Source organism: Prenolepis imparis, unplaced genomic scaffold, assembly GCF_030444845.1.
Source record: "Prenolepis imparis isolate NDT839.2.m4 unplaced genomic scaffold, iyPreImpa1.0 SCAF_126, whole genome shotgun sequence".
In the NCBI taxonomy this organism is placed as follows: Eukaryota; Metazoa; Arthropoda; class Insecta; order Hymenoptera; family Formicidae; genus Prenolepis; species Prenolepis imparis.
The window spans coordinates 38124-100000 of record NW_028141284.1 but is presented as its reverse complement, the minus strand read 5'-3'; the positions used below and the strand labels follow the sequence as shown (position 1 = coordinate 100000).

Genomic DNA, 61877 nt, shown 5'->3' with positions numbered 1-61877 from the left:
CAGTTTTCGATATAATAGAGTGATACGGGTGGTCTGAGACACCCTGTATATCAACGTTTCCTTTCAGAAGAAGAGAATAATTTTCACACAAATCTTGTTTCTCCATTAACAGCACTATACAATCGATCTATACGTACTTTTCTATCATGCTTGACGCGATACGTAATTGTCCGGAAGCGGAAAATTTTCCGTTGGTACATCCTGCACACGTAATGTAATACAATAGCACATTTTACGTTTGGTGTGGGAATATTAGACGCTCGTTTCTTTTCGCTTGTTACCTGGGCATTGTACCCACAACATATCGCTGGCATAAACGCTATGAAATAACGCGCTTATATTTAAAGGCAGATATAGAGCGAAAAGAACAAGAAAGTTCTTTAAAATTTTCTCTTTCGATTATCATGTAGTTGAATAACTATATAAATATTAAAATCCCCATATTTTTAATGTTAACAAACCTATACATATGTTCTCTCTCTCTCTCCCTCTCCCTCTCCCTCTCCCTCTCCCTCTCCCTCTCCCTCTCTCTCTCTCTCTCTCTCTCTCTCTCTCTCTCTCTCTCTCTCTCTCTCTCTTTTTCAGGATATGGCAATTTCAAAAAAATTAATATCTTGGAAATGGAATTATTTTTGCCAAAATAACGAAAATATTACATGTTGTTCTTCGTGTAAACAAGAATGCGCATTAATTAAAGATGCCACTCATTTAAAAAAGCATTTAAGAACAAAGCATACTAACGTGGATCTGAAAAATAAAAAGGATTAGGATAAAAATTTTATTGATAGTGACGAAAAAAATTTTTATGCAATGCACACTTTGTAAAAAAGAGATATCTATCTATTATAAAATATCTGATAGAATGGACAAGCATTTATCAGATGACCATGATTTAAATTTTAATAAGGAAGAAAACGACTATTTATTTATTAAAAACAAAATTTTTAAAAATGACAAATTTTGGCAATGTAGTAGTTGCCCTACAAAATTTGAAAACTATGATACCAAAAAAATGTTAGAACATTTAAAACATCATAATTTAATTATGAAAACAAATAAAATAGTAAGTATTAATATGTACATATATATATATATATATATATATTACCAGATACCACTCACTTAAAAGAGCATTTAAGAACAAGACATACTAACGTGCAATTGAGAAATAAAATAGATTGGGAAAAAAATTTTATTTATAGTGACAAAAAAATTGTATGCAATGCACACTTTGTGAAAAAAAGATATCTATCTATTATAAAATATCTGATAGAATGAACAAGCATTTAACAGATGACCATGATTTAAATTTTAATAAGGAAGAAAACGTATTACTATTGCCAAAAGAACGAAAATATTACATGTTCTTTGTATGAATGAGAATTTTCAATAATTAAAGATGACACTCATTTAAAGGAGCACTTGAGAACAAGACATACTATGGAATTGGGAAATAAATTAGATTGGGAAAAAAATTTTATTTATAGTGACCAAAAAAATTGTATGCAATGCACACTTTGTGAAAAAAAGATATCTATCTATTATAAAATATCTGATAGAATGAACAAGCATTTAACAGATGACCATGATTTAAATTTTAATAAGGAAGAAAATGACGTTATTAATGTTGTTACTTCTATAAAGATATACGAACAAAAGAAATTTGTTCTTTTTTACAGGAAAGTTCTCCACCAACAGCGAAATATAAAATAAAAGGGCTCATCATTAATAAGGCGTCAAATGACGGAACAAATGAAAGCAACTTATAAAAAACCAAATATCACAATATACGAGGATAAAAAAGAGAATGATTATTGTTCAAAATTATGGTCAAGGACAAAAAAAGCTTGATGTCTTCGAGATGGTATCTTTGCGCAGAGCACCACGTGTAATCGACTCTTTCTTTTTTTCACTTGAATTGTCTAGCTATATATATATATAATTACCTTCAATAAACTTAAAAATTAAATATATATATAACTTTTACATTTTCTCTACATGTGTGTAATAAATTTATTTTCTTTAAAAGTAATTTATGTTATCATTAATGACATTTTTCTTATAGAGTACACAACATAAAATCGAAAATGTCGAGAAGAAAGATACAAATTCATACTTCTCTATAAAGATTAATAGTAAAATTTTGCGTAAGTGATTGTACGTGTGTAGACTTGTAGACATGAATTAGTAATAAGTAGAGATATTCAAATAAAGAAGAGATAACTGTTTTTATAGGAACTTGTGCAGTATATTCAATAACACCGAAGATTATATATATATATATTAGAGTGGCGCTTATTTTGGATTTTATCGAATTCTTTCTCCCAGTTGTCTAATTCATCCCAAATGGCTAAAAAAAGATACCCATGAAACACGAGCTCTGTAGCTCAATATTAAAGGGTGCCACCGACCATCTATTTATTTATATTTAAATAACATGGGTTTTTGAGTAACTTTTAGCTGTGATTTTTTTGAGAGGTAAAAAAAAAATTGTAAAAATTTAAATCCTATGCGAATTGTTTAGATATTTGACATACTTTCAGCAAGAATTTTGTCAAAATTCCGATAACATATTAGACGCGACTAAAAATAAATAATACTGACCAAAAATTCTTTTATACATAAAGTTATCAGTTTTATTGTTTCAATTAAGATTTCACGTATTTTTATTGATATTTTCATTGATATTGTGTTAAAATGTAGTTGTAATTGACGAAGATCATACAAAACATATTTTCAAAAATGTTCAAAATAAACAATGGAGTGCTTTCAAAAAAGGGTCGCAAGAAGAATCACTTCTAACCTTACCAGTGAAAATACGCCAAAAAAAACACCCTTTAAAATGAAAAAAAATTAGCACATTAATTAAGATCTGCATTTAAACATATTTTTTGCAGAATAACAGTTAATAAACAGTAATCTATGCGGAAAAAGTATTAAATTATAATTGAATCCCTATTTTATGCAGGAATGGTTTGTGAGAGTTATAATTATAAAATAGGGATTTAATTACAATTTTTTAAATACTTTTTTTGCATAGATTACTGTTTATTAACTGTTATTCTGCAAAAAATATGTTTAAATGCAGATCTTAATTAATGTGCTAATTTTTTTTCATTTTAAAGGGTGTTTTTTGGCGTATTTTCACTGGTAAGGTTAGAAGTGATTCTTCTTGCGACCCTTTTTTGAAAGCACTCCATTGTTTATTTTGAACATTTTTGAAAATATATTTTGTATGATCTTCGTCAATTACAACTACATTTTAACACAATATCAATAAAAATATCAATAAAAATACGTGAAATCTTAATTGAAACAATAAAACTGATAACTTTATGTATAAAAGAATTTTTGGTCAGTATTATTTATTTTTAGTCGCGTCTAATATGTTATCGGAATTTTGACAAAATTCTTGCTGAAAGTATGTCAAATACCTAAACAATTCGCATAGGATTTAAATTTTTACAATTTTTTTTTACCTCAAAAAAATCACAGCTAAAAGTTACTCAAAAACCCATGTTATTTAAATATAAATAAATAGATGGTCGGTGGCACCCTTTAATATTGAGCTACAGAGCTCGTGTTTCATGGGTATCTTTTTTTAGCCATTTGGGATGAATTAGACAACTGGGAGCGAAAGAATTCGATAAAATCCAAAATAAGCGCCACTCTAATATATATATAATATATATATATATATATATATATATTTTTAAGTTTTTAAGTTTATTGAAGGTAATTCTTATTGAGAATGAGCAAAAACGTGTACTATATTCTCTTGCGAACAATAAAGACAGAAGGTGAAGAGGATAAGCGCCGTCGGAAAAAGACCAGAAACGGAAGTGAACTAAAACTGACATTTTATCGACCGACAAACATAAATTATATGGCGCGATAATTTGAGATCATAAACTCTAAGGGTACGAACACAAAGGAAGCAGATTTTCTGCTTTCCGAAATCAGCGCCGATCGGCGCGGGCTATCGGCGATTGAGAAGAACACAGTAGACGCGTGTTAAAGCAGAAAAATGCCTGCTAGTTTCTGAGTTGGTGTCGACAGTAAAAGATGTCTTCATCGGATGAAGATTTTTTTTTATTAGATAATATTATACCAAAAATAAAAAGAAAGAGATTTGGTATACATGAAATTAATAAAAATAGAAGAAATTATGGTGAATACCATACTTTGTTTAATGATATCAAGAGAGACGAACAAAAATTTTTTCAGTACACAAGGATGACTCTGAAAACTTTTGATTACATATTAGGAAAAGTCGAGCATCGTTTAATGAAAACGTAGTGTAACTGGCATAAGCAGCCTATCTTACCTGAAGAAATACTTGTCGTCACTTTAAAGTAAATGTGTAATATTAATCAAAATTTTACTTATATACACAACTTTTTATTTTATAATGTAAAAATGCTAAATAATTGCTGAAAATACAACATATCGTAATATATTAAACATTTTAAATACTCAAAGTATAATGCCTATTACATAATAACAAAATAATGTCTATCACATAAAGAAAATAATGTCTCACATAAACAAAATAATACAATAAACATAAAACAATTAACACAAAATAATTAAATATTAATAATAAAAAACTGTACAGAGCATTAAATCTAAAAATGTTTCATAGTACGAGAACATTACATCTAACTTAATATAAGATATGAACGATATATTACGAATGCGTATAAGCCTATAATTTTATATTGTCAAGATTTATATGAAAATAGAATATTTGCAAATATTTAGTATTATGTAGTAGAACAATTTTTGATATTTTTAAAACAAATTACAAATATGTGTAATTCAATACTGTTTCGTCTGTAGAGAAGGTAGTATAATTTGAATTTTCAATAGATAGAGGGAAACATGCATTAGAGTTGGAAAGAAAAGACTGGATAGTATTTTGTGATCTCGTAGAGAGAGGAGAGGAAGAAGGAAATGATTGAAAAGTATTTTCGGATATTGTAGAAGAAGAAGTATTGATTGTTGATTGTTGCAGAATGTAGATGATTGCTGTTGATATGCGAATTGTTCAACGAATTTTTGAATGCAATTACGAAAAGCTAATTTTTTTGAATTTGGTATTTTTCGAACATGTGGAAGCATGCTTTTGAAAAAAAAACAGATCTTCATCATCAATATCACGCTGTCGTGATGATTTTTCCTGCAGATATTGAACCTTCTGTCTTTCAAGATTTAATAAGGCATTATTAAAAGTTTTATTTGATCGTTTTCTTTTTCTTCCTTGAGTAGATTGTACTGTAGGTGACGATAAATGACGTACATAATTTGCAGTATCTTCTATTACAATTTTATTTTCTTCTTCCTGATAAGAAGTAGTATCAGTACATTCAGAAACTTGAGAAGAGTCTTCTACATCGTCTGCTGGAGCTTCTGCCTCTGCTGATGAAGTAGGAGGAATTTCAGATTCTGCAGTTGTGATCAAATTCCCAGTTGAAAATCTGGGTCTCACAATGTCTTTAAGAAATAATAATGATTGAAAATGTGGCCACTTTGATGTGGATGCAGAATCTCCAGCATCTCCTGAACGAGAAGGAGGAATTTTTCCAAGCTCAACTGCAAACTGATCTCTTAGATATTTCCATTTCTTTCTTAACATGTTTTCTGAAAAAAGTCACATATAAAATGATATAGTTAAAAACTAACTTTTACAAAATATTTTTATTAATAAAACATTTTCTATTAAATGATTATATATTTCAGATATCTAGCAACTGGTTGCTCATTCAAGACGTTATCATTTACTTTTCGGATGGGTGCATCTACAGTAGGAAAAATTATTTCCGAAACTGTTATTGTATTGTGGAATGAATTACAATCAGAGCACATGCCAGTACCGACAAGAGATAATTTTAAAAAAATAGCTGAAGATTTTTATAATATATGGAACTTCCCTAATTGCATTGGAGCTATTGATGGCAAACATATTCGTGTTCTACGTCCGAAAAATTCAGGATCTGTTTTTTAATTATAAAAAATATTTTTCTATTGTATTGCAAGGCGTTGCAGATGCATCTTATAAATTTATAACAATGTAGGGGGATATGGTAAACAAAGTGACGGTGGCACTTTTCAAGCCTCCAACTTATATAAATTATTAAACAACAAGCTTCTCGACATACCAGAACCTAGCAATCTTCCTCAAACAAATGTAAAAACACCGTTTGTGTTAATAGGAGATGAAGCATATCCGCTTCTCCCCTATCTTTTAAAGCCATTTAGTGGAAAGAATTTAAATATTGAACAGGAGTGTTTTAATAAACGTTTATCTAGAGCTAGGAAAACTATTGAATGCTCTTTTGGAATTTTATATTCTAAATGGCGCTTACTTTCAAAATGCATTGAAACCGACATTGATATGACAGATAATATTATAAAATGTATTTGTGTTTTACATAATACTATAATAGATAAAGAGGGATTTGAACGGAATCTGACAGATGTGTCTATAGAATTTCAAAGAAATTATCAAAGACAAGCAGGAGGGAGACCACCTAATAAAGCAAAACTCATTAGAGATATATTTACAACTTATTTTACAAGTAATCCTTTATCGTATAATAAAGAAGGAAATTAATTTCTGATTATTAAATCATCTTATTATTTATAATTTATATTATAGACTCAATTTTATAATTATTAACAATTTATAAACATAAATACAAAATAAAACTGTATATATCTTATAACTTATAAGAATATATATAATATTTCCTTACTTACCTTCCGCATTTACTTCTTTACTTATTTCTTTCCAACACTTCTCAATTACATTTCTATTGGAATGATTTTTATTTCTTTTATCTTAAATGGGAGATCTTACAAAAATGGCAGAAATTAAATTATCGATATCCATTTACAATGCGTTTTACGAGTCAACCGGCGCTTACAATCGGCGAGAAAAACTAAAAATTCGTTCCGATAAATCCGCTCGCGCCGATGACACGCGCAGACAAGTCCGAACCTGCTTTTGTTATGCGCGGTCTCATAATGATAACACGTGTATATTCTTAATGCCGATCGGCGCTGATCGGCGCTGGCTATCGGAAAGCAGAAAATCTGCTTTCTTTGTGTTCGTACCCTAACACCCCCAATTGATCTCCAATTATTATAACTCAAATAGACCCATGCCACGACGACACAATTCTTTTTTCTCATAAAAAACTGGCTTTGTTAAGGAATCTGCTGGAATATGCTATGTTGTTTGTGACATTTACAATTTGCACGAATTATTAGGTATGAAATCCTTTGAAAAAGATTCGTGTAATAAAAAATAAAAATGAAAGTAGTCAATCTATCAATGCTTCAAATGATGTTACTAATATAAATAACGAAAAAACATTTACAATTACATTAACGCACAAAGAATATCAAGATTTATTAATTACAAAAGTGTATGGTAGACGAGTCTGCATCCGATTTAAAAACAACGAATGGGGAGATATAATAGCTCAAAAACTTTACAATAAAACAGAAATTCAATGCGGAATTAAGAGCCATTATTTATCAAAAAATGTTGATTACGATAATATTTATGGTCAGCATATTATTATACAGAATGCTTGGTAATCAGGGTTGTAAACCGAATCAAACCGTTGAAGTGTGTACGCTCCGAAAGAACGGATCAAAATGTGAATTATAAAATCTCTCCGATCCGGAGCAAACTGTTTTTTATTATAATTTAAAATGCTCCGGTATCAAACTGGAGCATAAAAAAACCGGTTTTGGAGCGGTTTTCTTTATTTAAAAAGGAGTTTAAAAAGAGAAAAATATAATAAATTAATATATATTATTATTGATATGTACATATATATTGTGAAGTAACGTTTTTCAAGCGTCCGTCACAAGGGCCGAACGGCCCGACCGCGGATGATTTTCGGAGTCTCTGCTCTCCCGTCTTGCGGAGAGAGAGAGCGTGAGCAACACGAGCGCGAGATCGGACGCGATCTCGCTGCTTGCTAAGTCCCTTGCGCGTGGAATTTTGCGTAGCAACTATGAAGCGTTGTCATAGGAATTGTTTATACTAAAATAAAACACTATTACTTTGATCGTAATCCTTCGCTTTCCAATTTTCATTTAGCAATCGTTGCTAGCAATTGAGCTCCGTGCATTTTCTGAGTGTTATATAAGTTTATAATGTTTAATTCTAATTACGCAATTTTTTAGAAACAAAACACGTCCTTACTTTTGAAACAGTAATGTACGGGGAGGGGAGATAAATTAAAAATCTGACGAATGATTTTTAAAGTAGAGATTTCAAGCTTGACAGTAAAAAAAAAATTTTTCAAATACGATCATTTTTAGCGGAGTTAAGCTTATTTAAAATTATGCGAAATTTTAACTTAAAATACATATGCGTTAATTTTGTTGACGAGTTTATATATATATATATATATATATATATATATATAAAACATATATGTAATTTATTATATGTATATATATATTAATTAATTATTTTGTTCTATATATATTAATTAACTCCTTTTTAAATAAAGAAACTGCTCCAAAATCGGTTTTCACTCTGGTTCGATACCGGAGCGTTTTAAATTATAATTAAAAACGGTTTGCTCCGGGATTAGAACAATTTTAAAATTCAAAATTGCTCCGTTCTCTCGGAGCGTACAAATTTTAACGGTTTGATTCGGTTTACATCCCAGGTTCCAAATAATTTACTCCATAAATTTATACGGTTTATGAAGCGGTTTTTGAACCGGTTCAAAACCGTTCCAAAGAGCGTATTTTTGTTTCGGTTTACAAGCCTGTTGGTAATAATTATTTATATCGCCTTTCGTGTGCATTCCGAATATCAATTGATAATCAAGAAAACACATATGTACTTGCAACAGTAATCAATTATAAAGGACCACATTATCATTATATTAAAATATATCCTGTTATAATATATCACAAATCAGGATATTTCAGAATTGAAGAAAAACTTCGAATAAACAACCAAAAATGAAAAAAGCACAAAACTGATTTCGACGAATATATGAATTCATATAAATTTGAGAAAAAAATATCGATAAAAAACAAGTAAGACTTATAATTCTGGAATCGAAACAAAATGCAAACATACCAATCTTAAAAAATTACAATTATCTGCGAGAAATAAAATTGACAGACAAATCGGTAAGAGTGATTAATACGTGTGCATTTGACAGCTTATGTCAACCACTTTTTATTGCCTATTAAGACACAAAACACATTCGGACTTTTATGAAAGATAAATGGAAGAGAAAAATATTTTATGTTGAAAAAATCATCGACACAATTCCGAATATCAATTGATTATCAAGAAAACACATATGTACTTGCAACAGTAATCAATTATAATGGACCACATTATATTAAAATATATCCTATCACAAGTCAGGATATTTCAGAATTGAAGCAAAATTTCGAATATACAACCAAAAAAGAAAAAGACACACAACTAATTTCAACAATATAAATTTAAATAAGTATGAAAAAGAAAATACAAATGAAAAATAAAATTATAAAACCAAAACAAAAAGTACCCATCTTAAAAAATGGCAACCCTTAAAAAATAAAATTAGAAGACAAATCAGTAAAAGTAATTAGTACATCAGTATTACACACAGGTATTACCTTGTTAACATATAAAATGCGAGTTGAAATTTTATCCAATATATTTGCCTCAAATGTTCAAGGCAAAATAAATAAAATTATTTGTTATTATAGCGTTGGCTACATTACGAGTAAAACAATGATCGATTTGCATTGCCAAACGCAGTATAGTATATATATATATATATATATATATATATATATATATATATATATATATATATATAATGTGTTTGTCTGAAGATATTTTATAAAAATTAAATTTTAATATTAAATGAAAACACAATATTACATGTTTCGAGAATAATTTTCAACTTTGACGAGAATAGAAATTTTGAATCCAAGTGTATTGAAAATAAATGTGTATATATAACCAATATTCCTTAACAAAGATATTTTATAAAGATTAAATTTTAATATATATATATTAAATAAAAACACAATATTACAACATGTTTCGAGAATAATTTTCAACTTTGACGAGAATAGAAATTTTGAATCCAAGTGTATTGAAAATAAATGTGTAACCAATATTCCTTAACATGTTTAGAGTTTAGAGAATAACTTTTACTTCGACGAGAATAGAAATTTTGTATCGAAGTGTGTTGAAAATAAATGTGTAACCAATATTCCTTAACAAATGTTTAGAGAATAACTTTCACTTTGACGAGAATAGAAATTTTGTATCAAAGTGTGTTAAAAATAAATGTGTAACTAATATTCCTCTTAAAAATCCTTGAACATCAAGACATCAGATATGTAGTTTCATCGCCTTATATACTTTCTTTGACTGTTTTCTTCTACGGAAAGACTGTTCGCCGAGAAGCCACCTCGCGGTACAATGGCGGTACTAATTGTATCAACGTAAAGCACTCGCGAGAAACTCACTTTAAATACTTGACAATACTTTAAACTCGATTAATATTTTTGACAGTCATCAGCTGATTTCTGTCAAAAAATAATAATCAAGAATAAGATATTATAACATATTATTTACAATATATTACTATTTTAAATGTGATTTTTAAATCCGGCCAATAGAGCCACGCACGAAAATTAATTCTAATTTTCCAGAACTGTATCTCTTGGTTTGAGATTACTAAGTTCCATCAATTGACAATCCTCGAACTTACAACGTGAGAATAGGCGAGAAAAATATTGGTCCGAAAAGTCGCTGAAGCGGGAATTGAACCCGCGTCTTTCGCTTGCCGGGCGACTACTCTTACCACTAAGTTATTCAGACCCTTTCGATCCTATATTTTTCATTTGCCTTATAATGGATGTTAATAAATAGCGCCATGAAATAGGCCGAGACGCAAATATAAATTAAGAAATATTTTTTATCAGCTCTCCGTATATAATAAATGTGATTTTTAAATCCGGCCAATAGAGCCACGCACGAAAATTAATTCTAATTTTCCAGAACTGTATCTCTTGGTTTGAGATTACTAAGTTCCATCAATTGACAATCCTCGAACTTACAACGTGAGAATAGGCGAGAAAAATATTGGTCCGAAAAGTCGCTGAAGCGGGAATTGAACCCGCGTCTTTCGCTTGCCGGGCGACTGCTCTTACCACTAAGCTATTCAGACCCTTTCGATCCTATATTTTTCATTTGCCTTATAATGGATGTTAATAAATAGCGCCATGAAATAGGCCGAGACGCAAAATATTTGGGATAGTGGGGGAGATACGGATCGCGGGAAGTCATAGGATGGAGCTGACAAATACCGCTAGCTTTATTGTTGTCCCTGATCGCGAACATGCCGCTAAATTTTCCTCGTCTAACGCAATCAAAGAGGCTTTGTGCAGGATACTCAGGCCGTCAGACTGTGGATTGAAAGTGGAAAGGATTTCTTTTGTGCGTGATAATGGAGTGAGGGTGGAGGCCTTTTCTCCTGATATCGATAAGATAGAAGCCCATCCCGGCCTCGCGGACGCGGGACTAATTGTACAAAATAACCATAAGGTAAATCCTCGATTGATTGCGCATGGCATACCTGCGGACATGTCGGCGTATGAGGTCAGAGAAGAACTGATTGCACAAAATCTGAGTAAGGACCCTGGCAACGATTTCAAGGTCATCTACATATTTCCATCTAAAAATAATAAACGCTACACCAGCTGCGTTTTCGAGGTCTCGCCTTTCATTCGGAGGACCTTATTGAAGAATGGTAGAGTCTTTTTGGGATACTCTGCGTGTCCTATTATGAATTATATCAGAATACTGCAGTGTTACAGATGTCTCAAGTTCGGCCACATGGCTAGAAACTGCTCGTCGAAACCTTCGTGCGGTCACTGCGCGGGGGAACATGATATGAAAAATTGCGAATCTAAGATGCAACCACCAAGGTCTTTCAATTGTGGACAGCAGCGTGGACCTGGAGGTGACCTTTCCCACTCGGCTATGGACTCCAAGAGGTGTCTCATATTAGGTAGAAAAATCAAGGATAGGACAACTAACATCAATTATGGATAAGCTGATGACTTACGGTAATGGACTGAAGCTCTGTCATGTGAACTGCCAGTCACTCTTCGCACCTTGACGAGTTCAGGTTCTTCTTCACGAATTCTGATTACCATGTTATATGCTTGTCTGAGTCGTGGCTAAGGCCTGAAATTACCGATGATATGATCAGACTACCTGGCTACATCCTCTACAGGTGTGACAGACAGGGCAGAACCGGGGGTGGAGTGGCCTTCTATTTGTCAGATATGCTGCGCGCCAACGTTCTTGGAAGTTCTGCCGACTCTCCTATGTACAGACCGGAATTTATCATTGCTGAGATACTATCTAGGGATGCGGCTAGGGTACTGTTGGCGGTAGTCTATAGACCTCCCAACACAGGATATCTCAATGTATTTTTTGAAACATACTTGGAGATACAGGCTGGTTATAAACACTCTATTATCATGGGAGATTTCAATGCGGATATGTAACAGCACACATTCGACAGCCTACAACTCAGCACCTTCATTACTGCCTCCAACCTCTATCTTGTTCCATACGGCCCTACGCATCATCTCAGAGACTCTAGCACACTCTTGGACTTAGGGATCATCGATGACTCTGATAAGCTCACAGATTTTGAACAACAAGAGATCGCCTTTCTATCTACGCATGATCTCATCTACTTAATATATGATGTCAGAGTCGAGCGTCGACCGGCGAGATATGTAGTCTGCAAGGATTGGCAAAATTTCGATGAGGCCGCGTTCCTCACTGAAATCGAGGGTACGGATTGGACGAGCTTGCTGGTCTCTGACAGTCTGGATGAAAAGATTGAAATCCTAAATTCAAATCTATTGAATGTGCTCAATGCTCATGCGCCACTAAGGAAACGACATTTCAAGAACCTACCTGCCTTGTGGCTGACTGATGGTATCCGACTGGCGATGCGTCGGAGAAATATAGCCAGAAAAACATGGCGTAGAAAGAAAAATAGCCAAGACTATGACAGATTCAAGGCTCTACGCAACGAGACGCAGAGTCTAATACGCGCGGCCAAACGAGATTACTACATGCAACACTTCGTTAACATTAACAAGGCCAGTGAGGTATGGAACGGTCTGAGACATCTAGGGCTGATTAAAACACCTACTTGCGGAGTGCGTCTTTCAAACACAGTGGGAGAGTTGAGCGAGTTCTTCGCAGGCGGTGAAGCGGCATCGAATTTTGCGGACCAAGACTTCTCTCTTGGTGATCTAATCACTGGGACCTTCGAGGACACAAATTTTCACTGGAAATATGTGACGCCGCTCACTATTAGAAGGGCTATCTCTGGAACTACTTCAAATGCAGTTGGCTTAGATGGTATCTCGTTGAGGCTGGTTAAGATGGTACAGGACTTTGTTCTGCCCATATTGGAGCACCTGTTTCATTTCTCACTGACGAACGGAGTTGTCCCTACGGCATGGAAGTCGGCGCTCATCAGTCCGATTCCGAAAAATAAGAACCCTGCGATGGTGGAGCACTATCGGCCGATATCCATACTGCCCTTTCTGTCGAAGGCTTTGGAGCGTGTGGTCAGTGAGCAGATTCGCTGTTATCTTGAGGACTCCGGCCTCTTTGATCCCTGTCAGTTTGCTTACCGCTGTGGACACTCTACTCAGACTTGCCTAATTAGAGCACTCGATGACTTCAGGCATGCAGCGGATCGGAGAATGGTCACTGTGACGGTTCTTTTCGATTTCTCGAAGGCATTCGACAGAGTGGACCATCGAAGGCTCTTAGGGAAACTTAAATTATTGAACTTCTCGGACTCGGTAATGAAATGGATCCATTCCTACCTAACGGACCGGACTCAGGTGGTCAGGGATGCGTTTACAGGCGAGGAATCGCCTCCTTCCACTGTCAGGGCAGGAGTTCCTCAGGGCTCTGTCCTAGGACCTCTACTTTTTATCGTGTATATCGGACTTTTAACACGTCCTCAGATACTGTACATATAATTTTTACGCCGATGATCTGATGATCTATTACCACTGTGAGCCGAAGAGGTTGGCTGATGCTGTACGGACTGTTAACGAGGACATAGAAGCCATTATCAGATGGTCAACAATGAACAAACTTATCCTAAATCCTGGTAAAACTCAGGCAATAATCGCTGGCACCGCAAGATATATCAATACCATGGATATGGACTCTCTTCCCAGGATCAAGGTTGAAACTGCCTCTATACAGTACTTGGCGTCTGTTAAATACCTAGGCGTGACGATCACCAGTAATCTATCCTGGGAAAACCAGGTTACGAAAACAACGAAAAAGATTCGATCTGTACTGTATAGGCTTAAACTATACAAACATCTGCTTCCGGTCGAACTCAGATCTAGGCTTGTCTCTATCTTGTTTTTTCCGCATGTCGATTGCTGCTGCGCAGCCTTCACAGACGTGACATCGGAACAGAATTTAAAACTGTACAGGGCTACTAATGCATACATAAGATTTATTTTTAATGTTAGGGCCGACGCCCACATCACTCCATACTATGATCAACTTCGTATGCTCAAGATTGACGTGAGACGTATATTTTTTGTTGGATGTCAGCTCTATAATATACTGCAAACGAAACAGCCTGTTCTTCTCCATATTAATTTCAAATCACAGGGGCACTCTTCGGATCGAATCACAAGAATGTCTGAGGATGCTCTCATCCTGCCTGAATGCCGTACCGAACTATATAGACGTTCCTTTAGGCTTGCTTCGGTTAGACTCTGGAACGGTCTTTCCTCGACCATCAGAGAGGCTTGCACTATCACCGATTTCAAGCGAAAATTCTATAAGCATCTACTGGGCGGAGAGGCAGATGCGTAATATTCATATACGCACTCACGACTAACAGGACACATATAAATTACCATGTTAAAAAAAATCTGTTTTGTTTTTATTTTATCTTATCTTATTCTGTTTTATTTTTCTGTTAATATCTTTATTTTGCTTGTAATTATTTTTGTTTTTTAGAAACATTGTATTGATCTAATTATTGCGCTTGAGGGGACCCGGTCCCAGAGCGCACAATAAATAATGCTCTCTCTCTCTCTCTCTCTCTCTCTCTCTCTCTCTCTCTCTCTCTCTCTCTCTCTCTTCCTCTCTCTCTCTCTCTCTCTCTCTCTCTCTCTCTCTCTCTCCCTCTCCCTCTCCCTCCCCTCTCCCTCTCCCTCTCCCTCTCCCTCTCCCTCTCCCTCTCCCTCTCCCTCTCCCTCTCCCTCTCCCTCTCCCTCTCCCTCTCCCTCTCCCTCTCCTCTCCCTCTCCCTCTCCTCTCCCTCTCCCTCTCCCTCTCCCTCTCCCTCTCCCTCTCCCTCTCCCTCTCCCTCTCCCTCTCCCTCTCCCTCTCCCTCTCCCTCTCCCTCTCCCTCTCCCTCTCCCTCTCCCTCTCCCTCTCCCTCTCCCTCTCCCTCTCCCTCTCCCTCTCCCTCTCCCTCTCCCTCTCTCCCTCTCCCTCTCCCCCTCTCCCTCTCCCTCTCCCTCTCCCTCTCCCTCACCCTCTCTCTCTCTCTCTCTCTCTCCTCTCTCTCTCTCTCTCTCTCTCTCTCTCTCTCTCTCTGTGTGTGTGTGTGTGTGTCTGTGTGTGTGTGTGTGTTAGGTAATTATTTTATTATTTTTTATAATAATTATAAGATTTTATTCGCTTCCTTATTTTATATCGACAGTTATATACTTATGAAAGAAATAATAGTATCATAATAAGAAAGCATTGCATAATAAGAAAGTATTAGGAGTGAAAAGTGGCCCCGCATGCTCAGTATCTGGCTGGCATGCGAAAGGTCCCAGGTTCGAACCAACACACCCCATATGCCTGCTCGGGTACCAGTGGAAGAATGGAGACAAAGTTGATGAAAGAAGGGGGGAGAGCAGGATGAGTAAAAGAGATGGAAAAAGGAGGAAGGAGGAAAGAGAGGGGAGATAGAGAAAGGTGAAGAAGGAAGAAGAAGGAGAGAGTGGAAAGAAGGAGGGCAGTTCAAGAAAGCTGGAAGGGAGAATGGAGCCGGAGTGAGGAGGAGAGTAGGAAAAGGAGATGGAGGATTGCTCGGGGTTGTGGAGGAAAAGGGAGAGTGTTGGAAGACGGGCGGATGAATATAGTATATTGTATTATATTTATAAATTGTATTGTATATGGTAAAGAAGTGAGGGGGATTGTAAAGAGGTTTGAAAACGCTCGTCGTGAAAAGCGCCTTCAATCCCCAAGGGGACGAATAAAGAAATACATACATACATAAGAAAGTATTATTGTATTGCAAAATGTGTCTTGGTACTTCTTTTATAAGTATATATATTTATATAATAATATTTGTAACTATTACTTTCATATTATTTTACTTGTCATATTATTTTACTATTTCTTTTATAATAATGATATAATTATTTTCTTTCGTACGCAGCTGTCCTACTACTTTTTTTTATAAATTTACAATTGTTGATATAAATTAAGGAAGTCAATAAAAGCTAATAAATAAAGAGACAAATTATTAATATATATTTTTACAAAGAATATATATATATTTTTATATATTTATTATTTATATATATATGTTTTTTATATTAAAGAATTTATATATATCGCTCTCATAGCATTCATAGCATCATTATGAATGCTATTAGCTATCAAAAATGCACATCTTTGTTTTCTCTTTATATTATTTATTATTATTAGTTTATATTTGCCTTTTTATTTTATATCAATAATAATATTACGTACTTATAAAAGAAATAGTACGATGATAGCGTAGCAAGAAAGCAGTTATTATTAAGAAAGAAATAGTAAAATAGTAGCGTAACAGAAAATAATTACAAATATCATTATATAAATATGTATTTATGAAAGAAATAGAAGTATCTATATTTTGCAATGCTACACTACATACATGTGATATGCAATATTACATGTGATGTACTATATTTCTTTAATAATAACTACTTTTTTGTTATAGTATTATCTTATCTTCTTTTATAAATAAATAATTGTTGATATAAAATAACAAAAAATCAATAAAAGCTAATAATATTATAAATAACATAAAGAGAAAAGTCATAAAAATATGATACCACGTAGCACCATAACGAGTCATTTTTCTCTTTGTTATTAATTTTTGTATATTACTAGATATTATTTATTTTTTAATATAAAAATTTTATATCAACAATTAGATATTTATGAAAGAAATAGTTAGATGGTAGTGTGTAACAAGAAATTAGTTATTATTATAAAAGAAATATAGTCACATACATATGTGTAGTATTGAATATCACAAGTGCATATGTTATTGTTACGCTATCATTTTATTATTTTTCTTTGATAGTAATAACTACTTTCTTGTTACGCTACATACTACAATTTTTTCATAAATTTATAATTGTTAATATAAAATAAGGAAGTAAATAAAAACTATAATAAATAAAAACGTAATATCAATATGGTATGATTGGCTATGAGAACAATAGCGCGGTGTGTTAGGCGCGGTATATGTTTAAAAAAATTTTTTTTTAAAATTTTATTTAGATGTTTTGATACATATGAGACGTACGTTTCGGCTCTTTTTTTGAGCCTTCTTCAGCGCAACACAAAATTAACAGCGCATGAAATATCATTAAACAGTAATATATGGATTAAATTCGGTAAATTTAAGAGACCGCATGTTGGGGTGCAGTGAATGTCAAAGTGGTGTTCCGTTTCTTGACAAATAACCATAAATTATACTCTATGTGGCTGCATCTGAGGTTAAGGAATATTATTACCAATGGGTAATTTACAATAATTGGGGTACAATGTGCAAGTACTAAAGATAACTTACAAAATAAAAACTTGGTAGCCATATCAGCGAAGCACCATCAATATTCGAATTAGACATCGATTCGACCGCAACGCAAGGTGGTAATGTACTAATCGAACTTAACGATGCATACTTCCAAGTTCGTTTTGCACAAAAACAGATTTTGAAGATTTCTAAGAACCTGTATCGTCACGTTCCAAGTTATATTTGCAATTCTTTTTTCTCCAAACAGACGGGACTACTATTCACTTATCACAACAATCAGTTTTTAAGATTTGACAAAAAATTTAGATTTCTACTGACCAAGAAAACAATTATAAATAAAAACATCAAAACAATTCAATATTTTTGTTGGTTCAATAATAATAACAAAAACTTCGACTTTGGCTTTAAACCGTTGACTGCATCTACAAATAACGACTAATTAATAACATATATTAAGTTAGACCCTACTATGTTTAATAATGACAAACAATCCTTTACAGACATAAAAAATAAATGGTTCATCAACTTATCGTCTATCGCTATTCCAAAAAATATCCAAAGTATATTACAACTGGGAGAAAATTTTAATTTCCCAATTACAGATACCACTAAATTAACAACTGAATTTATTAAAAGTATAGAAAACAATCTTAGGAAAATCCCACACACAAATCGAACGGAAATAAGACACGAAACTACACGCATCATTAATGGCCTTCCATCATACAATTTTCCAAAAAACAAAATTAATAACTATCTCATGAATTCAGTTTCCTTCACAAAAAAATTTTTAAAAGAACATCGGAACTTAATTATAACACGCGCAGATAAAGGGAGCGTTACGGTAGCCCTCGATAAAGATAAATATCATGAAAAAATAAACACAATGCTTAATGATAAAGACACATGAGGTTTTTAAAAGAAGTCCGATTAGTAAGCTAACAAAAAACTTACGTGATATTTTGACAAGATGGAAGAAGGCGGATTACATTACCAGGGCTACATATGCGTATCTATATTGTAGTGATGGGATTTTACCTAGGGCTTATGGGCTCCCAAAAGTACACAAATAAAACTGCCCTTTTCGGATAATAGTATCATCTTTAGACAGTCCGTTATATAATTTAGCTTCATTCATTCAAAAAATCATGTACACTAATTTCCCGAAATCTAGTAGCCATATTTCTAACAGCTTGGAAGCAGTGAATAAATTATCCAATACATTTATCAACGACAACATGAAGTTAGTATCTCTAGACGTTATATCTCTTTTCACAAATATCCCCATAGATTTGGCAATGGACAGCATTTCAAATAGATGGCTTTTTATTGAGCATAAATGTTCTATCCCACAAAATGAATTTTTATTAGCAGTTAGATTTATATTGGACTCAACCTTTTTTGTATTTGACGAAGTGATTTATAAGCAAACGTTCGGAACACCGATGGGCTCTCCACTTTCTCCGATCATTGCGGATATTGTTCTGCAAGATCTGGAAAATAAGGCCTTGGAAACACTTAAATTCACACCGGGTTTCTTCCTTAGATATGACATCGTACTTACTTTACCCTCCTCTGAATATAATCACACTCTAAATACATTCAACTCCTTTCATCCGCGCCTCCAATTTACGATGGAAATAGAAGTGAAAGGCATTCTGAACCTTTTGGATTTGACGCTCATTTTAAATAATAACTATATTAATTTTGACTGGTTCCACAAAAGTACGTTCTCAGGGAGAATTTAAATTTTAATTCACAACACCCGACGTGCCAAAAACGGGGAACTATAATAGGTTTAGTGGATAGAGCAATCTCCTTGTCTCATCCACGTTATCATCAGAAAAACTTGGAATTATGCATCAAAGTTTTATTAATGAATGGCTATCCTCTTAACTTTGTTTTTGAAACGATAGATAATCGGCTACATACTATATTTAAGAAAAAATACGATAATAAAGATAACATCATTTGTAAGCAGAGCGAGGAACAAGAGTTATTTTTCGTCATACCGTATGTCCACTCTATTTCGGAAAAATTCAAAAATATCGCTGAAAAAATAAATCATAGAATTGCATACACTGGCCTTAATAAAATGAATAACATCATTAAGGTCCACAAAGACCCTCTCAAAAATAATAACAAATGTAACGTTATTTATAAAATAGACTGTAAAAATTGTGAAGCGTCTTATGTGGGCCAAACGAGTAGACAATTACAGACGAGAATTAAAGAACATCACAATCATATAAGGTGGAACTCTGGAAATCGCTCTGTCATTACCGAGCACAGACTAGAATTTGACCACGATTTTAAATGGGATGATGTGCAATTATTAGACAAGGAACCCATATTAGCAAAGCGATTAACTTCTGAAATGTTGTCCATCAAGAGACAAGAAAATAGCATAAATTTACAAACGGATACAGAACTTTTGCCAGATATTTATTTAACTTTAATTAATAAACTTTCTAAAATATAATAAAAACAATACACAGTGTCGACATAGTTGCATAATTATAAGTAACTATAATGCGATAATTGTGTTCATTTTGAAGCTATTCTCAGTGTTAAATCTTACTTCAGAAGAAATTTTATTTCAATTTACTTGTTAATTTTACAGTAGGATTATATGGCTTGCCATTTTATGTCAACACACGCTTTTTCATATTATTTTTATTACACTTTTAAAGTCTTTGTTGACCTTTTTAGATATTTATTATGTTTAGTGTACTGTTTGATACCGTTTGGGTTAACTCTGTATGGCCGAGATAATAGATTAGTACATTACCACCTTGCGTTGCGGTCGAATCGATGTCTAATTCGAATATTGATGGTGCTTCGCTGATATGGCTACCAAGTTTTTATTTTGTAAGTTATCTTTAGTACTTGCACATTGTACCCCAATTATTGTAAATTACCCATTGGTAATAATATGCCTTAACCTCAGATGCAACCACATAGAGTATAATTTATGGTTATTTGTCAAGAAACGGAACACCACTTTGACATTCACTGCACCCCAACATGCGGTCTTTTAAATTTACCGAATTTAGTCCATATATTACTGTTTAATAATATTTCATGCGCTGTTAATTTTGTATTGCGCTGAAGAAGGCTCAAAAAAAGAGCCGAAACGTACGTCTCATATGTATCGAAACATCTAAATAAAATTTAAAAAAAAATTTTTTTAAACATATACCGCGCCTAACACACCGCGCTATTGCTCTCATAGCCAATCATACCATATTGATATTACGTTTTTATTTAAGTAGAGCGTTTGAATGATAATTTTCTTTGTCATTTTATTTTCACATATAATAAATAACGTAGAGACAGTTATAAAAAATTTGCATTTTTATATATTTTGATAGCTCATATAGCGCTCATAGCACTATTATCAGTAAAAAATACATATTTTTTACGATCTTCTTTTTACATTATTTATTATTATTAGCTTTTATTAGCTATCAAAATTGCATATTCTTCTGAGATTGTTCTCTTTACGTTATTTACTTAATTACAAAAAAAGTGATATAATCCCAAACTTACCTTTTTAAAAAAAGGTAAAAAAAAGGTGCCAAGTACACGCACCAGTGAAAAACTGGAATATGTGCCAGTAAAAAATTAAAGTCGCAAATCTATATAGAATCTAGAGATATCCTATACAAAAATAATGTTATCAAAAAAAAATTGCGCCAAGTGAAAATAGAAACTTATACCAGTGTAAAATTAAAGTTGCAAACCTATATAGAATCATATTAATTATAGACCTCGTTTCCGATTACAAAGCTATGTAGAATCGTAATCTATAAAAATATTTTAATCAAAAAAGACTGTATAAATAAATATAAATATAAAATTTTATACAAAAATTAGGAATTAATACAAATAAAAAAATTAAAAAATTTTTATTTAAAAAACTTGGCGCTGCTAACCTAAATAATATACTAAAATTAATTTAAAACATGTATGCTTGAAATTTAGCAGCGTCAACTTTTTTAATAAAAATTTTTTTATTTTTTTATTTGTATTAATTCCTAATTTTTGTATAAAATTTTATATTTATATTTATTTATACAATCTTTTTTGATTAAAATATTTTTATAGATTACGATTCTACATAGCTTTGTAATCGGAAGCAAGGTCTATAATTCTATATAGGTTTGCAACTTTAATTTTACACTGGTATAAGTTTCTACTTTCACTTGGCGCAATTTTTTTTTATATCATTATTTTTGTATAGTTTATATACACGTATGCATACATAAATAATACATATACATATATAATACGTATTTTATTTGATACAGTGGATTATTGTAAAAATAAATTTTATTATAAAAATAATGAATAAAACATTTTCGGGAAAAATGTTTCATATCAAAGTTGTAAGGTGTCGAAGGAGGACGATATCGTGATTTAAAATTGTTCTTGATTGGCGTTTTTCTAAGATATTTAGAGGTCAACTTAGTTTTTTTAAATAAAGCTACTTTATTTTTATTATATTATTATATTTTATTATATTTTTATTATATATAAATCGAATCCTCACAATATTCAATATAAAAAGTTATAAAATGGTTGAAAAATGAAAACTTTACGAGATATTTTATAATTTTGATATAATTACATAAACTATGAAATATATCTCATATAATATTCATTTTTTTGATAATCTTACCTCTACTTATGCACAAAATAATGAGAAATAAATTGCTGTAAAAAAATACATATAGTTGTTTTCAAGAGAAAGTATGTAAATTGAAATTAGAAACTACATATTTTTTCCTTGAAAACAATTATGTTTTCTTTACACCAATTTTTTTCTTTATCTTGTGCATAAGTATTGAGGTAAAATTATTGAAAAATGAATATTTTATGAAATGTAGGGGGGTTAGAGGGGATCTTTGGAATTAAAAATCTCGAATTGAGATTGTTCCTTAATAAAGTCTTGGCGGTGTACCAAGCAAAATGTGTGCCCCGTGCACAATTAGTTAATTCCAACGAAAAATTAATTTTCGTTGGAATCGACGCACCGACATCCGCGTACGGCTCGAATAGCCAATCTATTCCCGATTTATATTTTATGAAATATTTCATAGTTTATATAAAATTATATCAATTATAAAATATCTTGTAAAGTTTTCATTTTTTAGCCATCCTATAACTTTTTATGTTGAATGTTGCAAGAATTCGATTTATAGGTATTGTTCGGAGACTTGCAGAAGGTTTCTGAGATGGAATATTTCCGACGGCGGCTAGTACAACCCTTTCAGAAGGCTCGGTCGTTAAGGTACAGAAGTAGTTAGTTAACAACTCAGACTTTTTATTTTAGTTTGAAAGTATACAGAAATTGGAATGTAATGTTTAAGTGAGTGAGTCAAGCTCGGCAGACTTTCGTCGATAAAGTGAATTTTCAGAGAATTCGGAGCGGTCTTATAATCAGTCGGGTTGACGAGCTAGAGCCTGAGATGCGATCGCGTCAAAGTGTGATTCGCCGAAATTAAGCACGTGACTCAATGTAGGCGGAACATCAACCTGTGCGGGTTACGCCGTATTGTTATCATCGGCGCAATTTCGGATGACAGAGAGAGAGAGGATCGCTCGCAAAGTTGACCTTTTCTCGGGGAAGCGAATTTATATCCGAGTGTCATAAACATTGTATCGTTCAATTTATTGGGTATAATTAAAGACGCGTTGTCTTGAACTATAGCGATTTTACAAAGAAAAGAAACAGGAACATAACAATTAATTATTTAAGAATAATAGAAATTAGATCGGGGACGCTTGATTGTACTTATTCGAAGTACAGTATCCAAACAGGTATTATACAAATAATATAGTTCAATTAAAAAAACTAGGTCTAAATATAATTAAAAAATGCCGCTCAAGAACATTATTCACGATATTGTCCCCCTTCGAAATCTTACAATTTTTATATGAAACATTTTTTCCGAAAATGTTTTATTTTTGTGATAATCTCTACTGTATCAAATAAAATACCTTGTATATATTATATATACATATATATGTATTATTTATGCATATATGTATGTGCATAATACATATATATAACTGGATATTATAATGTAACGTTCTAGTAAATTACAATCTAACAGTTCGTTTTTTTCTAATCGATATAATCGACGGTTATATACTATAACAATGTATTATTTAGATAAACATTATAGGTATATATATTTTTGATTGTATAAATAAATATTTATATATAATAGAAATTTATAAACGCAATATACGTTCACATATATGAATAATTGTGTTCAAACATGTATGTACACGCATCGGCAGGAATGGTGTCCGGCGTCTTACACGTATTCGCACACATCTAACGCCGGACACCATTCCTGCCGGTGCGTGTACATATAATAAAGGCAGACACACATATGATATACTGTTATCTATGCGCTTCGATATTTTTTGATATGCATACGAAGCGATAGTACAGTAGAAATAATATATGATGTCTTTTGAACATATTGAACACAATTTTTATTTGCTTTTTTATTGCTCTTTTAATATGTATAACGCTGTCGGTATGACAGAACTAAAATTATCAACAATTTTAGTTCCGCTCAGATGAGGGCGCAAACCCGTCGGAGTTCGGCCGTAGCTTTAGGATCCCCTTAATCGTTTATTTTTATCTTAAAGCGAAATTAATGTGTGAATATTGGTCTACATTGTATGCAAAAATACTAGAAGTTTTTGCTGTTGCCATCATTTTTTAACGTAAGAGATTATTAGTTTCTTTAATTGAGAAATGATTGGAATGCCGAATAATGCACAAATGTTGCGGTTCGATGATACAGGAGAAAGGATCGATAACAGAAGGGTGAAATGCTACGAAAAGCTCGCAGAGACGAAAGGGGATGTGTTTATTTCAGTCTCGCAATCGACAATTAATTACTATATATCTGTAATAGTTGAGACGCGCACAAATTTGGATATTTGGTTCTGAAAACCATTTATCAAAGCGCTTATATTTTATCATTGAACTTTTTTTTTTTTTTTAAGAGGAAGAGAGAAATATAATATTTATCAAAGAATCCTAGTCTCGTTAAAATTTGGCCGGGGAATTTTCGAATAATGGCTCTCTCTATGTGTGTACATTTTTTTCTATGCGGTTTCGTTGGCTTCGCGGGTTCACAAAGAATCCTTTTGTGATGCTCCGAGAGGGAGAGAGTTAATTACGTGTCTCTTACGCATAAACACACAAGCGACGTCAAGAGCGACGTTTTAACGGAAGACGAACGAGTTTTCCAAATTGAAACAGAACGTAAATTTTAAAGCGAGATTCCTCAAGGCTATTTATCAACGAAATTAAGAGATCGCTCTCCGGCTAAACATTTATTAAATTAAATTCAACGCAGACACAATTCGATCATCGGAAATGTATCTCGACAGGAAGTCTTCGAAGGACTTCACATTCTCAAAATATCTTCGCGCAACGTAATAACTAGTATACAATTGTGTGTTGCAACTGTTTACTTTCTGAGGAGTGCGATTCTTCTCCTAACAGGAAAAAAAGAATAATTCAATTTCCGCTCTTCTCTCGTGCAGCATGAAAGGGAAAAAAGTTTCGCCTTATGAAAACTGCGAACACTTCAGAACTACCAGAATTGTAGAGAAATCGATTTATATACGAGTTGATGAAAACGCCGAGATATTCTTTCATCTCGTGTTAATACTGTGCTATAGCAATAACAATCTTTAAATTGTTATCCGAATTCAATACTTGTCGAATTCAATATATCGAAAATTATTTATTTGATTATACGCGCATTTTATCAGCGCATATGCATATAAATTAGCATGTCGGAGTATCCTCCACGTGTATTAGCTGCAATCGCTATCAATCACGAGCCGATTGGAGCGAGACTCGAGCTTGTTGTATGCCCGGGCGTACGTAAATCGTCGGAAAATTACGGCTTGCCGTTTATAATTACGTTATTTGGTATTCGTATACGTCCGCATAACAATCATCCGAACAATGTGTGCATCCGAACAATAGTATCTAGGATCAGGAGGTCATCATGAAAATTGAATCTTGGATTCTATGAAGCTGTGTACTTTTCACAAGTGTCGGAGATTAACGAATTTATCAATTAATCGTATATTTTATAGGTAATTTATGTCGTAAAATTTATTATTATATTAGGAATTCTTCTACACGCGCTGAACATGCGATATATTATTAACCCTTCAATACATAATTTTTCACCCTTCCATCAATGTCTGGATATCAACTGCTTTCTTTTTATTTTTGACACATTGTACAGCGACAATTTCTTTATAACAGCTGCTGGATTTTTTATATTTAAGAGGTTTCCGAATACACATTTAATATTTAAAATTGTTTAGGGTATCCGTTCATTGACAGAAGGGTTAAACTTGGTTTGCAAATAATTTCTTAATTTTGATGAGACATTCAATAATCTTGCGACGTAAATTTTGTAGAAATATATATCGGTGACGTGAACGCGTTACACCATATCAACATTAGCCTTGCTCAAACTAAACTACTTGATCGATGTGCTTTACGCGGAGTACATTTGAAAGCACACTACATATAGATCAGGCATGAAAATTTAGTGAGCAAACGAATAAAACAATGGGTATCAACGAGGAGAAGTTATACGGGGGATGTTGAAAGAAAAGTATAGAGAAAGAGGAGAGGGAAGGATGGAAGGGGAAGTAAGAAATCTTGCGGACGCCTCTCATTCGCGTGCAATCGAATCACCAAGACGGTTTCTCGGCCAACCTTTTGTTCGAAAGCGTATAGCTTATCAGGGAATACTTTAAAAGGTTGGGTCAATCCTTTGCCATTTAAAAGAGAAACGAAGAGCCTGTTTTGTATCCGGAAAGCGGACTTATTCCACTCGTATTTATATAGGGTGTATTTCGGACATTTAGCAAGGCCGGCACGTATCCCCACTCTCTTTCTCTTTCTCCTTGGTAAGCACATCGAATTTACCGTCGAGATTATCGGGTACACGAAGCCCACTACGTGTAAGCCATTTTTTCCGAGGATCTGAAGGGAAAATGCCAAGTATCATCTCTGTTTTTCATTCTCGATTCCGCGTACGTTCCGCGAGAAAAAATCTAGGAAATGCGTGTTGCGAGAATTTTTTTGTTAAATTAATTTAACGCGCTTATACAAATATTATCCCCATACTGCTACTTGAAATTGGGCCACTGTTTCTTAATCTAAGGGAGTAACAACTTTGTCGATGAGACTACGTCAACTCGACTATACAAGAACTTCCCCTTTCTAAGCGCATTAATGTAGATTAGTTGGAAGATGCTGATATCCTTATAGCTATTTGAAAATCTGCGTCTACATCTGGATAATCTATTCATATGAAGAAGATAAATATTTATAAAATAATGTTCAAATATTTTAATATTTTTAAAATAATTTTGAATGATATATTTCATATGATAGTTCATTGTTTATACGAGATAAAAGAATGTATGTATGCATATGTGTGTGTCTGGACAACATTTGCATTTACTTATATTATTTTTTTGTCGTAATATAATTAAACTGGTCTTTAATGTACGAGAAGTTTTAATGTTGTCATATATTTTAAATATTATAATTGTCGTGAGCTTGTACAAATTTATTTTGAAGGTGTTCAATTTTGAGCAATTTATAAGTCGATGAATTTTAATTATGAAGTCGCTGTGTTGTTTTTTATCGTTGTCATATTTAAGGCGGATAGTAGTAGTATGTCAGCTATAGCGGGTCAAAACAAACCCCCACCACTCGACCACTGGCGCCGACCCCCCACCACTCGGTCACTGACGCCGGTTTTTAGTCGGATAAGTCAGGATTCCCCGCTGGTTTTCGATTAGATAAGACAGGGTCACACCTCATATCTGGTAGCGATATTATTATTAGTGATAATGAAGCACTTAAAAGTTAAACAATAGAAACAAAGGTCGGTGACGGCGTGATGAAAAAAATAACAAAATTATCGCACGGTTGAAGATTACAATAGAGCTTTACGAGAGTGTTTCGCTGTTAAAAGGAAAAAGGGAAAGAGTGGAAAGAAAATACTGGACAATTTAAATAAAAAAAAGACACATTTATTCATGGTGATTTTACAAAAGTCAATATAGTTATTATAAGTATATACATAAAGTTTAAAATGTGTTAAATATGTTTCTCGCGAAGAAAAATTTTACAAAATAAATGTGCGATTAATCGATCATTAACTTATTACACTTAAAATTGCGGGAGAAAGACGTTTCATAAATTTTCATTTTATTTTACAATTATTTTAAAGTTATTACTAATACTATATACAAATACTTAACTATTACAATATTTCCAATTGCTTAAACCTAATAAATGTAAAAAATATTTGTAATCTATTTGAAAAGAAAGACGGAAGACTGAAAAAATACGAGAGAAAAGAATATTATTCCGATGGTAAATAACCGTGTGGAACTGAATAACGGCTATTGATAAATCTACGTTTTACTAATACGCATATTTTCGTCGCGTCCCGCGTTACAATTTCATGAAACGCAGTGCGCCGAATGGCGCTAAAACGCAGATTTATCGATGTCTCATCTTCTTCTTCTTCTTCGTCATCTTCTTTTTCTCGTGTTTTTTCTCGCACTAATAACAATTTTTTAATACTATTAAAATTAACACGTCGCGAGTTCTCGTAATTCAGAGTTATACCTTTAACTTTGCAAGTTTCATGTATACGTCCGTCTGATGTTCGTACAATGTAGGCGTAAAATTTCGGACCGCCGGACACAAACTCCTCGATGTAGCTACCATGACGTAGCTTTCGAGTTCGTCGGTCATATCGCCTAGAAAATTGCCTGTACTCGGTTCGTACTCATTTGGATTTCCTGTGCTTACGCAAGAATCGGTATCGTAATATAATACACGACGATCTAAACGTTCCAAATATTCATACAATTTTAGTCGTGCCTGTGCAGTCGTGTATGCGGCTATCACGACGTTAGTTATCGGTGAGGGTACGACAGCCTCTCGTCGCTTTCGCCACGAAACATATATTACCTCGTCGTTTACAGGTAATATATCGGATATCTCGTGTTCGGGACTTGTTAATAATGTCATTAAATGCTGTTGGGTTTTAACGACTTCGGTATTTGGCAAATTGGAACGCTGGCCAAATTTTCCCCAAAATGAATTTAACCAAAACTTTGCGACCGAGCGTAAACCGGGATTCCGCGCGATGTTATGCTTATCGAGAACGATATCTTCGGTTTCCTCATACTCCCGTAGGTATCGCTCTTTCCCGTAGGTAACGTCGTCGTCATCCCCGCATTCGCTCGGCCACCCACTTACTTCCTGTTTAAGCTGCAAAAATGTGTTTATATATTTAGCGAACAATCCGCCCTGACGTGTTTCGCGATTGTATCGACTAATTTTATATTGTCAAATTTCATTTACTTTTGTCACGAGATAACCCTTTTCGACGGCCTTGCGTAATTTGCAGACACCCACGTACCCTCGAATTCGCGTTCGCTAGGACGCTTGTGCGTACAAGCCGTCTGTGATAATGTTTCGCAGCAACTGCGACATAAGGCGAATAACAATTTTCCGTGCGCTCGATACGGGAGTAGCGGGTGAAATAAATCGCGTAGTGGAAGTACCGTACAACGTACGAGGCCTTTGACCGAGTCAAAATTATAATTCGGAGCTGATCCGATTAAAGCGGAGCATTCATCGCCGACATAAATATCCGGATGGCCGATAGGAAAAGCTCCCATCTTCAATACATACGGGTACAAAGAACATACGTCCACGTAACGTATTTTCTCAGCACCCGTGACTTTGTAAAGGGTCGCAATATTTCCCGTACGTCCACCGAAAAATGCGTCACGAGGATCGAGCGGTGCTGTTTCCACCATCGGATGACTCTCGAGAAATTCACGCATTTCGCGATTATCCCTCATTTCTCGATCGAAGGCACACTCCCACTTTTCCGTCACTAAGTATCCCCGTTGTCGAAGTCGCCACGTGATTGCGAGAGTTCGTTCGTATCGCGAGTTGATCGTGTCACCACGTTCCGTAGCCGACGAAAGAGACTTATCACGATTTATCGGGAAGCAAGTCGCACACCCGTGCCAAAAACAGCCGTGGAACTGTAGAACGTAGCGCTGTGTCGTCGCCTCCACCGACGTTTCATAATATCCGTCGACGAGCGTTCCATCAATCGTGCGATATTCTTGCCCACGCCCCGCGTGGTTTATCGGATGGTCTAGTTCACGCTCCATCCATATTAACCATTGCAGAGCTTTATGTGAATGATTATTCGTTTTCCTATATCCACCGCGAGGAATAACTCCTATTTTATTTTCGCGCAAAAAGTTTTTACGAAAAACCGTCATACACGTCGTGGCAATAGTCGTGCATTCTTCGAATGGACATACATTACCGCGGTCAATGAAAATTTTTCTAAATGCTATACACGCTTGTCGAAGAATATCAACGTCGGTACGGCAATAACGCACAATCTCGCGTTGAAAATCGAATATTACTTTCTTTTGCATCATTTCGGTGTGCCATGCAAGAAAGCGTTCGCGTATTTCTGTCTTCATATTTTCAGGTGAATAATAATGCACGGCGGGTAATGATCCGACATACGATTGATTTTCGACAGTGTTAAATAAATGTGGAAAAATTCCTTTATCCGACGTATTCTTCAGCCCGAAAGCCTTCGGTAGCTCGGATAATCGCATCGGCATATAATTAATACTGTCGATGAACTTCGTATGTCCTATCGTTAATACCATAATTTTCGTACCGTTCAAAATTATTTTCGGTTCCAGGTTATTCCGATTTTTAACTATATGTTGTAGAATAAATTGCGCGTCGAACGCTTTCGCATTATGTGCTATGCATATGATCTTCTTGAAACATTTCGTCCTTCGCGTTGCGAAATCTACGAATTGTTTCACCGGATCATGACGAAATACGAACTCTCGCACACCACACCATCGACAGCGCACGGATATATCGTTGTTTTGCGCGCAAGTTTCGCAAATTTGTTGCGCGATGCAAAGTGTCGAAACGTGTTTTTTTACGTACATCGTGCTTTCGAACGTCTCGTCCTGCCGCGTTTCAAAGTCGTAAAACACGAATGCGACGCGTTCTTTTCTACGTTCATATGCAGATTTGTTCGCTCCCACGTTATCAATTAAGTCTTCTTCTTCCTCCTCGATGTTAATTGTCATCGTCGCATCTATCGCCGGCAGCGATGTCGACGTCGATGGTCTGACAGTGTAATTAACATCGACACGAAGAGGTTGCATATAGCATAAATGATTTTGAGGTTGCGACGAACGACATAATCTGCAGTAAGAAACGCCGCATTCATGCTTCTCATTCACTTTAATTATTTTCCCACATTTATCGCAAAAACGTATCATGCTGCAAATACTTGAGGGTGATCTACCGTTATATGATTTCTGACTACGATGACGTTCGAAACACGATGAACCATAAAACGACCGATTGCACACGTCGCATTTTACGATTTGCGTATCAGAATAATCGCACGACGGCACGGCAAAACAACGTGGACATTTATTCGAACATCGGTGACCGTTTTGTTTCAAAAACATACATTGCACGCTGCGCAATAATTACGAGAACCGGCGGCGGCTTTTAAATTTAATATAGGATTGTAATGACGTGAATTCTCGTAATACATAATATTTAATCGCCGAGTGGATTTGCGTCCAAGAGAAGCGAGTATCGCTGTACCGTCGTACAACGGTTTCTCGCCGCGACCAAAAGTACTAAAATTATATACAACGATCGCGATATTGTCAGCGGCAAGATATCGTTGGAAGCCCTCGATTTCGTGTATCCCGCATCCCTCTTCAGACATTATCACACCGGCATTTCTCGTTAATAGCGCAGCTCATTCGCGTTGAACACCGAACTCGAGTGTCTTACTGTATTCCACTTATCGTGTAATTCTCCTGTTCGTATGTTACCGCGTGCGCAGTAAGTTTGCGCTACTACGAGGGAGCGAGGGAAACACAAATTATCGGAATTAGTTATTTCGACTATCGAGCGTTTCGCGATATCTTCACACGTTAATACGTTACGTCCACGACCCGAAGAAACTGTGATATTAAAAATACGCACGTTAAATTGTTCGGCGATATCGAGACCTCCCGCGCTCTGCGCTACCGAACTTACAAGACCCCAAATATCCTCGTGAGTCAAGTCATGCACCGGCCGAAAGGATAAACCAGCGGGACCATGCGATAAATTCGGTGAATCGAACGTTAATCCTACATAATCACCCGGTGAATTCGCACGAATTTATCGCAAACGCGTGAATTTCGCGAAAAGCGTTTTCCAAAAACGATAAATATCCCCACCTTCGGGTAGCGGACGTATCGCGAAACTCGCTTCTCTTCCAATTACCCCGAATCTCCTAAATCGACGCGCATTTTCCCCTAGCAAATTTACATGCATAAAATTATTGCCGACCTGTTGGTGCTGTTGTTGTGGCTGTTGTTGCGAATGTTGATGATGATGCTCCTCCTCTTCACTCCCTTCCGTCACTGGTGAATTTATATTGTGATTATCCTCTTCATCCTCCTCAGTAGATGGGCCACTATAGCGAGTCAAAACAAACCCCCACCACTCGGCCACTGGCGCCAGAGGGGCGTGGCTAGACACGGCTTTTCGATCGCTGATTGGTCTATTTGTTTATTGGGGTCATTAGACCCAGGGTTCTGATAGGCTCTGTCCATAGTGGCCCAGCATTCTGATTGGCTGATTTTTTTTGGAAAGATGGAGGGTGAGTAGGGAGGGTTTTGGAAAAAGCCGACAAAATGGCGATAAAAATCGAAATATAGCGAAGCCGGCGTGGGGGTTTATGACACCCCGACCGTCTATGATAGACTCTAACTATAGTGGCCCGGCACGCTGATTGGTTGATTTTTGTATTTGGTGGGGAAGGGGGAGAGCGGACAGGGTTTCTGAAAAAAAGCCGACAATATGGCGATAAAAAATCGAGGTATAGCGCTGCCGTCATAGAGCGGTTGGTCCCCGGTGATCGTGTATAGCGCTGAAAAAAGATAAATAAAAAACGCACTAATTTCGGTTGACCGTCGTTACTCGGCGTCGCATTGACGGGTAGCGTCGGCATCGTCGCTAATAAAGAAAACAAAAAGATATACAAAAAGTACATGCGGCTAGCCTCCGCTTTGAATTTAGGCTAATTATCGTCACCACGGGTAACAAAAAGAGGCCTAATAGAAAACACGTGCATTCGAGTTCGCATTCTAGTGACGCTACGTAAAGGTTTTATTGCTGAAAAAAATAAAAAAAGTACAAGCGGTTAGTGCCCGCTTACAATTTCGGCTAATCGCTTCAGCGCCGCGTTGTCGGATATTATCGACACCTCGGGTAACAAAAGGAGGCCTAATAGAAAACACGCGCATTCGAGTTCGCATTCTAGTAAACGATACGTAGTGTTATAGCCCGAACTATAACCAGTAGTTATTAGAAATTAGAATTTACTGAATATCTTTATAGAATACTGTAAAACATTTTTGCTTATAAAAGAGCGCTCTCGACAAACGCTCGTCGCGTGAAAACGCTAACGCAGCGAGACACACGCGAAGCACCGGAAACCGCGAGATGCAAGCGAAGACCTGCGACTTCAACCTGCTTCGCTTGCAGTTAGAACAAAAACGCGTGAATATTACTAACCAATCAGAGACCTGTTTCCAAGGACCTTTCCCGAAAGAAATCCAAGAAACAAAGAGGATATAGGACGGAGAGCCCGCCCGCGAAGGCAGTCTCGAATAAAACTCCTAAACATCAAGACGGAGTCGCTAATAAGAATCAGGACGAGAACTCATGGAACATCAGGACGAGACTCACTAATAAAAATCTGAATCATTAAGAAAAATTACTAATAAACGCTCGCTAGCCAAACCTCGAATGTTACGCGAATATTTAATTAAAGAAATAACGAGAAATAAAGTGAAACCAAATTTAATCAGAAATAAAAGTGTATTTTAAGAGAAAGAAAAGAGTACAACACTCCTAACTTCCTACGAAGTCCTGCACGACCCGAGGATCCTCATCCTTAATTCGGCGCAACCCCAGTGCCTTGTTCGAGGCACACAACAATTTGGTGGCAGCGGTGGGATCGCGCCGACGGACCGCCAGGACCAGCAGGAACCTGAAGACCTGAAAAACAATACAACCGTATTAGAAAAATCAGGCACGTCGAAATAATCGACGGACAACACAGAAAGCAGCATACTAAAAATTAAGACCCGCAATACACACATACACAACGTGTGGAAGCAGGCACGTCAGTTAGAAAAACAGCTGACGGAAATAAGCAGAAGCCACAGTGCAGTGAGAGAGAAGGACGGACAACGCAAGCAATACGAAGAGCGATAAGCAAGCAGCTGAGTATCGAGTAGGATCGCCAACGTCCCAAGGACAACGCCGACCTGCGACAATCTCACGGACAACGCGTCATCACGGAGCGACGACCTGCCGTGTCAAGCACGAGCATCGAGCCGCCAGCCGTTATCAGCCCACGAGCGATCGAGTTGCATTAGCAGCAGCCAAGCCGTACCGAGCGATAAAGAGCGTAACGATGCGAACCGTAATACTGTAAGTCCGATCCTTATAATATTTCTGCGTGAAAGTCGGAAGGACACGAAACCTCCCGGCAACCGATATTAAACAAGTCGTGGATACATAGCGATTCCGCGAAGTGAGCGATTCAAGCGTTACCATTAACTTTAGAAAGACTCGAGCGAGTTCGTGAAAATTAGAGAGCGAATACTCAAACAGAAGCGAAGTTGAATTACCCGCGAACGTCACCGTTAAACGCAAGTTCCCTTTCGATAGTCTTGACGAAAGCGTACTAAAGGCACGAACTGACAGTAAGCGCGAAACTAACTATTATAAAAATACTCTTGTAAGGGAGAAACCCCTCTAGCGTCGAGAAATAAGCCCGAAGTTACTCAATGTCGGAACGACCTAAAAAACGCGTCTCATTTAAGCCACGATTCTGGAGCGGACCAGCTCAACTTAATCGTAGATTCGGTTCCGTAACACCCGTACAAGTAGCCGAGGAAGCGGTACGCGATATTCGCGATAACGTACGCACAAATTTAGATAGACGTTACTCGGACGCTAGCTCACCAGAATCAGGTGCCGAACCTATCGAGGAAAACGTACGTCCTTCTAATTTAGACGAAAGAAGACGTCCCTCGGATCGCGCGTCTTTCGAGCGAATTTCGGTTAGGAGAAACTATTCCCCCGTATCAGTCGACGATAGCGTTTTAGGCACGCAAAGCGAGGACGACATGAGACGAAACCCTCCGACGCGGAATGCCCCCCCTGAAGATGTCGACAGGGAAATCGAACACTTACGATCAATAATCGACGGTAATGCCGCCGCGTGTTATGCAGACGCCGGACGTCCAGTATCCGATCCGAATAACGCCCTACTCACTGAGCTCATACAAGAAATCCGGGAATTGAGAACAGAAGTAGATTCCTTACGCGACCAAATAAACGATCGCCCTGCAAATATGAGAGAAGTACGACAGACGCGATACGGGTACCGCCCCGAGGGAAACCGATACACGGATCGCCGCGAAACATACAACGACGACCCCAACGCAACGTACACGTACGGAAGATCCGAAAATGATATCAGGAACCGACGCAGTACCTCTTCGCGATATTTAACCCTGAAAGAAGCAAGGACAATGATCCCAGACTTCGACGGAACTTCGCAACAGAAGCTTCAAAAATTTTTAAACGCATGCACATATGCCATGCAGAACATAAATCCCGCGGACGAAGAGTCATTAATTCAAGCAATATTATATACAAAATTAGACGGAAAGGCCATGCAAGATTTTGAAACGCATGATATCCAAACGTACGAAGAACTCAAACAACAATTAGAAGAATGTTACCAAACAAAACAGAGCACGACGCATCTACAATTAGAATTCAACTCGTTAAAACAAAAAACGAACGAAAACGTGCATGACTTCGGCCAACGCGTCGACCTATTGGCCATGAAGTTATACAATTCCATGATTGAAGGGAAAGACCACCCCCCCATGTTTAAACGCGCTATTCACCAAACAATCAAACACCAAGCATTGATTAACTTCCAAATCGGGCTCCGAAGCGACCTTAAAATTCTCGTTCGAGCGCAACGATATACGACACTGCAGGAAGCGATAACCGGCGCGGGCGAAGAAGAAAAACTTCTCGAAAACCCTCGGTCTCAGGACAAACATAAAGCCGAATCAAGTGACTCGCAACCAATTCCACGTACACAATGTTATAAATGCGGAAAATCGGGGCATTATGGACGCGATTGCCGCAACAGTACATACGCACTCCCCAAACCGGACAAACCCCCTCGCGCAAATACCGTAGAGAAATTCTGCAATTATTGCAAAAAACGCGGACATAATCGCGACGAGTGTTGAACTTTAAATGGAAGGCCGGAAACAAATACACCGGACCGCGATAAGGGAACCGATAATAAAAAATCGCGAAGCATTAATAAAATTGAAAACCGTAAGAAACCGCAATCGCGAAAAAGAGATACCGAATCCGAGTATAGCAGTGACGAGGAAGAACAGCAAAAAGAAAAGAATAAAAAGACACGCGCGATAGAATATCAGGTAACACACGTGCGACAAATGTCTCGTGGAGCAGCAAGCCTGAACTTGATAACTCTACCTATATGCGAAGTAAAGAACGGCAAAATTAACATGCTCTACGACACTGGAGCTACTGTCTCTCTAATAAAGGTCAAACATTTAAAAGGCGAAACAGAGATATATAACGACAAAATTACTTTGATCGGCATAACCGGGCATAAAGCGCGAACAATAGGAAAATTTTACGCGACTATCGACCCAGGCAGCCGAAAAATCAAACACGCGATTTATGTCGTAAAGGACGACTTCCCAATGGAATACGAAGGGATCATAGGAATGGATTTTCTACAAAAACAACAAGTCGCGTGCGATTACAAAAAACAGGAGATTCAAATAGGAAATGCCATATTAAAATTACGACCGTACAATAAAATTCAATTAAAACCGCGTAGCGAAACAATAATACAAGCGGCAACGAATCGTAATAAGATAGGCGTGATAAGGGCCGAAGAAACAGCACCGGGAATATATATCGGACGAAGCCTGGTAAAACCAAAAAATTTTTTGTGCCCCGTCAGTATAATTAATACGACCGATGAAACGGTAGAGATTAGTACGCCGCTCGTAACCGTAGAAGACATATGTGAAGATAACGCACACAAAATATATACAATACACACGGGCGACACTCATGACTCAAATACGCGCGCCGACATCTCGCCCGTCAACGTAATTACCAAAAAAGAACTCCAACGTGAACTACATAGTAAAAAAGGGAAGAAAAGCAGTGTACATGCATGCGAATAGACTAAAACTAGTTATAGAAAACTAATACTTACTTCACCTGATCAAAAAAAAAGTTGCGAAACAAAACCATTAAAGATAAAATTAACACTTAATATATTATCACAGGACACTCACACTATTAATCTGCAACGCTGCAGCATCGCTTAGAATTAACAAAGCCAAAGTACTAGATTTTAGAAATAAGAAACGATTATAATACTATAATGTAAACGGGAATTATAACTGTACGTAGCATTAGAAATAATCTTAACAAAAATAAGATAAGAAAGCGAAAAACTTCGTACCTCCGTTTTTCTTTTTTTTACGGGGGAGGAATGTTATAGCCCGAACTATAACCAGTAGTTATTAGAAATTAGAATTTACTGAATATCTTTATAGAATACTGTAAAACATTTTTGCTTATAAAAGAGCGCTCTCGACAAACGCTCGTCGCGTGAAAACGCTAACGCAGCGAGACACACGCGAAGCACCGGAAACCGCGAGATGCAAGCGAAGACCTGCGACTTCAACCTGCTTCGCTTGCAGTTAGAACAAAAACGCGTGAATATTACTAACCAATCAGAGACCTGTTTCCAAGGACCTTTCCCGAAAGAAATCCAAGAAACAAAGAGGATATAGGACGGAGAGCCCGCCCGCGAAGGCAGTCTCGAATAAAACTCCTAAACATCAAGACGGAGTCGCTAATAAGAATCAGGACGAGAACTCACGGAACATCAGGACGAGACTCACTAATAAAAATCTGAATCATTAAGAAAAATTACTAATAAACGCTCGCTAGCCAAACCTCGAATGTTACGCGAATATTTAATTAAAGAAATAACGAGAAATAAAGTGAAACCAAATTTAATCAGAAATAAAAGTGTATTTTAAGAGAAAGAAAAGAGTACAACACTCCTAACTTCCTACGAAGTCCTGCACGACCCGAGGATCCTCATCCTTAATTCGGCGCAACCCCAGTGCCTTGTTCGAGGCACACAACAGTAGGAACAGATAGGAAGAGTAGCATTCGCTGACAATGGGCGGGTAATAAAACTAAATATGTTCGGGCATCGGAGACTGAGACGCAATATTTAGACAAATGTTGCCGAGACCGTAAATTACGTTAAAGTTTTTAAAAAGATCGAGTTTCTATTTCGCTATGAGGCAAAGGGTAGAAGATGTGGGAAAAATATAAAAGAATTCAAGTAAAAAAGTTTCACACACATTTATTATAAATTTTTCATATATATTGATATTACAAATACATAAAGTTAAAAGCGATACATAAAGTATGTTATTAAAATTACTGAATTAAATATGATATCGGTTAGCAATTACGTTAACACGTTTCTTATTTCAACAAAGAAAGATTTTGCGAAATAAATGTACGATTAATCGATCGTTGTGTTCACAATTTTCGGTAAATAGAGTAAGAAATTGATTAAGATCGTAACCAACAGACATGTAATATAGAAATACACAGCTATATTGTCCGCAAGTTTGTGCGAAAAATCCTTGTAGTTGTCGGGTATTCCATCGATGGATGATTGAGTTTCGTCGAAGACGAAGGAGAAATCCGGGCTCCAGAGGCGGTATTCCGTAGCTGTCGAAGTAGGTGTCTGTTCCGTGTTCATCGAGGAAAAAGGCGACCCAATGTTCTCCAGATCGTTTATGATCGTCTGTATTAGCGACGATAGCCGTCGACCTCGTCCACACCCTCGGAACTCTGTCGGCCGGATAGACACCCACATGCTTGGCATCGATATGGCGCAATGCTCGTAGAATTTCGCAAGAGTTCATTTTTTCGACACAAAGACGAACGCGTCGATCCTGGTATTATTTGAATAACTTCGGTATTTATTTCTCCCGCAAATCTTTCTTCTTTTTCTTCTTTTTTAATTGACTGCTCGACGCTTGACAAATTTTTTGTCTCTATTATATTATCCGTTTGAGTTTGAATATTACGAATTAGAACGGGATTGACATTTATGTTGCTAGCAGCGTAATCCTTGTCGCAGTCAGTTTTCACGCTTTCGTAGCCATCATCATCGTCGTCGTCGTCGTCGTCACTCAATTGATAATTTTCGGGAGAACTACAAGTAGTGGGCTGACTAACGCTGAGAGTATCGCTGCTGCCGGTATTATTTTGATCGAGTAGCCAGCGTTTCAATTTGTAAGCGTTATGTAAGGCGCAATGAAATATCTGTCGAAATCCGTGATGAGCGCAATATTGTCCACACTCTTCCTCCAACAATAGATTTTTGAATGCTGGAGAGATACCTTCCAAATTATATATCTCTCTGGAAAGTAGATTTCGCAAGTAATGTGCTTTTTCACTGCCTCTAACGTAAATGTGACGCGTATGCCTTATAATTTCACGTAAATGCCGCGTAAAATATTTTGGATTAGCCTCGCCATCGAACCATTCGATCCCATGATAATTTCGTGCGAGCCAGCAGTTTTGTCGTCTTACTTTTTCGGGTAATTCAGCGAACGGATAGGGCGGTATCATAATCCAATGGTCGACGATCGGTGCGTCAATCGCGACAACCGCGACTTCCTTAGGAAGAAACTTCTCGCTCGAATCGCGGAAGCCTTGAATGTCAATGACTATATCCATATTGCGAAGAAAAACTTATACGCATTCGTTGGCGAGGTTTAAGTTTTTCACGAACCGTCGACGAACGCGTCTCGAAGGAAACTGATATTTCTTTTTGTTACATTATAAGTTTTTCTTCTCGTGAAACGCGTCGGCGAGTGGAAGTGGAAGAGAGCGGGGATAAGAAAAATACAAAAAATTTTTAATCGTACGTTGCGACGAGAGACATGTAAATGCCGCGATAAAAAATTTAACCGGAAAAATCGACGATGATTTGACGAGACGAGTCTATTTCTATTACATTATCAAATTCGCCGTAAACAATACAGTTAATTGTCTCGGTGAGCGCTTTTTCGAATCGTACTTCTAATCGTAAACTGCCGTGTCTCACAAGATTCCAATGCCCGGCGCAATTAGCGGACAAATCGGGTGTGAGATCAAAAGTGAAAAGCGTGTATCCTTTGGAATAATCGTCTCTACTTATGGAATTTCTCTCGTTTAAGAAATGAATGCCCGTTTCCGAGAAGAGCGTTTGATAAGCATCGACGTAAAGCGGTTCTTCCGGCGAGAAAACCGGTTGTAATGGCCTACTAGGAATTTGCGTCCCGTCGACGTACAGAGAGAAGAAATTTATGCCGTAATTTTTAAAATTAAACGGATTTAATTTTCTATCTCCGTTAAATGCCTTATTATTAATAAATCCGACTATTATTCGTTTCAGTAGTTGTCCGAGTATTACGTTATATAATGATTCGCCCACAACACCGCTGTGAATCGTGAATGTTTTAACCTCGACTCTCGTAAGCGGATATTTAGCTGTAACTTTACTCAGCATTCGAGCATGCGCGAGTAACACTCCGGCGCTTATTTTCGCCCTTCTCACTAGCAAGGCATCGAGAATATGTATTTTTGACGCGCTATTGCTTTCCATGAGGCAAAATGAATCTTTCGAGCGGACGAGTCTCAGTCTTACTTCCACTCCGTTAATTAAGAATTTGTCTTGATTGAAAACGTCGCAATGGAGATGTCCTACAAGATCTATTGCTCGCCCGTTGAAAAATGTAATGGGCGCATCTCGCGAGAGCGGTATTGCCTTTCGATTCCAGCGTTTCGTCCATGCGACCCGGTGTATCCGCGTCCCATAGACATGACGTTAGATGGGAAGTTTTTGCGGATGTAGAATAATTTAACAATGCCTCGATGTACGCGCGGTACGCGTAAGCGTTGTTTGGAGGCGACACGAGCTTTTGGTTGAAATACACGTCGACCTGATTGAAGATGGAATGAAGAAAATGATTTACGAGACCTACGGCGGTATCTGCTGTTGTGCCGCGTGTTCCTGGAGCTCGAGCCGCTGATTCGTCGCTCGATTTCGCGAAGACTCAGCAGAGTATGCGTGAGATCTAGATATTCTTTTCCGTGACCGGGGACGACGAATTCTATCGGTGAATCGTCCGAGAGAGAGGTCACGGGCTTGTAATGAATCCATTGTGAATTCTCGATACTAGTTTGTGTGGGTGGCAGGGAAGAGATCGAGTTCAGTCTTTAAACACTCGCTCGAATGTGTGTGAAGAAAAGACATACTTATTCTCCGACAATTGTTTCGTCGTCGCTGTCCTCGTCGCGGTTAAATGCGTGTAAATTAAAATAGATTAAGAAAATATATCGGATACGATACGTTTCTTGCTGATTTTACGTCGTTTCGTGGACGTCTTAAGTCTTTTTACCGTCGTACGGGCTTTCTTCCTCTTATTCTTCGATGATTTTGTATTCGTCTTCTTTTTCGTCTTGCTTTTCGATAAACTTTTCTTACTCGAGCGGCGGCGTTTAACGATGCGCGTGTCAAGCCCAACAAAGGGAAAATGAGCTACGTGCATTTTCGCATCCGATTTATATCCCGAACCTTTCATGAGGCTAGTTATTTTTTCTTTAGCTTGTCTTTTAAGATTGTTACGCGATTCTTTAAAGCGATGTTTAGCTGCTACCTTAAACGGAGTATTGTTTTCTACATCATCGATTATATTAACGCCCGCGCGTAAAGCTTCTTTACCCACAGCCCAGCGCAGCAGTACCTAAAAAAGGCAACACGCGCCTGAATAATCCTCCGAGAAAACTCCCGATACCGTGCCCTCGCTGATAGGGCGATCCGACGAAAACTCGTGGAATTCCACCACCGCGAGCTCCTCCGTTCTGTAATTCGTCGTAATACGTCGAGTAATAATCCATCAACAGAGAACGAACGAACAAATTTTTTTTTCTTTTCTTTTCTCTTTCTCGTTTTCTCTGACATAAACACCGAGTATTCTTACGATATCTATTCGATACGTCTAAAGTGCAATGTCACCGTCAGTGTCCCCAATTCGAATGGTATACTTTGACCCAGCTGATCTCTTATATCTATTTCGATCGTACGGAAACACGTTTGACGCAGCGTGATGTATTGAGCGGGCGAGAAATGTCTTATCTGAGTTGACGCGAACGCGTAATCATTTCGCGAGTCAAGCGCGACTATTCGAAGAAGGGGAGATTGTACATCGCCGGTAATGTAAGGTTCGCAAATGTCGCAATAGAAAAAGAGTTTGTCGGGAATACCTCGCAACAAACTACCCGGCTCGTCGGCTATTATCATACGAAAGTGCATGAGTTCGTAAAATAACAGAGAATGCATCTCTTCATCATAGAACCACGAAGGTAAAACGTCGGGTATAACGGAACTACTTTCGATTTTAACTAGCTTTTCTTTGTTATTGTACATTTCGATACCAATTTCATTATAAAACCACGCAGGTAACGCAGATGGTACAGTGGGTTCGCTATCGAGCTGAACAAGATCTCTGCGCTTGATGTGTATATCAAAGCCGAGTATGCGGCGGAGTTTGTCGGAAAAATTTACATAATGCGTCATACTACATTTATTTTCTTCGCAGGCAAGTTTCATGAAAACTTTACCACCCATGAAGACGTTGAAATGCCAAACGATATGTGAATCGACAGATTTAGCGGCGTAATTCACACTCTCGATAATATCGCGCATACTTAAGTAAATACCCGCGGGTACCTGAGATTTCATAGCCTTAACTGTCTTATCGCGCTCGTTAATATCGATGAATCTGATTAAATTTTCATTATTTCGTATATGTAAAAAAGTACACGGAAACTGAATCTCCGTGAGCGCTACTTCCCAACGTCCGTGTAATTCTATACGCTGGGGTAATTCAGTGGTGAAACATGTGGTTGTATTTTCCGGAAAGTAACGCATGCTACTGTTGCTCGGGAGAATCATGTAAAATTCTTCTTCCCTCATTTTAATTCAAAGATCTTAAACTCGAAGCGGGTATCCAAGAGTCGAATTTGGAGGGATAGCCTTGCCAACTAACTAGTAATTGTTTATTGTTGCCACGTCCCCTGCTTTTTATTACCCGCTCGACGATAAATTCTTCCCCTTGCAAATCTTTATTGACCGGAGTTAATTCTTGTTCGTAAAATATTCCGTCTATATCCTCACCCGCTAAATCGCTTAATTCATATACGCGTGGTTTTCTCCATTCGAGAACACGCCAAATTCGAAATATTTCTTCGCTCCACTTTGCCTCGTATCCTTTCTCAAAGACTACTTTTGCCCTACTGACACGCACGTGATCGCCCTCGTTATATTTAGGCTTTTGTTTATCGATTCTTTTTCTTCTCGTTGTCGTTCTTCCATCGACGATTCATATTTTCACGCGCGATGCGTGCATTTTCCCGCGTAACGGCTGCGGGCTGCATTTTAATAGAGGTATGACGAGTATGGTTGTAAGCGCGAACGATATCCTGTAAAACATCGATGTAGCGTCGCGTATTTTTGTGTAAAATAACGCCACATCCGTTCCTTGAGCGTCCTATTAAATCGCTCCACTACAGCTGCTTTAACATCGGGATTACGGGCTACGCGAAAACGAATGTCTTTTTCTTTTAAGAATTTCTGTACAGGCTGCGCTATAAATTCTTTACCTTTATCCGTCTGCAGATAAACAGGTTGGCGATCTTTGTTTTTCAAAAGTACACGCTGAAAGGCTTTTGTCACGCAGGTAGCTGTTTGTCGCGTAAAGGTTCTACCCAAACGAATTTACTAAGGACATCTATAATTATCAACAAATAAGAATATCCGTCATTATAGCTCTTAAGATTACGAAGATCAATCAAATCTGCTTCCCATAAATCGTCGATATTTGTCACGTTGTAATGTAAACGAGGAAATTTTCGTCGTACTGGTCGATGTAGCGTATACGCATCTTGCGATTTAAGCCATTCGACGACATCGTTGCGCGTAAAATTTGGTTTAGCAGCTCGAGATAAATTCTCCGTCGCGGAATAGCCTGCGTAATGCGAAGGAACGTAATACAATTTTTCGAGTTCCATTATTCGAGTTTACTCCAGCGAAATAAACCCTTCTTTTTCTTAGGCGAAGAATTCGGCACTAATGTTTTATTATCGTCGCTGTCGTCAGTGGCGGATAAAAACACCGTGTCTCCTTCGGTCTCGTTTAACTCCCGACCGTATGACTTTGAACGTGACAGTAAATTTTTCGGAGTGGAGCTTCCACGCGGTAACGTTTTCTCAATACGCAGGGATCTACGTGCGGACGTAGTCAATAAATCGCGATTCCCTATAAGATTGGTGGGTGTACCTATGTCGCGCAGTAATTGCGCAAACTGAAATCTCCCGATTGCTTTTATCGTTTTTCTCTCGCGTATCGCGTCGTTTATAAGAGCGCTAATATTCGATCCCGCTACAACGATGCCGTCTATAGTCACGAGTCCGCGTTTATCCCAACTAATTTTCGATGACAGGGTATCTAACAAATATTTCAATAAGGCGTTTGCTTTGGAACGATAAGTTTGCGGCACGCTGTTGAGTATTTCTTTGATTTTTTCCGCTGATTGTGCACGTTTCTTCCCGAAACTACTTTCGCTAACCGTATTATCACTGCTGATTGAAGTATTTCCATAAGATTGTATTTCCATAAGTTCGTCATCCAAGGGCATCTCGGTATCTTTATCCCGATCGTCTTCGCCCCCGTCATTGTCAACATTACTAGCGTCGTCGGCATTATTGCGCGTATCGTTGCGCGAATCATTGCGTAAGTGTCTTTTCGTTTCTCGAATAAAGTGAAGATAACGCTGAAGTACTTCTTTATACAATTTCCATCTTTCGCCTTCATCGAGGGGAGTCGCGAGGTTGAGAATACGCTACATTTCCGCGTCGAGTCGCGATAAGGAGGTTCCAGGAGTTCGTACGGTGTTATTATTAGCATTTTCCTCATTCGATATCATTGTATTTTCTTTCTTCGGCGAGTTATCCAGCATTGATGTAGTCTTCGCTATTTCCGGTTGTTGTTGATAATGTTGCGTTTGTCGCATTCTTTCAAGATTTTCCGTAGAAATCAGTACCATTTTTTTTGCTCTGTCCATTATTCCATATGACGAACGAGAACGCTTCAAATCTTTTTATTACTTCTTTTCTAGTCACGAAAAAACCAAATATTTGCAGAGTTGTATTTTTTTTTTACTCGCCGATAATCCGGGATAATACAACGCTGAGCAAAGGAGCAATAAGGTAGGGCAAAAAACCTCCGCGCTGAACCAACAGATTTCTCTTGGTTTTCCAATTGCCGCGTTTTGCAGCGACGCGTCGAAGGATAGATTTATGCTTGACTAAACGTGTTTTTTCGTGATTATTGAGCGGCACGTTGCCTTTAAGAGTATTATAAATACACTCTTGAATACACTTTATGAGATTATTGTCGGCGGTACGTAAGAACGACGCTCTTTGATTTTTCTTCAAATAATATAGAGTTTTCAAAAGGCAGCCGTTTCTCTCACCGATGGAACGTCTGGCGATTTTTATCGCGTCGTCGGATGAATTTTTTGACGTCGTCGACGTCTCTTTTTGCTGTCTTTTTCCGCGTGTTACCATTACGCTAAAGTTGCGCAACTGACAAGTCTCGCATGTAAATGCTGACCTTTTATACGTCCTCCGTTACTGCTCGACTAATCGATCTACGAGGAATGTAGACGTAATGCAACGTATCGCTGGGAAAAATGCACCTGCGAAATCGATATTCGTCTGGAGTCGATTGTTTCAGATCGAGCAATAAATACCCGTGAGGTCGCGAGGTAGCGTCGTAGTATGCTTCTTCCAGAAATTTCGGATCGTCGGGATATACTTGACGCGCGAGATGACGAATTTGAGCACGATCGCGCGGATTTTTGAAAACTACTATATAATTAGCGTTGAGAGATATATCGCGTTATCCGCGACCTTGGTGGAAGAGATTTTGCGAGATGAGTATAACGCTAAGATTCTTATGATGGCTTCCTTTGGTAAATAGATCTACGATAGCGTCGCACGATGACGATTCCCTCATAAGATCGTCAATTATCACTAATTTTGGAGATAGCGGATCGTTTGAATAATCTTCCAGACGCGGTAACCCCTCGCGAAATTCGATTATATTTTTCTTTATTTTTAGCAAAGTCACTGTATCCGTTATTATGTACATCGTTTGTTTCTTCTTCTTTATTTTTACTCGTGTCGCACTGCAGGCGCCGATACGCATCTTGCCATTCGGCGTAATAAAATAAAATTCTCTCGAATCGAACATCGGACATGCCGGATAAATGACGAAGAAAAGTTTTGATGAAAATTGTTTTTCCGCATCCCGTAGGTCCGCAGACAATCGACGTCCACGGATGTTTCCATCGTACGTCCATTTCGCGAAATTAATTTAGGAATTAATTTAGGTTCTATTCACGAGTTCATAAATGAAAAAGTTAACGCATGCGATTTAGTAACTATTGTGTATGAGCGTGTATGTGTGTGTGTGTGTGTGTGTGTGTGTGCGCGCGCGTGTGTGTGTGTGTGTGCGAGTGTGGGTGCGTGTTAAAAACGTACGCGCGTGTCGCATATATTTTTAAAATATTGAAGGTGATTTTGTCCGTGTCATAAGCTTATCCTCGCGTTTCGGGGGCCACATCCGCGGCGGCCGCAAGCTCGCGCTAGCGTTTTCTTACACGCGTACGAGCGAAGAGCACCGCGGCCGATTTAGCCGATACGTTGCCGCAGGAGCGACGCGAGTAAGCGTTTCCGCGGAGATGCGCTCGCGCCAGCGTTTTTCTCCGAGCACCGCTACTTATGAGCTTATGTACGCGGTGCTCTCCATGCCGCTCACTCGTGACGGAAATGATAAGCTCGTTTAACGTTCGAGGATCAAACTATAATTTACGTCGCAATGCTCTACGCTCGCAGTAGGCACAAGGAGGCAATATTATAAGGAGGATAAAAGAAAATGTTCTGATTGAAGATAGAAACAATTTCATTTATTAATAATAATTTTTGTTTTTTATAAAATTAAGATTCGCGTTTTAGCAAAATAATACGAACAATTTCATTAAATCAAAGCGAAAGTAATTCTACAAATACAATGTCAAAGTAAACATCTAAAAATGTTAAGTTATTTATTTGCGTTTGTACATTACGTGCAATATCTTGATAATTGCCTTTGACAGTAAGTTTTATAATTTCGCGATTAATGTAAGACAAGGGAAGTTTTAATTCTATTTCGTTAATTAAATATCTTGCAGTTACATTAACAGTATCGACTATAGAAACTAACTGCGTCAAATGCGCATCCACGCATTTTCTAATATTTTCCAAGCCGAGGAAAGTAGTTTTCTGCATTACTATCGCAACGGCGTAAGTTTTTCGTTTCTTCAACGGCGGCTGCGATTCTTCTTCCACCTTATCATTCGCAACATGATCCTTGTTTTCCTTGTATGTCACCAGTACAGCCCTCGCTCCATAAGCAGTAGTGAAGTTGATCGAAATATTCTCGATAATAATGGGATCAGGTTTAATCTTTTGAGTCTCATTCAAGTATAGATTCATATGCTCCATATTGGCTTGAAACTTCTGCCACGTGTCGACGTCGAAGCAAATTCCATCGGCATAATTGCCTGATAATTTAACAATCGGTACGAAGCCACCGCCGTCGTTCCTCGATTGCAAACCAATGTGTATCTTCTTAGTGTGCGAAGAATTAAGTCCATACGTTGTAGATAACAATAAATAACGTTGCTCGTTTCTTCCGGCGTTATCGATGTCGATGTTGTCGTTGTTATCCGTCTTGCGAATATTGCGATCGCGTTCAGATTTCGCAAAATTAGTTACTTCCTTACGTGTGGCCATTGTTTTCACTTGTAAAACGACACGAATAGTCACGCGGCAAAATGGCGGCAAAATCACGTGGAATTCTTTCTTCGTAGCACAAACTTATGTTTTCGTACGCTCGAATTCGAATGAATACGGAAGAGCGATTTGTCGATGTGCTTATATTGCCAATCTCCCTCTCTCGCAAAAATTTAAAAAATCAAAGTGGGGAAGACATAATTTATACGTGAAAAATCAGGATTTTTCATGTTCAGACCTGTGCGTTAAAAATAAGAAACTTCTAGAAATATTTAGAAATTTCTAGAGATGAGAATTGAGACGCACGTGTAACGCGAGAAGAGGACGAAAGAAAAATTTGTATATGTAAGTGAATAAACGAAAAAATCAATTTTTCATGTCAAATCGAATTTTTATGTTTAAACAAAACTCATTAAACAAAAAGAAAACGTATGAGAGATTATATTTTATTTGAAAATATTTTTGTTCTTTTAAAATATAGCATGGGATTTAGAAACTCGAGAACACAGGATTAGGACGAAGATTAGTGTAATAAATCGCCTGTAATAAAAGTAAAATAAATGTTTGAAGACAAAAAAAAGTAAGGCCGGTGATTTAGATCACGCAACATTATATGGTAGGATAAAAAAACAGGGTTATAGTCTACACAGCTATTTTTTTTGTAGCTGAAAAAATAAGAGCAAATGATTTTATGATTTTCCCCGATGCTGCTAAGGAAATAGTTGCAAAATTCAAACACCAGCTAGAATATTCGTCAGAAAAAAAATCGACGTTCGCCAATTATATAACTAAAATCTTTTCTGCCACGCCTAGATGTTAAGAAAAGCATCATCCGATAGGTAAGTAAAGTAGATTAAGAATGCTCTACGTCCGCCTTCTTCTCGAAAAACGAAATAACCGCTAGCGAGAAAATTGAAAATTTTTCGAGCCTCCCATTCTTTTAAAATATAAACGAAGAAAATGTTGAATTTTTCAACGCCTGCTTTTTTGGTGGGCGTGGATATAAAGTATAAATTCTTCGTAACGTAATAGAAAATGCACATTTTGAGTTTGACATCATCCGAGCTACGCAGCTTCGTGAACGCGTTTTCACGTATCGTGTTATCGTCGTGTGTTGTGAGTTACGTGTAAACGTTAAGTGCAGCGAGAAGGAAAAAATGGCAGCTCTGAAAAATTTAATATCGGAATGCGTAACTTTGGCCGCGAATTTAGCGCCGACGATAAATGCTGCGTCGTATTTATCACGGCTGACGGAAGAGCCGTGTAATAATTACGATATTTTCATGAAATTCGCGGGTTCGATCTCCAATTCTTTACTAGGAGTGCTATATAGATTGGGGCATTTCGGCGGTGATAAAGAACTATTAAACGCCGCCGCAGAAATAATATTAATGCGCGAGGCTTTTCAACACGAAGAAGAGGATGTGGGTGGGTATGTAGCCTATCTACTAGTAGCGAATCAACGTAGAATACAGTTAACAGGTAATTATTTTATTCCATTCTTTCGACGAGAAAAAATATGAGACCGTGATTAAATTATAAACCTAAATTTTAAATCGTTTTTAATTATTCCTAGCGCGGAATACTTCTGTAAAACTCGCCGTAGTACCCCCCACCCGAAGACGTCGAGCGGAAGAAGAGCCCGAGGCAGGACCTTCGCGTAAGTTTACAGGGCACTAAAAATATATAATAATTATTTGTAAAAATATATAATAGTTACTGATAAAAAATTAAATATTTTCAGGAAGAGCACGAATACACGCACCGGAAAATGTTCCGATTGCTGTTATTGATATTTCTGATAAGATAACATTTTTAGAAAAAATAATAAAAATATTTTTAAAAGAAATATAAAAAATTTGTAATAATCTTAATATATAATGTATTATTTTAGACGACGAAGATGATATTGTAGTCGTTAATAATAATAATAACATCGAAACCAACGACGTCAATGACGACGTTGACGACGGCGACGACGACGACGACAACGATTCTATCTTTGGCGTAAGCTCAGCGGATAGCGAAGTGTTCACACAAGGTAAGACGATATTTAAAAATATAAGTACAAAGCGCTGAAATTTGAATATACGAAGTAATATAAGACTTTATAATTATATATTATTTTTATAACAAAATTTCAAATATTAAAAATTAGAAATGGACCAGGAAGAGGAGCAAGAAGACGAGGAGGAAAATGACGAAGAGGAAGAAGAAATGGAGGCAGAAAATTATGAGCAGGATGAAGAAGGCGAATACGATCCCCGCGTGGAAGGTAACGAAGTTGTTTTACTTTTTGCAAAATTTTTATGTTCGAATTTAATCTTAAACAAATTTAAAATTTTAGCAATTCGTCGCTTGCCGATTATCTATTCTCCGGAATATTAGCGGCAGGAGAGCGGGATGCGTTACTCGAGATACGACGATTATCACCACGAGGTGAGTTATCTCGTTGTAATATAACACTAGCGGCTGTGCAAAGATTAAATTCGAGCATAAAATAAAAGCAATATTATAGTATTTTATACAATTTATATTCAATTTTACAATTTTCTTTTTTCGATAGTACAAAGCGGCGGAGGGGTAGAGGATGTGGACAAAACAACGCGTCTGAGAGAACATTATTATCACACTCGCAGAATAATGAAGAAGTAATCACGAGGGGGGAGAATGAAGAGGAAAATCTTGATAATACCTCGTCTGAGACGGAAGATGGAGAAGAGGAGGTGGAGGAGGAGGAGCAACGACAATCGCAACAGCAACCACAACAACAGCAACAGCAGGTCGGCGATAATTTTAATTATATAAATTTGATTAGTGAAAATGCCCGTAGATTTAGGAGATTTGGGATAATCGGTAGAGAGGCGAGTTTCGCGATACGTCCATTACCCGAAGGCGGAGATATTTATTGTTCTTTAGAAAATGCGTTTCGAGAAATTCACGAATATGCGATAAATTCGAGTGAACCGGGTGATTATGTAGGATTATCGTTCGATTCGCCGAATTTATCACACGGACCCGCGGGTTTATCCTTTCGTCCAGTGCGTGATTTGACCCACGAGGATATTTGGGACCTTGTGAGCGCGGTAGCGCAGAGCGCGGGAGGACTCGATATCGCGGAACAATTTAATGTACTTATTTACAACATCTCTGTTCCTTTAGGGCGCGGGCGTGTCGCATTAACGCGAGAAAATATCGCGAAGCGCTCAATAGTCCAAATAAATAATTCCGACAACTTGTGTTTTCCCCGGTCTCTCGTAGTAGCGCAAACTTATTGCGAACGCGGTAACATTCGTACGGGAGAGTTACACGAAAAATGGAATAGAGTAAGACATCAGCAATCGGCGTTACAGTGCGAGTGGGCGTTAGAATTAACAAAAAATGCCGATGTAATAATACGCGAGGAGGGATGCGGGGTTTATGAAATTGAGCGCTTTCAGCGATATCTCGCCGCAGACAATATCGCTATCGTCATATATAATTTTAGTACTTTCGGTCGCGGTGAGAAACCGTTCTATGACGGTACAGCGATACTCGCTTCTCTCGGACGTGAATCCTCTTATCCGCTAAATATTATGTATTATGAGGATTCACGTCATTACAGCCCTATATTAAATTTAAAAGCCGCCTCAGGTTCTCGTAATTATTGCGCAGCGTGCAATGTAGGCTTTCGAAACGATAGAGGTAGCGGTCACCGCTCAAATAAATGCCCGCGTTGTTTTACCGTGCCGGCGTGCGATCACTCTGACGTACGAAACGTAAAATGCGGCGCGTGCAATCGGACGTTTTACGGTGCAACGTGTTTCGAGCGTCATCGTAGTGAAAAATCATATGACGGTAGATCGTCCGCCAGTGTTTGTAGTGTCCTACGATTTTGCGATAAATGCGGGTGCGTAGTTAAAGCGAAAGCGAAACACGAATGCGGAGTTTCTTACTGCAGATTATGTCATTCGGCGCAACCTCGAAATCATTTATGCTATATGAGGCCTCTTCGACGCGTCGTTAATTCCTCTGCCGGACCATCGTCGTCGACATCGCCTCCGGTAGTAGAAGCGACGACAACGTCAGTAGATACAGCCATCGAGGAGGAAAAAAGCACAATTGATAATGAGGAAACGAGCACATTTTCATATAAAGACAGAAAAGGACGCGTAGCATTTGTGTTTTACGATTTCGAAACGCGGCAGGACGAGACGATCGAAGGTACGACGTCAGTAAAAAAACACGTTCCGATACTCTGCGTCGCGCAACAAATTTGCGAAGCGTGCGCGCGAAACAATGACATGTCCGTGCGTTGTCGCTGGTGCGGAGTGCGAGAGTTCGTGTTTCGTAATGATCCGGTGAAATATTTTGTCGATTTCGCAACGCGAAGGACGAAATATTTCAAACAGATCATATGCATAGCACATAATGCGAAAGCGTTCGACGCTCAATTTATTTTGAAACATATTGTGGAAAATAGCGTCAATCTCGTGCCGAAAGTTATTCTGAACGGAACTAAAATCGTCGTATTAACGGTTGGACATACAAAGTTTATCGATAGCGTAAATTATATGCCGATGCGTTTATCCGAGTTGCCGAAAGCTTTCGGGCTGGAGGATATAGTGGATAAAGGCTTTCCGCACTTATTCAATACTGTCGAAAATCAAATGTATGTTGGACCATTACCCGCCGCGCATTACTACTCTCCCGAAACCATGAAATCGAAAGAGCGCGAACGCTTTCTCGCGTGGCACACTGACATGCGGCTAAAAAACTCTGTGTTTGATTTTCAACGCGAGATAGTGCAATATTGCCATACCGATGTTGATATACTTCGACGAGCGTGCATGGCGTTTAGAAAAATTTTTATAGATCGCGGAAATGTATGCCCGTTCGAGGAATGTACAACTATTGCTTCGACGTGTATGACAGTTTTTCGGAAAAACTTCTTACACACGAATACGATAGGTGTCATTCCAGCAGGCGGCTACAGAAAAGCGAACACGCATTCGCGTAAAGCTTTGCAGTGGTTGATATGGAAGGAACGCGAGCTCGGTCATCCTATAAACCACGCAGGGCGTGCACGTGAATATCGCACGAACGACGGCACACTCGTCGATGGTTATTATGAAAAGACATCGGAAACGGGGATAACATCTCGTCACGTGTTGCAATTCCACGGCTGCTTTTGGCATGGACGTACTTCGTGCTTTCCGATAAATCGCGATAGACCGCTTCCGTCGGCTATGAAGCGTAGAGACACGATTGACTCGCGATACGAGCGAACTCTCGCGATCACGTGGCGACTTCGACAACGGGGGTACTTGGTGACAGAAAAGTGGGAGGTGCTTTCAATCGAGAAATGCGAGATAATCTCGAGATGCGCGAATTTCTCGAGAAGCATCCGTTGCTGGAAACAGCACCGCTCGATCCTTGCGACGCATTTTTCGGTGGACGTACGGGAAATATCGCGACACTTTACAAAATTTCGGGTGCGGAGAAAATACGTTACGTGGACGTATGTTCTTTGTACCCGTATGTATTGAAGACGGGTGCTTTCCCTATCGGCCATCCTGTCATTTATATCGGAGATGAATGCTCCACTTTAATCGGAACGGCACCGAATTATAATTTTGACTCTGTCGAAGGCCTCGTACGTTGTACAGTACTTCCACCGCGCGATTTATTTCATCCGGTACTTCCGTATCGCTCGCACGGAAAATTGTTATTTGCCTTATGTCGCAGTTGCTGCGAAACATTTTCGCAGTCGGCGTGTACGCACGAGCGTCCTAGCGAACGCGAATTCGAGGGCACGTGGGTGTCCTGCGAATTACGCAAGGCCATCGAAAAGGATTATCTTGTGATAAAAGTAAATGAAATTTGGCAATATGAAATTAGTCAATATAATCGCGAAACACGGCAAGGTGGATTGTTCGCCGAATATATAAACTCATTTCTACAACTTAAACAGGAAGCAAGTGGGTGGCCGAGCGAATGCGAGGACGATGACGCTAAAGAGCAATATCTGAGGGAGTACGGGGAAACCGAGGGTATTGTTCTGATAAGCGTAACATAGCGCGAAACCCTGGTTTACGTTCGGTCGCGAAGCTTTGTTTGAATTCATTCTGGGGAAAATTTGGCCAGCGATCCAATTTGTCGAACACCGAAGTCGTTAAAACGCAGCAGCGTTTTATGTCATTATTAACAAATCCCGAGCACGAGATAACCGATATATTACCTGTAAACGACGAGGTAATATATGTTTCGTGGCGATTGCGACAAGAGGCTGTCGTACCCTCACCGATAACCAACGTAGTAATAGCTGCATATACGACCGCGCAAGCACGATTAAAATTATACGAATATTTAGAGCGTTTAGATCGCCGCGTGTTATATTACGATACCGATTCCTGTATTTATGTGAGCACCGGTGATCCGCATGAATATGAGCCGTGCACGGGTAATTTTTTAGGCGATATGACCAACGAGCTCGAGAGCTACGGTCGCGGTAGCTACATCGAAGAGTTCGTGTCCGGTGGCCCAAAATTTTACGCCTACATTGTGCGAACACCCGGGGGCTGTGAATATGAGACTTGTAAAGTTAAAGGAATAACCCTTAATTACGAGAATTCGCGGCACGTTAATTTTAAGAGCATTAAAAAATTATTATTAGCGCGAGAAAAGAATCAAGAAAAAGAAAAAGAAGATGACGTAGGAGAAGAAGAAAACTACAATAAATCTACGTTTTAGAGCAATTCGACGCATCGCGTTTCATGAAATTGTAACGCGGGACGAGACGAAAATATGCGCACCAGTATTGGTAAAACATAGATTTATTAATAGCCGCTACTCAGTTCCGCACGGTTATTTATCATCGGAATAATAATATTCTTTTCTCGCGTATTTTCTTCGGTCTTCCACGTCTTTCTTTCAAAGTAGGATATAAGAATTTTATACATTTTTTAGGAAAGTAATGTAAATTATTGTAATAGTTGTAGTATTTGTATATAGTATTAGTAATAATTGTAACAATAATTGTAACATTTATAAAATGTTTTGTTCCTGTAATTTTAAGTGTAATAAGCTATAAAGAAAATATATATTATGTATCACGTCTATGTAATAATATCAATTTTATTTAAAAAGTAGCATAAAGTAAAATTTTGTACTTCAAATTGTCTAATATTTTCCTTCTCTCTATCCTCCCTTTACTTCGAAATAATTTTATTCTTTTCAGCAATAAAACCTGGACATAGCGTTACTAAATACGAACTCGAACGCACGTGTTTTCTCTTAGGCCTCCTTTGTGACCTGAGCTGCCAATAATATCCGACAATGCGACGCTGAGTAAGCGATTAGTCGAAATTGTAAACGGACGCTGGCCAGTTGTATTTTTTACTTATTTTTTGTTTCTTTTGTTACCGACGGTGCTGACGATATTTGACAATACGACACTGAGTAAGCGGTCAGTCGAAATTAGTGTATGCTCATATTTTTTATCTTTTTTCAGCACTATACATAGTCACCGGGGCCTATCCGCTCTATCGCTACAGGTAGACGTGCGACGTGCGAAGTGTCATAAACCACGACGGCAGCGCTATACCTCGATTTTTTTATCGCCATATTGTCGGCTTTTTTTCAGAAACCCTGTCCGCTCTCCCCCTTCCCCACCAAATACAAAAATCAACCAATCAGCGTGCTGGGCCACTATAGTTAGAGCCTATCATAGACGGTCGGGGTGTCATAAACCCCCACGCCGGCTTCGCTATACCTCGATTTTTATCGCCATTTTGTCGGCTTTTTTCAAAAATCCTGCCTACTCTCCCACTCTCTTCCCAAAAACCAACCAATCAGAGTGCTGGGCCACTATAGTTAGGCCTATCAGAGCCCTGGGCCTAATGACCCCTATTAGATCGACCAATCACGGATCGAGAAGCCCTGTCTAGCCCCTCTGGCGCCAGTGGCCGAGTGGTGGGGGTTTGTTTTGACTCGCTATAGTGGCCCATATCTACTCTCCTCCCTCGCGATTACTTCCTCATTATTTTACGATAATAATCTCTCATTTTGCTCGTGACCTCTGACCCCTCCGCCACTTTGTACTATCAAAAAAGGAAATTGTAAAATTAAATATAAATTGTATAAAATACTATGATAATATTGCTTTTATTTTATGTTCGAATTTAATCTTTGCTCAACTGCTAGCGTCATAATATAGTGAGATAACTCACCTTTCGATGGTAATCGACATGCTTCGAGTAACGCACCCTTCTCCTTCTACGTTAATATTCCGGAGACTAATTAATCGACAAGTGACGAATTTCTAATAAAAAATTTTAAATTCGTTTAAGGTTGAATTCAAACATAAAAATTTGGTAAAAGACAAAATAACGGCGTTACCTTCCGTCCGAGGATCGAATTCGCTTCTCTCGTCTTCTTCTTCTTTCTCTTGATTTTCTTCTTCCTCATCCTCTTCCCGATGATCTTCTTGCTCTTCCTCTGTTTCTTCTTTTTCTTCCTCTTCTTCTTCCCAAAGCTCTTCCTGTTCTTCCTCCTTTTCTTCCTTTTCTTCTTGCATTCTATTTAGGTGCTCTGCGATCATTGGGAAAACTTTAAAATCATAAAGAAGATAATATATTTTACTCGCTCATGTAAAACGTTATAAATAAATTTTAAAGTATTAACTTTCGGGGTGAAAATATTTCAGGCTCGGCTGAGCTCACGCTGTCAATGTCCGCATTATTGTCATCGTCATTTGCGCTATCTAAAAACGATATATTCATATATATTTCGTAAAAATTTTTTACATTTTTCTTTTACATTATTTTCTTCAAATTGAAGCTTACCTGACGATAACGAAATAACCGGAATTACCTCAACTGCATTTTCGTTTAATCGTGCTCTCCCTAAAAATTTAATGTTTTATTGAAAATTTTATAAAGTTTAATATTTTATTTACACAACGTATGTAACACTTACGTGCAGGTGGTGCGTCGACGAGCTCTTCTTCATTCTGTCGTCTTTGTCGCGGTACGGGAGCTATACGTACCACATTCGCGGGAATATTCCGTTCTATAAATTATTAATTCGAAAATTTAAGATAATTAAGTTCTGAGAATTTTTGGAGTTTAATTGCATTTTTTTAAAACACATTTCATTACCTGATATATGATTTCTCCGATAATTAAGTAGCAGAAAGGCAATATGTCCTGCTACATCTTCCTCCTCGTGGCCAAACGCTTCGCGCACTTCTATTATTTCACCCGCGAAACTTAATAATCGATTATCACTGTTAAAATGTCCTAGGCTATATAAAATTGCTAGTAAGGTATTTGAACTAGCACATGCAAATCGTTCAAAAACCGTGTAATTGTTCTCCGACGCTTCATCCGATAAACTGGATAAATATTGCGCTGTGTTAAACGTTAGTAGCAAATTTGATGCTAAGTTGACGCACTTTGTTACCGTAACTTTAACTCCCGACATTTTTCAGTTTTTGGTTAAGAGACAAGTTAACCAATTTAGCAAAAATCATGAGTGAACAAGTCGCAACAGAGCAAGTTGTCAATCGCACGGTCGAACTAGTAAAACTTTTTTTTCTTACGTTACGTGAAATTTATATACGTTTCCCTACTTCTCGAAAAGTGAGCAGTGTCAAATCTAAATTATTTTTCATGTAACATATAGATTTTAAAGAAAAAGGTTAGCGATATATCCTAAAATATTTTTCTTTCATTTTTAAGCTTGTTTGAAAAACCTACTGCTCTTAAAACTTATCTATTGTTAAAACTTATCTGCTCTTTTCTTAGCTACTCTAAAAAAATATATTTTATTGCAGAAGTATTTTGGTAGAATTATTTGACGCACTTTATTATCTTAAATAACTTTGTAAACACACATTTTCCCAAATTCGACATCCTTCGGGCGCTATCTCGTCGCGGGCATTCAACATCCCTCATCAGCCATCTAGGCACCGACATTCTATATCAGATAATTTTCTTACACCCGACAGTATCTCATTTCTTTTTGGAAATATTTCTTAAAGTTAAAGTATTATCATAAATTACTGTTCAAAATTATCTACTTTTGTTACCATAAATTGTTTGAAAAAAAAATTTTTTAAAACAAATTTAATTGTTATTCTAGATAATGTAATTCTAGAATTTTCCCAAAATCCTTCGAACGCTATCTCGTCGCCGGCATTCAGCATTCCTTGTCCGACATCTTGGACGGCAATCTATATCAGATAATTTTCTTACACACGACAGTATCTCATTTCTTTTTGGAAATATTTCTTAAAGCTAAAGTATTATCATAAATTACTGTTCAAAATTATCTACTTTTGTTACGATAAATTGTTAAAATTTTTTAAAACAAATTTGTTATTCTAGATAATATAATTCTAGAATTTTTCATTCCCTTTCCTTTTTCCCATTCTCTCTCACACACTCGCACACTTCTTATGTAGCGTGCAAGTTTGAACATGAAAAATCATAATTTTTCCGTTATTTAGTTGTGTAAGTAAATTTTTTCTCCCACTTTTCTCTCTCTCTCTCTCTCTCTGAAATTTGAGGCAATATAAGCGCCCGTGAAGTCAAGGTTTCGTACTTATTCTGTCTCGGACGTTCGAAGTTTTAGCTTCGACAGTGATAAAAAATTTCTCCAAAGTTCACTATCCCGTCGTGTGTTGTGACTATTCTTCGCTAAATTTTACACAAAAAGTGATAACAATGGCAGCTTCGAAGATAGTAACGATTCTGGGGAATCCGAGACTAATATTATCAAGAATATTAACAACGACAACGTCGAAGGGAGAAATGAACGGCAATATTTATTACTATCACCAACGTATGGACTTAATTCTTCCTACACAAAGAAGTTACATGTGGGATTACAAGCGACGAACGAGGGCTGTTTCGTTCCGATTGTTAAATTAACGGGAAATTATCTTCCGATGGAATTTGCTTCGATTTCGATACTTGGAGTCAGTTTCAAGCCAATATGGAGGAGATGAGAGTATACTTGTGTGAAAATCAAAAAATAAGACCAAGTGCCATCGCTATCAGCAATATTTGTATCAACTTCACCAGTGCTTATGGAGCGAGAGCTATACTGATAACGTACAAGGAAAACGAGGGACATTCTACGAAGAATGGCGAGATTGAAGAAGAAGAGACGCAACCTGCGACGAAGAGACGAAAAACGTACAGCGTAGCAATCGTGATGCAGAAAGCTACTTTTCTCGGACTGGAAAAAATTCTAAAATGCGTAGATGCGCATTTAATGCAGTTAGTTTCTATAGTTGACGCAGTTAATGAAACTGCGAGATATTTAATCAATGAAATAGAATTGAAACTTCCTTCGTTTTTTATAGATCGGGAAATTATAAAACTTATCGTCAAAGGTAATTATCAGGAAATTGAACGAAATGTACAATTGCAAATAAATAACCTGACGTTTTTAGATGTATACTTTAACATTGTATTTGTAGAATTACTTTGTCCTCGCTTTAATGAAATTGTCCGTATAATTCTGCTAAAACGTACAAATTAATTTTATAAAACAAAAATTATTATCAATAATAAATAAAATTTTTCTTACCTTAATCAAAACATTTACTTTTACCCACTCTGTATCCTCACTACTCCTGTACTTACTGCAAATGTAGAACATTACATCGTAGATTATAGTTTGACTCTCAAACTTATCATTTCCGGTTACAAAGCAAACGAGTAGCACCGCGTATGTAAGCTCATCAGCAGCGGTGCTCCGGAAAAAAGCTGGTGCGAGCACACCTCAGCGGAAACGCTTACTCGCGTCGCATCCGCGGCAACGAATCGGCTGAACGAGCCGCGGTGCTCTTCGCTCATACGCGTGTAAAAAAACGATTACGCGAGCATGCGATCGCCGCGGATGGGCCCCCGAAACGCCCCGGAATAAGCTTATAACTAAGTTGAACCAACGCTTTAATATTTTTAAAACAGTTATGCGTCACGCGTGTACATTTTTACACATTCATACACACACGCGCGCGCGCATACATATACACTTTCACGTAATTGTTACTAAGTCGTATACGTTAATTTTTTCATTTATGAAATCGTGAGTATCTTTCATTTATGAAGTCGTAGTACCTAAATTAATTATTCCGTGAAATGGACGTACGGTGGAAACATCCGTGGACGTCGATCGTCTGCGGACCTACAGGATGTGGGGAAACGATTTTCGTGAAAACTTTTCTTAGGTATTTATCCGACATGGCCGATGTTCGATTCGAAAGAATTTTATTTTATTACGCCGAATGGCAAGATGCGTATCAGCGACTACAACACGAAACGAGTGAAAGTAAAGAAGAAGAAAAAACGGAGTACGTAAGAACGAACAGTAATACTTTACTAAAAACGAAGAAAAATATAATTGAATTTCACGAGGGGTTACCGCGTCCGGAAGATTATTCCAATGATCCACTGACTCCAAAATTGGTAATAATCGACGATCTTATGAGAGAATCATCATGCGATGCTATCGTAGATCTGTTTACCAAGTTTAGAATCGTACTACAAAGGAAGTCATCATAAGAATCTCAGTGTCATACTTATTTCGCAAAATCTTTTCCATCAGGGACGCGGACAACGTGACATATCTCTCAACGCGAATTACAGTGTAGTTTTTAAAAATCCGCATGATCGTGCTTAAATTCGTCACCTCTCGCGTCAAATATAAAAAACCCATTGCAAACCCATGTAGAATCCTATGAAAAATTAATCATTGCAAACCCATGTAGAATCCTATGCAAAATTAACCATTGCAAACCCATGTAGAATCGTACCCATTGCAAACCCATGTGGAATCCTATGAAAAATTAACCATTGCAAACCCATGTAGAATCCTATGAAAAATTAACCATTGCAAACCCATGTAGAATCGTATAAAAAATTATCCATTGTAAACCCATGTAGAATCGTACTACAAAATGATATAAAAAATAAATTGCGCCAAGTGAAAGTAGAAATTGTACCAGTGGAAAATTAAAGCAAACATATAGAGTCGTATAATGAACCAGTAAAAATTTAAATTTGCAAACCCCCCCCCATGTAGAATCGTACCATAAAAAACTTATCTTTTTAAAAAAAAGATAAACAAGATGTCAAGTCCATGCGCCATGTGAAAAAGTGTTACACAAAAAAGTATTTTTAAATAAAAAAATCTGTCAATTGACAAAAATTTATATTCTAAAATTAATATCTCTACAAAAAGTAATGTCCAAAAATTGCGCGAATAAATAAACATTTTTACAAAAAATTAAAATTTAAAAACTTATGCAAATTTAAAATTAATATATAATAAAAAAAAATAAAAAAATTTTAGTTAAAAAAACTTGGCGCGCTGCTAAATAATATCCTAATGATATTAAAATTAAATTGTTACTTTAAAACTTATTGCAGTTAAAATATATTTTGTAGTTAAATTAATTAATGTAACTTTAAGGTGCATTGTAATTTTGAAACTTAGCAGCGCGCCAAGTTTTTTTAACTAAAATTTTTTTATTTTTTTTTTATTTTATATTAATTTTAAATTTGCATAAGTTTTTAAATTTTAATTTTTTGTAAAAATGTTTATTTATTCGCGCAATTTTTGGACATTACTTTTTGTAGAGATATTAATTTTAGAATATAAATTTTTGTCAATTGACAGATTTTT

General features: G+C 37.2%; 3 protein-coding genes across 3 annotated transcripts; 1 reads left to right on the top strand and 2 right to left on the bottom strand.

Moving 5' to 3' along the window:
* Positions 1-14101: 14101 nt before the first annotated feature.
* LOC145947716 (uncharacterized) lies at positions 14102-14944 on the top strand. Its single transcript, XM_083057493.1, has one exon. It carries the CDS (start codon positions 14102-14104, stop codon positions 14942-14944), a length of 843 nt encoding a protein of 280 aa, XP_082913619.1.
* Positions 14945-28472: 13528 nt separating this feature from the next.
* On the bottom strand, positions 28473-32671 carry LOC145947715 (uncharacterized). Its single transcript, XM_083057492.1, has 7 exons — positions 32554-32671; positions 32294-32479; positions 32051-32203; positions 29554-31287; positions 29404-29468; positions 28602-29252; positions 28473-28535 (listed from the first exon to the last, which is right to left on the bottom strand). The coding sequence occupies exons 1-7, from the start codon at positions 32669-32671 to the stop codon at positions 28473-28475; spliced, it is 2970 nt and encodes a 989-aa protein (XP_082913618.1).
* Positions 32672-40221: 7550 nt separating this feature from the next.
* On the bottom strand, positions 40222-40902 carry LOC145947714 (uncharacterized protein F54H12.2-like). The gene has a single exon (XM_083057491.1). The coding sequence runs from the start codon at positions 40900-40902 to the stop codon at positions 40222-40224; it is 681 nt and encodes a 226-aa protein (XP_082913617.1).
* Positions 40903-61877: the final 20975 nt, after the last annotated feature.

What these genes read in the sequence shown, in the direction of transcription:
- LOC145947716 (XM_083057493.1), top strand. Translation starts at nt 14,102, where the DNA reads ATGATCTATTACCACTGTGAGCCGAAGAGGTTGGCTGATGCTGTACGG.
- LOC145947715 (XM_083057492.1), bottom strand. Translation starts at nt 32,671, where the DNA reads ATGGACAGAGCCTATCAGAACCCTGGGTCTAATGACCCCAATAAACAA. An exon ending in TAGCGAACGCGAATTCGAGG is followed by an intron (nt 29,253 to 29,403) that starts GTACGTGGGTGT and finishes ACATTTTTGCAG; the next exon opens with CTTAAACAGGAAGTAAGTGG. An exon ending in TGAAACTTGCAAAGTTAAAG is followed by an intron (nt 28,536 to 28,601) that starts GTATAACTCTGA and finishes AATTGTTATTAG; the next exon opens with TGCGAGAAAAAACACGAGAA.
- LOC145947714 (XM_083057491.1), bottom strand. Translation starts at nt 40,902, where the DNA reads ATGGAAAGCAATAGCGCGTCAAAAATACATATTCTCGATGCCTTGCTA.